The 54,719-nt window shown below is 44.3% G+C and overlaps 1 protein-coding gene and 1 non-coding gene across 2 annotated transcripts; both read left to right on the forward strand.

Annotated features, from left to right (window-relative positions):
* The first annotated feature begins 25,439 nt into the window (after positions 1 to 25,439).
* Positions 25,440 to 25,512, forward strand: TRNAM-CAU (transfer RNA methionine (anticodon CAU)). Its single transcript has one exon. It is a non-coding gene; the product is annotated as a tRNA-Met (tRNA).
* A 9,511-nt stretch (positions 25,513 to 35,023) lies between these two features.
* On the forward strand, positions 35,024 to 38,795 carry PSCA (prostate stem cell antigen). Its single transcript, XM_062504290.1, has 3 exons — positions 35,024 to 35,075; positions 37,316 to 37,423; positions 38,584 to 38,795. Exons 1-3 carry the CDS (start codon positions 35,024 to 35,026, stop codon positions 38,793 to 38,795), a joined length of 372 nt encoding a protein of 123 aa, XP_062360274.1.
* The last annotated feature ends 15,924 nt before the right edge of the window (positions 38,796 to 54,719 follow it).

Here is a 54,719-nt window from a genome sequence, read left to right on the forward strand (position 1 = left end):
TATTCTTGGACGGTGAGGTGCATTTCTTCACCCTGCTTGATATGATCATAGAATCAGGCAACGGTTTGGGTGGGAAGAGACCTTAAATATCCTTGAGTTCCAACCCCCAATGCCAATGGCCCCTGCCTTGTGTCACCAACGTGTGGCCACAGGAGCAGGGCAAGGACTGTCCTGTGCTGGGCACTGCTGAGGTCACGGCTCAGGACTTGTGTCCAGTTTTGTCTCCTCATGACAAGAAAGACTTTGAGGGGCAGGAGCATGTCCAGAGAAGGGAACAGAGCTGGAGAAGGGTCTGGAGTACCAGGAGCAGCTGAGTGAGCTGGGAAAGGGGCTCAGCCTGGAGAAAAGGAGGCTCAGGGGGAACCTTCTGGCTCTCCACAACTCCTGGACAGGAGGGGACATCCAGGTGGGAATCGGGCTCTGCTGCCAGGGAACAAGGGACAGGATGAGAGGAAACAGCCTCAAGTTGCACCAGAGGAGATTCAGGTTGGACATCAGGAGGAATTTCTCCATGGAGAGGGTGGTCAATAATTGGCAGGGGTTGCCCAGAGAGGTGGTGGAGTCCTCGTCCCTGGAGGTGTCCAAGGAACAACTGGACATGGCACTCAGTGCTCCGGGCTGGGTGACATGGTGAGGATTGGTCACAGGTTGTACTCGATCTTGGAGGTTTTTTTCCAACCTCAGTCATTCCATGATATTCCGGGTGGCTCTAAAATAGCATCTGAAGATTTTACAGGAGTTCAGACTATTTACTAGGAAGAAAACTTACTCTCTCTTCTTGAGCCTTTTGTAGCAAAGGTGTCAAGGAACCAAATTCCAGATGCATCAGAATATTCTGCCCTCACATCTCATCTCTTTTGAGGTATTTAAAGTCTCATTCGTCATCCTGGTAACTGAGCTGAGTATCTGGAGCTGGCTGCAAAACCCCAGACAAGCATTAATTCCAAGCTTTAATTCATTTTCCAGGGAGCTGTAACATTAAAATGAGCTTGAAACATTTTTTTCTTACCTGATGCAATTTTTGGGTGCTCTGATTAGAGAAGAATTTGATTTTTTTAGGGATGTTCTTACTGCTTTAAAGTGTATATGCTTGGATTGAAAGTCACTATGTGTGTGTCATTTTTTAAACAGAGCCATTAAAAGCCAGGAATTTTCATGTTGACCCAAAGAAACTTCCCATTCCAACGGGTTTGGCTCTTCATTTGTAGAGATTTCCTTAATGTTTGCCCATCTGAGATCATAGAAATATGGAATGGCTTGGGTTGGAAAGATGGAGCCCAGGGAGAGGCAGCTGGGCCACCCCATTCCCCTGGATGTCCATGGGAGAATAGAGATCCAACTTTGATCTGTGAGGATGCCACAGCAGAGCAGGTGGATGCACAAAGGAGGCTGTGATCCCATGGGAAGCCAGAGCTGGAGCAGAGTCTTGGCAAGACTTGTGTCTCCATGGTGAGAGAAGCCCAAACTGGAGCAAGTTTGCTGGCAGGACTCGTGATCCCATGGGGAACCCACGCTGAAGAAGCTGGAGCAGCCTGTTCCTGAAGAACTGACCCTTTGGAGGGATCCAGACTGGAGCAGCCTTTCCTGAAGGATGCAATCCGTGGAAGGAACCCACACTGGATCAGTTTGTGCAGAACGGTGGGGAAGAACCACATTGGACACATTTGTGGAGGACTTTGTCCTGTGGGAAGGATCCCATGATGGAGCAGGGATTCCTTGGGCCTTCCTTGGCCATTCCCATTCCTTGCCCCCTTGCAATACTCCATGGGAAGAGCTAGAAAAATCAGGAGTGAAATCGAGCCCAGGAAGAAGAGAGGGTTGGGGGGAAAGTGCACTAGGATTTGGTTTTATTTGCTCTGATTACCCTAATCTGATTTTCACAAAATTACAGAATATCCTGAGCTGGGAGAGACCAGCAACGATCATCAAAGTTCAGCTCCTTACCCACACACAACGGCTCCAAGAATCCCATCATGTGCCTGAGAGCATTGTCCCAATGTTTTTGTTTGATAATAAATTAAAATAATTTTCCAGAGTCGAATCTGGCACTGACAGGAACTCGTGAGTGATTTCTCCCAGTTCTTATCTCAAACCACAAGCTTTTTATTATGATTTTTATATATTATTTCTTGTATTTTATTATATTTTCTCTTCCTTGTCCAGTTGAGAAGAGCACTGATAGAGCACCTTGGCAGGCACCTGGCATCCATTCAGGAACAACCCACCACAAATATTTGGAAGATCTAAGGATGAAAGTTGGAAAAAAAATGGGTTTGGGTTTTGGGTTTTTTTCAGACCTTTTCCACTCTCCAGGGTGCTCGGAAGCAGGAAAGATTTTTCTCCTTAGCAAAGACTTTTCAATCATGAACTTCCACCTACATCAGGAGCTGGCCTTCAGTCATCCTTGTGGTCACTTCCAACACAGGGTATTTTATGATTCTGTGATGTCTGAGGAACTTCCATGTACCACCAATGGAATCAGAGAAGGTTTTATGGACTCTCTGTGACATCTCCTTTCCCAAAATGCCCCAGTTTGGGGCAGGATGGGTCTGTTTTGATGACGACTGGCTACTTTCATCACAGATCAAGAGCTGAGTGTGAGGTTGACTATCACAGAATATTCTCAGTTGGAAGGGACCCACATGGATCATGGAGTCCAGCTCCTGGTCCAGGACAACCCCAAGAATCCCACCAGGATGAACATCCAAATTTATAAAATATCTTGGACTGGAAAAGATCAGTGACATCAAAGATCACAAAGACCAAATATCGACAAAAACCAAGGCCAAAGACACATGTGATTTCCCTCAGAAGGTGGTTTTTGAGCTTAAAATTGAATTCCTCAAGGAATGTCCTGCTGGACTATGCAGATGGGCATTTGTCACTGTCCCTGGCAGAGTTATCACTGTATTTACTATGTTTAGTGTGATTACGTTTTATTCCGAAGGAATCACATCCTAAAACTGCCCAAGCCTTTCCATGATCCCCCTACAAAGAAAGCCTTGAAAAAAGATGGGATTCCTCAACTGCTGGCATGATCCCAAATGATCCTCAAATTCAGTGCTGTGATTCTTCTTCAGAAGGGTTTGGAACTAGTGAGGTCCTTTGTACCAGAGCAGGGAAGAGATCCTGTATTTCCTGATCCCAGGAAATTATCCAAACCATGGAGCCATGTTTCCCTTGCTTCAGGAAGTAAAAATAATTTCCTGCTGAGTAACCAGGAAGTATCCCCAGCACACAGCATCAAAAGCAAATTTAAAAAAAAAAATAAATAAAAGGATAACATGAAGGGCTGCCCTGAACTCAGCTTCAGGAGCTTGAGATGCATCTCTTCATTCCTGTCTTCCTTCATGGGAAAGCAGAATTAGTTGGAGCCAATGAGACTGAGAGGTATCTCTGCATCTCTGTCTGATCCAAATTTCCATTTCTATGAATTTTTTGTTGTTCTTCTCGGAGATCAGGATTCTGCCAAGAAAAGAGAAGCACCAGAAGAAGAGAAAATCCTCTCCGTGTTGCCAAGATGATCCAATCACTTTTGGGAAGGACCTTGAGAACAGTTTCTGGAACAAACCCACTGATATTCACTCCCCCAGTTTGAGATATTTTTGCTGGGAATGGGAGTCCCCATTCCAGTCAGCCCTTGGCTGGATTTCCAATATGGGGAATGACTGAAAGAGATTTTTTTCTGGAAATCTAGTGTACTTCTCCTACTTCAGGTTCCCTTTTTTGGGACTTGCTGAGTTAATTACTGTGTGTAATTGAGCAATCTGGGAGAATGCAGCAAACCCAAGGAAACGCAGGAGAAGTTCAAAGTTTACCTTTAATTGCACCAGGTTTCTCATGTATCCAGACTTGTTTTGCTCTATCAGTCCATTGCTAAATGGAAGGATAATGTTCTTTATTCCAACCTCATGCTTCCCTAACCCCCTGGCAGCTCCAACCCCCTCCTTTTAATTATCACTCCAAAACCAGAGAGCCCACGGTTCCATGAGTCACAAATTATAACTCCCAGCAGTGCATAACGCTCCTTTTCACACCTACAAAGGATGAGTCATGAAAAAATAGGAGGAAAAAATAAAAAAAAAAAAGGACATAGTTGCTGGTATTGATTGGGATAATGTTCTTTGTCATAGCTGAATTTTGGAGTTGTGCTGGAAGCAGTGTTAATAAACAGGGATGCTTTAGTTGTTGTCCATGAGTTTAGTTACAAACCCACCAAATTCTTCCACTTTTACCCTTCCAACTCCCTCCTGATCCCACCAGGGCCGAGCAATGAGCTGCTGTTTGGGGTTAAACCATGACAAATGGGCAAAACCTGAAATTTGGTTTTGGGTGAGTTTTGTTTCTGAAAGTGTCATAGCAAAGAAACAGAGGTTGAAGATCCCGTTCCAGCTCTTCCCAGCTGTTCTTGAGTTGAGAACATCAGGAAAAAGGGAAGGGAAGGGAAGGGAAGGGAAGGGAAGGGAAGGGAAGGGAAGGGAAGGGAAGGGAAGGGAAGGGAAGGGAAGGGAAGGGAAGGGAAGGGAAGGGAAGGGAAGGGAAGGGAAGGGAAGGGAAGGGAAGGGAAGGGAAGGGAAGGGAAGGGAAGGGAAGGGAAGGGAAGGGAAGGGAAGGGAAGGGAAGGGAAGGGAAGGGAAGGGAAGGGAAGGGAAGGGAAGGGAAGGGAAGGGAAGGGAAGGGAAGGGAAGGGAAGGGAAGGGAAGGGAAGGGAAGGGAAGGGAAGGGAAGGGAAGGGACGGCATGTGTGGAATAGCTGGAAAACTCTTCTCCCAGGCATCTGGAAAAGGGGAAAGGGCCTCAAGTTTCACCAGGGGAGATTCAGGTTGGATAGTGGAGAAAAATTTCCTTACTGAAGGAATGGTTAAACTTTGGAACAGGGAAGGGTTGGAGTCACAATCCCTGGAAGTGTTCAAACAAAGGAGTTGATGTGGCACTTTGTGATATGGTTTAGTTGGAGTGGTTGGATTGGGTTGAAGGTTGGACTGAATGATCTTGGAGGTCTTTTCCAACCTTAATGACTCATGATTTTTTTGTAAATATGGAAGCAGATCCCAGTGCTTGTGAAGTTTATTCAGGGAGGGCACAAGGAACACTGGAAGCTGGGAATGAATACAAAACCAAAATTTGTTCCAACAGAAACTGAAGGCATCTGGTATCTCCATTACAGGTAGGAACTGGGTGGGTAAGAGATCTCTGCTCCAGTCAGGGCTGACTTTAGAGGAAAATCAAGTTTTTAAAGGTCTCATCCATCTTGGTGTAGCTCAGTCATTTCATATATCCAGGAGATACCCAAGACCAGGTTGGATGGGGCTTGGATGAAACTGGTCTGGCGGTAGATGTCCCTGCCCATGGGAATGAGATTATCTTTAAGGTCCCTTCCAACCAAAACCACTCCATGATTCTGGGATTCTAGGAATAAATGGAAAATCTCCCAGGTTCACAGGAATACACTTCCAAAATATTTCCTTAGGAAAACCATCTCTGGTCATGTCATTGACAGAGAATTATTTGTGCCTCAAGGATGATTTAGGGAATTTTAGATGAATGGTTTTATTTCAGTTCCTTTTCATTTTGCAGCTCTCATTCATCCAAAAGGGAGATGTTTCCAGGAACACACACAAGGCAGGAAGATTTCCCTCCATTTAAGATATTGCTAGATGAATTCCTGCCTGCTGCAATATCCACGGTGATTAATGAGATCTCAAGAGTGATGCTTCTGGAGAAGATAAATTTCAGGTAAACAGGTAATCAAATAAATGTTAGAGGAAAAGGCTGTGGGGATGCAGAGGGATCCATCAACACCTGCCAGCTCAGGAAAACAACTCCCCTCAACCAGAAAATGATGAGGAAGCAGCTGGGAAAGCCAAGCCTCAAAAAGTACAAAAATCTTCCTGTTTCTGCATCCCAGAATGAAGGAGATTGCAGAAAAAGCAGAATATGAGCAGTCATTTTCTGTCAGTCTTCAAACATATGTTTTGCCTTAAACATCTATGGGTTTTTCCTGTCTTTAGATCCTTGTCTTGCTCTGCTTGTTCATCACATTGACACCTTCCTTTGGGATAGTTTTATCTACTAACATCCGAGGTGTTTCCAGCATAAAAAATTCAGAAAATCACCTTTTTTCCTTCCCCTTCTTTCCTTGTGGACCCATTTGAGGATATTTTGCTCCTCTAGGAACAAGGAAACAAGTATCAAAACCTTCTGAGTACCAATCTTTCCATATTTAAATACACAAGGTTAGGGCTATGGAATTATCTGGGTTTTAAATCCTTTGTTTTAATGTTTTCCTTTTTTTCATTGTTTTGAAGAATTTAGTGTGGCTTTGAATATTCAAATCCCAGTAACCACATTGGCCAATAGGCAGGATCCTGACTGTTCATGAAATAATTTCTTATATTAGCTAAAGAAATCAGTGCCAAAGGTATTGAAGGATTTGAACTAACTCTGGAAGAGCACGAGCCTGAAATGTGGCAAAAGACAAAAAATCATCAACATTTTTACAATTTAGCTGCATAAAAACATAATTTCAGTGCTTGAGGATATTGTCTGGCTAATTGATGTGCTAATAGAGGAAAGAAAATCTCTGGATAACTTTTCTCACATCCATGGAGATGGTTCCTCTTGGCATTTGGGGATTTTGGTCTTTCCTGGACTGTTTGACTTTGTGTCAAAATGGAATGAGCCCAAGGCAAAGCCATGAAGTACATTTCACAATTTGTCCCGGCCCAAGTTAATTATTTTCTCTATGGTAACATAGTTGGTAGAAGAAAAGTGGGAAAATTCCCTTTCACTCCCTGCTACTGTCCCAGGAACCATACGAACAATGAGCTCTTGGATTTGGAGTCACAGAAGGGCCCTTGGCCACGGAACAACTTCTTGCCAGATTTCTGTGGGAACTCTGAGGCTGAGTTTGTTGGTGAAAATCAGAATTTTTGAGAAGAAAGGTTGGATCAGCGCCTCAAGTAACTTCAGGAAAACTGCCCACAATCCTGACTCCTGTGTGGCTGCTGGCTCCTTCTTCATCGGATCTTCCCAGCAGCCCTGTGGTGGTGAAAGGACATTAATTCATCCTGATTTTCCAGGGAAAACAGGAATATCAGTCATTAAGTCATTAAGAAATCCAGTCATTAATGGTGACAGGATGAAGGGAATGGCTTCAAACTGAAAGGGAACAGGTTTAGGTGGGATATTAGGAATAAATTAATTATCCTAAGGGTGGTGAGGGTCAGGCACAAGTTTCCCAGAAAAGTTGTGGATGTCCCATTTTCCAGGTGGTTGTAGAGCCACTGAATCTGGGTAGTGGAAAAAGGTGGAAAGAGATTGGACCAATTAAAAAAAAAAAAAAGTTTAGAGCTACAATAACCCAAGGTAATGTGCTTTGAGAAGCTTTGAAGGTCTGTATTTCTTCCAGCCACTGATTATCCTTGTGTTAGAAAATCCTATCCTTTATAAAATTCAGGAAATGCAATAATGATATATTAGACACCCTTGTTAATTAAATAGAACAATGCAGAAATCTCCTTAAGGGATTATCTGTGATAGAAACTTGGGTTTACCTGGGTTTATTCTCAGAGGGTCCAAGAGATGCCACCGAAGTGAAGTGGTGGGTGCACAGTCTTCAAAAGAAATGGCATTATTTAATCACTAAGTTTTTGATTTTGCAGATTAAGGATGATCAGGCATCAATTTGTCCACCTATGGCTGGAATTTCACTCCCAGGAGAAAACAAACAAACAAACAAACAAACAGAAGAGAACAGAATTAGTCACTGATTAGAAAAAAATAAAATAGTTAAAAATACCACTTTAGTATTGTTCAGGCAACATAACTCAAGCCCTGTCTTTATTGCGGCTTCCCATGTGGGTCCTTATTTTCCACTGGAAAGTGGGAATAATAATATATTCCTTATCATATCCCAGGAGGAAGCATTGCTCTCAGTTTTCTGAGTATATCTGTGTAAATATAGATATTAAAACATTAGGAACCATTGTATTAAGTGCTCCAAAATCCTCCCTTGCATTAAAACCTGGAGGAACTCTCCTTTAGTGCTTTACTTTCTTATCTTCTTCCCCAAGAAAAATCATCTTCCATGGGAAAAAAAAAAAAAAAAAAAGAAAATTTCAGTAGTGATTAGGTTGGATTTTTTTACTTGATATATTTGTTCCTGGGAAAGGCAATCAAATGTAGATGCTCTGTACTTGGAACTGAAAGCATTGGTTAAAGTAATTATGAGGGGGGAAAGGTAAAAAAAAATAAATGCATAGTGCACATTTAAGAAAAATAAGGAAAATACAGCATTTTAAGGAAGCTGAAAGCAAGGAATTGTATTTAATATCCCACCTAGAGCTCAATCTCAAAATGCATGTTTCTGTCTGGGTGGTTCTCCTCTGACCTTCTGCTTTCCAGAGGCCAGGGCTGAAATGGGATGCCCAGACAGCTCCAAAGGAGCAATAAAGGAGCAGCCCCTCAGGGAGAGGGATGAGAAGGAGAGAGACTCTGATAAAAGAAAACAGGAAAATTGTCGTGGAATTAGCAAACAATGGCAAAAACCAAAGGGAAAGCCAATAAATCCAGCATTGATTTTCTGATGTTCGCTGCGTGTGTGAAATGCTCTGAACTTGGAATTTTTAATCAGCTGAGCCAGTCAGATTGGGGAAGGATTTTCCTGTCTGAATAACCCTGGAGTTGGAATAGCTCAGCATTTGAGCTTTGCATATTATTTTAGCTCCCACAAGGTTCAGCTGGAAAAGGAGACCTCAAGGTTTACAATGGAGAGATCAGCTGGAGAAAAAAAAAAAATTCAAAGGAGAAGTAATTTCCCTCATGCCCCAAACTCATCAGTTCAGGTTCAATTTATAAAATAACTCCTCTGCTGACTGACAAAATGCTCATGGGTCTTTTTTTTGGCTCTCCTCTCCCAGCCAAAGGGGAGCCGAAGAGAACCAGACAGGAGGAAAAAAAAAAAAAAAAAAAAAAAGAAAAAAAGCAGCATTTTCTGAGCCTAATGAACTCTTGTAGCTCTTGTAGCAAGATTAACAACAAATTGAAAAAAAAGGAAGGTTCAAAAAGGGGCTTTCTGGAAAAGGTTTCTGGTATCCTGTAGGAAATACTGTGAATTTTTTCAGCCAGCCACAGAAACTCAGGAATTACCTCTGACAACTGAGCAAATTCCAAAGGTGTAGCCTAAATCTTGTTGACTTATTTACAGCTCTCCATAAAAACACAGTGGGATTTCACACTTTAATACACTGAAAATCCACTCTATAACAACTGTGTTATTTTAATATTCTTTTCCACTTTTCCTATTTAAGGAAGCACATGGATCAGAGGCCAGTAAAGCGGGATAAACTGGGATACACTCCCTATATACTCCATGTGCTGGTGGAACAACACACTGGGATTATTTTTTCCCTCCAAATTATGTCTTTGAAGTGTGAGGGTCAAAATTTGTGACCACTCTGTCACCTTGCAAACAACTAAAATCAATTATTTTGAGTGGTCTGGTCCCATGATCCTGGCAGTCGCTGGGGGAAAAAAAAGGACGTTATTATGAACATCAGTGGATTTCAGAGCTTGTGTTCATGTTTTCCATAAGGAAAAGTACTGACTCCATCTCCTTCCTGGGAATTAGGTTTGTACCAATCAGTCTTTTATATATCTTTCCAACTAATCTCCCCCACCTTTTGCTCATTTAAACCGTCCCACAGCCTGCAGGAGTGAGGGTTAATTGTTGGGTTTTATGTTTCCTGGCACCCAACATCCAACAAATCACTTATGGAGCTCAGCCTCATGATACCCCTTAAAACTGGGATCCCTCACCTCATATCATGGGAAGGAACTTAAGGAAAAGTAAAAATCAGGGTTGTTGCACTGAAGATAACTCAGGAATTCAGTGTCCCCAATGAACATTTGATTTTATCCTCTTGGATATAAACCCAATGTTACTCCCTTTGCTTTCCTTACGGAGATGAACAAGAAATATTGGAGAGAGATACTGAGTGGATTTGGATGGGATATTGGGGAGGAATTCCAAACTGTGAGAGTGGGGAGGCCCTGGAATAGAAATCCCAGAGAAGCTGTGGCTGCTCTATCAATGGAAGTGTCCAAGGTCAGGTTGGATGGGGCTTGGAGCAACCTGGGATAGTGGAAGGTGACCCTGCCCATGGAAAGGGGTTGGAATGAGATGATCTTGGAGATCCCATCAAATCCAACCCATTCTCTATGACAAGGATCCCTTAAAATTCTGCTTGTTTCTCTGTCTCACCTGCTCTCAGCAAGGTGAAAATTAGAAAAGTCAAGCAGCAAGTTTCCCCTGCATTAAAAAAAAAAAAAAAACAGGCAGCAAGTCGAGGCAGCCAGGCTGTGACTTTTTTCAGCATTTAGAGGCTTCCTTGGCTTTCAGCCCTTTGCTGATAGCGGCTGCTCTTCCTTCTCCCTCTTACAGGCATCACTTCCCAAGTAATCCATTTCTCCTGAAAGAACCTCTGGAAGTCAGAGGGGACAAAAGGAACACACAGAGGATCAGGAAGAAATCAGCACCTGTGTACAAAATTGTCCTGGCACCTCTCTTGGACCCTGAAAGGAACCAGCACCTCTGACTGGAGAGCAAAACTTCCTGAAAAGTTATCTCTAAAATCCAGACACCAGCCAGGAGGGGAGAGGTTGTATCTTTTAGGAAAACTCTGACAGTGCTGTGGGAGGATTACTCAGAGCCACTTCCAGGTGACAGATCCCAGAAGGATTCTGTCCCACTTGCAGGGATGATGTTGCACCAGAGCCTTGGAACCAGGAACATCTGTATTTTTTAGAGTTAAATATAATTTATTACTCATTGATGTGCGTTATGTCCCAAGTAACCTCATGCAAGTCCTGCATAGAAGGGAGAACAGGAAGAAAGGATTTACAAAGAAATTTCAATGAACTCCAAAAAAATTCCTCCCTGTGAGGGTGGTGAGGTCCTGGCACATGTTTCCCAGCAAAGTTTTGGCTGCCCCATCCCTGGAAGTGTCCAAGGCCAGGTTGGAGCAACCTGGTCTAGTGGGAGGAATTAGATGAACTTGAAGGTCTCTTCCAAACCATTCCATGATTCTACGACCCTTGGGGTGGAAAGCTCGTACTGAAACCCCTTCTCTACTGAGAAATGACTTTTGATTCATCACCAAAAAAGTTTGAAGAAACTTTTCCTGTCCCCTCTACCCAACAGGTTAAATAAACTGAAAGTTTTGGGGGTTGTGCATTTGAAAATGCACAGTTTTGTCTGATACGAAGGAAAACACTTTCCTGGAGGATGTTTACTTGAAACAGGCAACAAATAAAAAGCGAGAAAAGAAACAATGAGAGTGATGACTGAGTTTGTTCAGTTCCCTGTCATGGTTCAAAACTCCACCTTGGAATTGCAACAGACCCTGGATTTTCTTTCAGGTCTTTGAACTGGTGGCAGAGTGCCCAGCTCACACTGGAGTAGAGTTCTTCCTGATCTTATCACTGAAGTTGCTCATTTTTTTTCTGATCTATTTACAGCAAGTGGAGATGGAGACAGGATTTTGCAGGTGTGAGAAGTACCCGGCACATTATGAAGGTGATTCGTCCCCATCTTCACTCCAGTGAATATTCCTACATTTCCATGCACATCACAACGGCACCAACAGGCAGAAACCTCAGTGTGTCCTGCATGGAACACTTTTCTTCTGGAGAGATGGATTTGCTTTATCCAGAGAAAGGAGCTGAATTCACCCCATGTTTCACTGAGGACTTGATGGCCCTGAGGCTAATTGCAGAGGTTTTACTGTGGATTTTAAAAAGTGATTAAACATAACTGCATTAAAATATTCAGCTGGCATCATTAGAGAAACAGGTAATGAATTTATTCCTGTGGCAACCTGGGGAGATTCTGTATCACAGACTGCTGGAAGGACAAATTAAAGCAGCCTTCTTTTTTCCTTCCTCAAATAGATGGGAAGGAAGTAAAAACCTTCACAACATTAAAAGGTGGCTTTTGCTTCTTCCTGGCCATGTCACTGCTGAGCTGAGCACTCTGTGCAAGGAGAATTTGCCAGAATCCCCAGGAATGGCCTGGAAAGCAGCAGAATTCCTTTCTTGACTTGAATGGGCTTTGTAAAAATAATGAGTGGACAGATGGATAAAGAGAGCACACGTGAATGGATGTTTCCATCTGCAGATTAATTATCGCTGGGTAGAGCCCATCATTATCTTGAAACACTTTGTTTTCAGTGCATCCTTTAGGCAAAAAATATTTTTGTGGACCTAATGACTGCTTATTCCAGCAGGAAAAAAAGAGGAGAGCTGCTGTTTTCTCCACTTCCCTGGCACCTCCCCTCCACTCTCCTGGGTTGTGCCTGTGTTTGACCCAGAGCTCAAAAGAAGCTCTCAAATCTCAACAGCTCTTGAGGGATAAAACCAGGAGACAAAACCATTTTAATAAATATCAGTCTTTGGCTGCCAGGGCTGAGTGTTGCAAAGCCAGAAGGAAAAAATCAGTGAAGGTAATGAAGTGAAAACCATCCAGTGTTGAGACTGGTCACATTTTATATGTAGGAACACAAACTTTTCATTTCTAAAATAGAATTGGGGTGTATAAGGAGAAAAACAGCATCCAGAAAAACTGTCTCTCAAAGGGGCAATTTCTTGGTGATGGGAATGGTTTTAAACTACAAGAAGGGGAGGTTTAAATGGGATGTTGGAAGAAATTCTTTACCTGGAGGGTAGCAAGGCACTGGCACAGAGAAGCTGTGGCTGCCCCTGGGATAGTTAAAGGTGTTCCTGCCCATGGCACAGGGTACATAAGATGATCTTTTAGGTCTCTTCCTACCTAAACCATTCCATGATTGTATAATTCCATTATTCCATGATCTCAGAAAGAGCAGCTTCATTACCAGGACATTTCTCATCAAGTTTCTTCTTCCCACTTATGTTTTATGAGATGTGGGCACAATGCCCCATGAGGCTGATTTGGGAGCTAAAAACCCAAGGAATAGCCATGAGGAATGTTCAGGTGCATGAGCCTCTGGATAGACTTAGAAAAAACAGATCATTTTCTATATCCAGTGAAACTTCAATTTCTAGATTAGGTGTAGTTTAAAAAGTTCCAACCTGTCTTTTCTTGCTTTAATCAAAATGAGACTGAACTAAAAAATGATTAATCATTAATAACCTCAGTTTCTAACAAAAACTAATTCAGTGACAACCTAGGTAAAAGGATAAACGTTTCAGAATTTGCTCAAAAAAATGATCACAACTCTCCAGATTGTTTCTTCATCCACAGTTTCCAGACTTTTGAATAACTTCTTCTATTAAAATAAAGGAATCTGCTGCCTCCAAGACTAAAAAATGAGAAGCACACAGAACACACCAAGGATGGAAGTGCTGAAATGATCTTAGGCAACAAATGGCTGGCAAGTGGGAAAAATTACTTCATCCTTCAGTTGTGCACATTCCCTGCCTACAAAAATAACTTCAGGCTAAGCAAGACACCTCTTGTCATGGAACCATGACTCAGCTCCCTGAGCATCTTCTAGATTCACAGAAACACTGCTCTGGGAAGTGGAACTTTAGAGATTCTTGGACTAGAATCTTCTAGGAGAGGCAAGGGAAAAGCAGCAGTGATGGATCTGTGATGTGTGATGGGCATGAGGAGTTTGTGTTGACCCTTGGCACATTTCCAGGAGTGGGAAATGTATATACAAATATACAAATTGTATATATAAGTGTAGATAGATAGATAGATAGATAGATAGATAGATAGATATAGATATATGGAAAGAGGTGCACAAGGGGTAAAACTGGTAAAGTCTGATGAGATTTAAATTAAAACAATAAATACATTTTGTCCTCACTGTGTCTCCTTCAGCTGTTGCTTCAGGGATGGTGCTGATTTCCTGCATATTTTGGAGGCTTCACAGAGATTTCTGAGGCATCCAAAATGTTGGAGAAAGAGCCTCAAAAGTCCTTGAGGGTTGGATATGTCCAAATTTCCATTAACCAGGAGGAAAATTGAAAATTAAAACCTCAGCAGTAGCTTTTTAATTTCCAAAAGTGATAATTTGGGGTTGAAATCAGGGACATTAATGAAGGAATTTCATCTCCCTGAAGTACCCCTCAGAATGGGAAGACTTCTGCATGGGACAAAAGGAAATTCAGGACAAGGGAGGAAAGAATGTCTGATAGAGCTGGGAAGGTGGTGGGGCCATGGAATTCCCAGAGAAGCTGTGGCTGCCCCATCCTTGGAAATCCCTGCCCCATCCAAGGCCACGATGGGGCTTGGAGCAACCTGGGATAGTGGAAGGTGTCCCTGCCCATGGCAGGAGATGGAATGAGATGACCTTGAAGCTCTCTTCTGGCCCAAACCATTCTATAATTCCATGCTGGAAATCCCATGGAATAAAAAAAAAATTAAAAAAAATTAATTTACAGCAATTGACAGCCTTCCCTAACATTTTTTAATTTACTGTTGCAAACAAAACCGGTGTGGAACAGGACCTGGATTAACAGCAGCTCTGTTTATGAAGGAGAGGGGATATCACTGGCATGAAATGTGTGGCAAACATTAAAGTGCTCATCCTGCCTCACAAACACTTCAAAATGAGGTTTCTCAGCTCACTTAGAAGACCTGCTGATTTGCATATTCATTACCAATTTATTCACCTGTCAGCAGTGAGACATGAACTATTTAAAAGCATTAAAGGAGACAGCGGAATTCCTTCTTTGCTTTGCTAAACAGCCTGCAGAGGATCCAGTAGAGGACTTTCTGTGACTGGAACACCTTCATTAGTGTGGATTTGCACCAATCACCCATGGGAAGGTCAAGAGCCCATCCCATTAAGCCAAGTCTCCAGTTCAGACTAGTTCCGAGCATCCTAGGAAACACAAGAAGAAACTGGGATCATCAGAGGAAAGTTATTTGGATATTTTTCACAGGGGCACCGCTGCTGTTCCCTCAGTGGAGAGACAAAGGGGAGGAGATTGTGCAAGGCCTTGGATTAAGGGAGGACAGATTAAGAAGCTGGGTGGGAATTTGAATGGAGCACAGGAATATTAACAAGACATTGAAATAAGATGCAGCAAGATGGGGACAGCGTAGGGGACGCTCACTTCAGAGGTCTCCATAATTCTCATCATCCGCAAAGGGATGGAACAAAGTAAAAATAGGGATGGGACACGAGAATTCCAGGCTGTATCTGCAACCAAACTGGCACAGTGGTGTCTCCCAGGCCAATGTCCAGTCTCCAGGTCACCTACCCAAATTGTCTATGGTACTGTTTGGCTTGTCCATCGTGGCAAAGAAACCTCACACCCATGCATGCAACCAACAGACATTAAAATGCGCAAACCAAGTTTTCCAGGGCTTAAGAAATTACTGAAAACCACTTCAGGCACGTGGTGAGATTTTCTGGGATGTCCTGTGCAGGGCCAGGAGCTGGAATTAACAATCCTTGTGGGTCCCTTCAAGATGAGGGTGTTCTGTGATTCTATGAACCTATCAACAAACCCAGGGTAGGAGTGTCAGATTTTGGATGTGAACTTGTGTCTCCTTGTGGTAAGAAAGCAGGGATAAGATTAGAAACTGCTTGTTTTGGTTCATTAGCTCTGCCTGGGGATCTCTCTGGTGGGGAACAGCCTTCACTACTGAGTGAGGGGAGGACCAGAGACACAAGCAGTGCATTTTTTTTCCCCCATACTCTGCCCAGAGCACATTCACCAAAGTGGCACCTGAGTGCCTTGCAAGTATTCATGAGTCTCCTCACGTCTCCTGGCTGTATTTACTGTGCATGACTTATTGAACACAATCCAGGCCATGGGAATGTAAGAAGAATTCAAAGACCCATTTGTACTGTGGTGCAGTCACTTCTGTTCCACTCAGTCCTCATGGGCACAGTTGGGGACAGGAGAATTACCCAGTTAAGTGCAATAAAATCAAAGCCATGTCAGCTATTACTGGCTATTAAAGCTTTATGCAATGTGAAGGAAGAAAGCAAGCAAGGCTCCTGTTCTTCCCTTTTCCACTTGTACAAAATTCTTTTACTAGTTCTAGTGAAAATCACAAGGAAATTAGGTCACAAGGAGGCAAAAGGCCTCTTATGCAAGGTGGAAGTTTCCACTTGCTCCTCAGTAACAAAGGAGTTGTTTTCCATCTGTCTGGCACTTGGTGTGGGATGGTTTCAGCTGCATCACCAACCACACCTCAAGCTCTCTGAGTTGGAAACAGCAGAGCAGGGGGATTTTCAGAAGCTAAAGAAATCCCATTCTCAGGGAATTCAGGATCTCATGGGGGACAAGTGGCAGCACAAGGTCTCTACAACTTCCTGGAAGAAGGCTGTAGCCCAGTGGGGGTTGGTCTCTTCTTCCAGGTAACAAGCTCCAGAACAGGAGGAAATGGCCTCAAGTTGTACCAGAGAAGGCTTAGATTGTATATTAGGAAAAATTTAATCACTGAAAGGATGATCAATCATTGGAACAGGCTGCCCAGGGGAGAGGTGGAGTCATCATCCCTGGAAGTGTTCAGAAACCCTGTGAATGTGGTGCTTGAAGGTTTAGTGGTGAACTTTTGAATGTTGGGTTATAGATTCAATGTTCTTGGGGGTCTTTTACAACCACAGTGATTCTGTGATCCTGGGATAAGGTCATGTGAACCTTTGAAACCTTCTCCCATGAATAGATGGGAACTTCCAGACCATCTCATTCTACTCCCCTGCCATGGACAGGGACACCTTTCACTACCCCAGGTTGATCCAAGCCCCATCTAGCCTGGCCTTGGACTCTGACAGGGATCCAGGGGCAGCCACAGCTTCTCTGGGAATTCCGTTCCAGCACCACCCCACTCTCACAGGGAAGAATTTGTTTCCTAATATCCAAACTAAACCTACTTTCCACCACTTTGAAGCCCTTCTCCTTTGCTCTGTCATTTCAGGTCCTTGTGAATAGTCTGTCTTTTTTTGTCAAGCCCCTTAGCTACTGGAAGGCCACAATTTGGTCACCCCAAAGCTTCTCTTCTCCAGGCTGAACAATCCCTGCTCTCCCAACATTTCCTCATGGCAGAGCTGCTCCATCCCTCTGATCACCTTGGTACCTCCTCTGGACTTGCTCCAACAGCTCCACGTCCTTCCTATGCTGGGGAACCCAGAGCTGGAAGCAGCTCTGCAGGTGGGGTCTCACCTGAGTGGGGCAGAACAACCCCCTCAGCTGCTGCCCACCCTGCTCAGGATGAACCCAGGACACATTTGGATTTCTGGGCTCCAAGTGCTCATGGCTGGGTCATGTCCAGTCTCTCACCCACCAGCAGCCCCAAGGGCTGCTCCATCTGCTCATCCCCAGCCTGGACTGATCCTGGGATTGACCCCAGCTAAGGTGCAGCACCAACACTTGCTCCTGTTACAACATTCCTACTTCTCCAGCTTGTCCTGGTCCCTCTGGGTGGCCCTGTCCTTCAGGTGTGTCACTTCACCCTCAACTTTCTGTCATCTACAAATTTGCTGAGAGTGCCCTTGATCCCCCTCTTGCCCTGTGGGTCTCAACATTTATATAAAACCCTACAACTTCTTCTCAAGTACACTTTAAAAATGAAATGAAAATTAACTTTCTACTAGAATAAATTGTTATAAACAAAACATTTCCACTTTCAGCTTTTTTATTTTTTTAAGAATGCAGCTTTCTCTGAGCAGTTCAACTTTTCTCGGAGCAGGGAAGAGCTTTTCAAGGCCCTTTTATATAACTGAGAAATCCATTGTTGTCCTATCTCGTGCTGAACTTTTCTCACAATGAAGTTAATTATAAATATATGAACTACTATAAATAAATCTATAAGGCTCTGTATTTTTCTAAATCTGTGTATATGTTCCTTACATTATATCCTGGATAAAGCTGGAGTGGTGGCATAATGCATATAATGGGATGAGTTAAATGTCAGCACAGAGTGGGCGAATCTGGTGTTATTCCAAATATTTTCGCAGGGGAGAACATTTCAAGAATTCACTGATGAATAAAGGCAAAGAGTTTCAAACAATGTTTTCTCATCTCTAGAAACTTCTGTTCCCAAAGATTTGATGTTGGAAAGGAAATTCACAGGTAAGCTCCACTTCCCAATTCCACTTCTGCCAAGGAATTGTCATTATTTGAGGCGGTTTTCCCATTCTTTCCTGGAGATTTCCTGGTGGCATTCTATATCTGCTCAAAGAAGAATTTGTGCTGGAATATTCCTGTTGAATAAGCCTTACATTTTTTTTAGTTTTGTGTCAGAGATCCCAACAGAGTTTCAAGGACCTCAAAAGAGAGAAAACCTACAGCAAATCAGCCCAGGAATGACAATTTTAGGTCTTCAATCTTCCCAGTCTTTGAGGGTTTTTGCCCAAATTTCATTATCTTCACTTGTCAGACTTTTTTGTTTCTTCTGCAGTTTTAGGTGGTGACTTTGTGTTTTTCAGCTCTTTCTAAGTCACAAAGACCTTTTCAAGAAGAAGAAGAGGAACTTTTTTTTTTTTTGCACAACCTGTGGGATTAAGGGAGGTGAGAGTGTGGCCTCAGCTCAAACAACCTTTCCACCAAGAGACGTCGCCTCCTTCTGCTCCTGGCAGCACACAGATCAGACTGTGCCGGGACACTCAGGAAAGAACAGGAAGAAAAGGTCAAGGAGGCTAATTTGTAATTAAAGGGATGCAATTAAAGGGATGAGTCATTCCAGGAGTGAGCTGTGAGCCTCAGCTCATCTCTTATCTCTATCACACACTGGTGGCTGCTGGGAGTAGACGGATGGAGATTGGATTTGTTTGAATGTTAAACATCTGTCAGGGAATGCTGGAAAAAAAGACCCAGCCACTTTAGAGGCAAAAGGAGACCTCACAGACAGACCCTGCAAATCAATTCCAACTCTACACCTTCATCCTTCCCTGTATAATCCCTTCTTCATGTCAAATTCCCTCTGGGAGTCACAAAAAAAAAAAAAAAAGTGGGGGGGGGTTTCCTGATGGGGATGCAGGTGAGAGAGGTGCACTGGAAAGTTCTTTGTGCACAAATGGAGTTCTTGTAAAGAGGAGAAAGAAAAAAAGCAACAGTGAAGATTTAGGAGGAGGATCACAAACCTTGGGACATCCAATGTTTCTGATGGAATTACCATGGAATGGTTTGGGTTGGAAGGGACATTCAAGGTCACCTGGTTCCAAGTTCTCTGGACCTTTCACTTGACCAGGTTCTTCCAAACCCTTTCCAACCTGTCCTTGGACATTTCCAGGGATGGGGCAGCCACAACTTCTCACCACCCACACAGGGAAGAATTTTTTCCTAATATCCAATCTAAACCTACTCCCTTTGAGCTGACAGCCACTCCCCCCTATCCAGTCACTCCATGCCCTCTCTAGCTTTCAAGGAGACCATTGGCTGATGATTCCAGCAAGGACAATAAATCCTGGAAGTCAGGTGGCATCTTTCCCATCTCAGTCTGTCACTCTCTTGAAACCCATTCCAAAAGAGAAATTTCCTGGGTGTCCCATCATCCCTTGGGCTGTGTTTTCCTAAGGCCATCCTAGAGTTTGGGAAGAACAAAGGCAGATTCCTATGTCTGAGCAAGTTCTCCAAAGTTAATACCATCCAACAAAAAATTTTGGCTGGCTCATTTAATTAGAAAAAAAAAAGAGATGCTTCCATTAAAGGCAATACAATGCCTATATTTAAACATATAGAAATATCTGTGAAAGGAAGCAGCTCTCATTCCTAATTAACTGCTGGCTCTCCTGGCTGGGCTCCAGCTTCCACTGACAGATGGTGATGAGCCACTCTCCTCTACCCTCCTTTTATTAATGAGCTATACAGGAGAAAATTCTTCTCACGGAGGTGTGAGATCCAGAACTGCCTGGAGCCCATGGCCATCCCTTCCTCAGTTTTCATTAAGTCAGGAATATCTGAACTCAGGCTCATTAGTGCCCACATTGCTGAAGGCCTCTGGTGCAATTAAGTCTTCAACTGGCAGCAGATTTCTCTGTAACAGCTAAATCAGGATTGACTCGTGATGGAAGATCACAAAAAAGTGGGATAAAAGGATGGCTGCAAAGCCAAGTCTCCAGGGAGAATCTCCACAGCTCCACCCTAAGCTCCCTATGTAGAGGAAAAGAAGAAAGTTCTTTCTCCCTCTATTGTTTTTTTGTCTCAAAACACTGGTGCTGTCATGGTAATGCTCCCTGACTCATTTCCAGGGGAGGTCCTGCCTGAAATACCTTGAAGATGAGGAAGGCAGATATTGCCCTGGGGTAACAGTGACAGCTTATTCCCTAAACAATCTCTGAGATAAGTTTGGAAGGGTTGGGGAGGCACATTTCAGCCATGAAGTGAAGCATTGAGCCAATGGGCAACCCTAGAACTAGAACCAGTATGGCCCTGCCTCTTATCTCCTCCAGAGATATTAGAGGAAGCAATAACCCCACCTCCAGAACAACAACCTATCCTGGTGTTTAATGTTTTCCTGCTCACAGCATGGTTGGATCTGCCCTCCGGCCTTCGTGGATTCTGCATTCCCCTGCCCATGGTGCAGAGATTGGAATTAGATGATCCCTCAAGTCCCTTCCAACACAAGCTATTCCATGATTCCACATTCTTGTGTGCCCAGGAAGGAAGGTACAGCAGGACTTGTTGTGCAGGGGATGTTGTTCACACAAGGAGATGAGGGCAGAACCCTAAATGTGGCAGAGTGAATTTTGATTTGAACAACAAAGACAAAAACAAGCCTCAAGTCCAGATCCTCATCCCTAGCTCAGGAATGTCTAGTCACACCACATCCCACTCCAGAAGCACCAGATCCAAAGAGCTGAATTAGGGAACAACGTTCCTGCTGCAGCTCCTGAAGTCCTTTCCTGTATTCCCTGTCAGCACCTCCTTTTCTCTTTTCACTCCCACTATGGTGACAGTGCTGCAGTTCTTGAGGGAAACTCCAGGATCCATGGATTGAGCTTCCAGACCCTCAGTTTTATTCTCAGCTTTGTCACTGCCAGTGGGGTGACCTCAGGCAAGTTTTTGCTGCTCTGATCCTCAATGTGTCAAAGAATTTAAAGGGACTATTAACACTAAATTTGTTTTTCTTGTGTCTCTCTGTCCCACAGGCTAATGACCTTATCATTTACCATCCCTCCCCACACCTGCTCCTTCCTCAAGTGCAAGATGTCCTCCCCCTCAAATTATCTGTCTTTCCTTTCAAATTATCTCCCCAATTAACACCACAAAGATAACACGAAGCAGTTTTGCTCTCATCTCTCCTGGTGTTCCAGCCTCTTGCTTCCATTCCACACCCGATTTGGGGTTTCTGTGCCTGAGAGCTCAGTGGTGCTTTTCAGCTGCATCTGCTGGTTCCATAAATAATATTTCTTCCCCTTGTGAGCTAAAATCCCAAAAATGCTTTGGGACGAGTTATCAAGCAATTCTAAATCAGACCAGCTATGATTTCATTATCAGCTGACACAATATTATGACCCATAATTATTACCCCGAACAGCTGATCCGTAATTAACATACCTATCAGGACATTTTTCTGATGGATTGCTTCAGGAGCTGAGGTCACAAAGAGTGAGATGATCCAAGCCCACATAACTTATCCCTTTAGAATTATTTCTCCTTTTCTCTCTATATTGTATACTCTGGCTCTGTTAAAGGTATTCCAGAATGATTCCCAGATATATGTCTCCAGTGGCCCAATTTTCCACTTTTTATTTGCCATCTCAATTTTTCTCCAGTGGGTTTGGGATGATTCCCATCATGTATTTCATTTAAATTCCAGGAGAATCACACTTTTAACTGGCCTATCAAATGTGATCTTACTGTACAACACCATCTAATTCATGTCTTTTGCATATTTGGGAATTCCAGAAGTGTTTTATCTCAAGATTAAACAGATTTGTGCTGTTTTGATCAGACCTGGGGCAGATATTGAGTAAGGATGAGTTTTCCACCTGTCCATTCACAGAGATTAAACTATTAACATAAAACAGCAAAAGTCAAAGCACAAATAATGATGAAAAACCCACTTGGACCATTTCCAAATATTCCTGTGTATTCATCACAGAAAGGTTTGGGTTGGGAGGGACCTTGAAGACCACCCAGTTCCAATCCCCTGCCGTGGGCAGGGACACCTTCCATCATCCCAGGTTGCTTCAAACCTCATCCAACCTGGCCTTGAATATTTCCAGGGATGAGGCATTCACAATTTCTCTGAGGAATCTGTTCCAGGAGCTCAGCACCCTCACAGGGAAGAACTCCTTCCTAATATCCAATCCAAACCTACTATCAGTTTTATGCCAATTTTGAACACTTCTATTGAGTGTCTTAATTTCCAGGAGCATTGGCAGGAGCAGCTCTGCTAAAATATTCATACAGGAACACCTTCCTACAAGGGAATTGCCTGGAATTAGCCTGGGGACTCCCTAGGATGAGTTTTGTTTATCCAGCCTACACTAAGCAGCAGGCTGGGATTTTCCAACCTGCTCCAGTATCACTCCACATGGCTGCACTCAATGCCCAGTCTCTCTTCTCTCCAGGAGGGAGCTCATGGATTTTTTCTATGTTGATTCCTTCAGAACAAAATGAAATTATTCATAAAATCATGGAATTGTGAAATTTGGAAAAGACTTCTTAGATCATCAAGTCCAGCCATCAGCCCATCATGAAGTTCACCATCAATCATGTCCCCGGTGTTATATCCATGTTTTTTGAACATTCCCAGGGATGGTGATGGGATGAATTCCAAAGTGTTTGTGAAAATTTGCTTTCCAGCTCTCCTCCCCTATTGGACACCACCCATTTCCCACATGACCTCTGCAAGCACATCACAAATATTGTCCTGGACTGGCAATAATTGGAATGCAAAGGGAGGGAGAAGAGGTAAAATCCATACAAAAGGAAAGGGAGCAGGTGGAATCTCCATTACATTTAGTGCAAAAATCATAGAATCAAAAATCATTAAGGTTGGAAAAGACCTCTGAGATCATCAAGTCCACCTCAGTGTCCCAGTTCCTACCCAGCTCCTGCCTCTTGTGTTTCCTGGGACCTCCTCCCTGGTGAGATCCCTGCTGCTCCTGCTGACTTCAGCAGCTGGATGAAAATAAAATCAGAGGCTGTGTAACCTGGGAAGTGATTTTCAAATGTTTTTCTGCCCTCTTGGAGGGTGAGAAAGCTCCCACCCCCGTGGGAGCAATCATTGTGCACATTCAGAAAGCCTGTGCTGAGAACAGCAATCCCCAAGGAGATTCCAAGGGAAAACAGGGTCTGTGGGTGAGCAATCAGCAACTGCAAAGTGCCTTCTCCTGCAAGACTCAGGCAATGCCTATCAATTCCTTGTGTGAAATCAGTGCAGGGGAAAACTCAGGGACTGGATTTCCCTGCAGTGCCTTTGCAGGAGATCTCAGACTCCTGGTGGGTCACGGGACTCATCCCTTTGGGACAAAGATTCTCCTTCAGGCTGTCGTGCCCCAGCATGGATGTCCTGGCACAGCATCCATGGGGTGAGAAACAACCTGCAGGACCTTCCCACTCTTTCCCATCATCCACATGCTCGGCATCCCAGATCTCTATGGTCTCTCAACAAGAATCAAAAGCAAGTTGATTTTCAGGTCCATCATCTCCTCTGCATGATCCAGGGGGGAGGAACAGCTCAGGGGTTTCTTTGCCATCTGAGAAGACCCATATTTGTCCTAAAGTCAGTGATTTTACATCTCTCAGGGCAGGCACAGGGGATTTATGCACTGCATTTATTGTCTGCTAATTTCGTGAACCCTAAAACTGAGATGTGAAATAAAATCAAGCTCATTTTATATAAATGTCTCCATATATGAGGCAAAATGACACCATCATGGACCACATGACCTCCACTGGTCCTTTCCAACCTCACCCATTCCATGATTCTGTGATTCTGTGATTATCCCCCATCTCTCTGTGTCTTGGACCATTCCTCTTTAATTAATACCTGCTTTAATTAATACCTCCTTACTGAAAAGCACAGCACTGGCTCCTACCTCCAAAGCCAAAACATTTCTGGCTTACACCGGTGATTTAAGGGGGACATTCCCAGCTTCAGCTTAAAAAGCTGCTTGGGGACCACAAGAAAAGCAACACAAATCATCCGGAACAAGCTCTGGATCAAAATTCCCAACTGAGCCTGAACTGCTTCTGCTCCATATCCTTCCAACAGCAGGCATTCCCTTAAGTAAAATCCCCAAAGAGTCCTGGGGAAGAAAAGTGACCTCGGTACTCAGGATAAGGTGGGAGAAATTCAAACTATTCTCCCCTCTTCGAGCCACACTCTAATTCTCTCATTCTCACTCAAAGGGGATCGGTTCTTGAAGCATTTAAAAGCAGCAGGAATCCGAATTCCAGTCATTCCCATGCACGTCAGGAGATCACAGGAAACCACCAGTCCAGATCTTCAGACCTTTTCACCAGTGCAAGTTAAGAAGATAAATATATTTTATAGGTTTTGGGCTGATCTTTTTATTCAGGGATTTAAGGATTATTTGCCACAAAGTTGCAAACAAAATTTTCAATGAAACCTAATCCTCCCTGGCCTTCTCTAGGTGGAAAGAAAACAATAAAAAATCCTGGTTGGAGACACATTCACAAACATTGGTTACACAGGAAAAAACAACTCAAACTTTATTGTGCTTTGTAACTTTCTTCTAAATATTTTGGCAAATTTGCTGCTTTCCACACATGGAAAATATCCATCTGAACAGCACAATGTGAACTTTCCAGCTAACTAAACCTGGCCTGAGAAAAATGCTGGTGACAAGAGAAAAATGCCACATGTCTTGCCAGAGGTAATAATTAAATCCATGGATGCAACCAAGGTAAGAAGGCAAAAAAAAAAAAAAAAAAAAAAAAAAAAAAAAAAAAAAAAAAAAAAGGAACTTTGAAACTTTGGTGGCCGGGGGAAAATAGAGACAGAATTTCATAAAGGCTGAACCTTCAGAAATTCCCTTGGTCTGATTCTTCCATGATGTCACAGTAATGAGCTGTTTCTTCAGACAAAAGGTCTAAAAGAGAAGGAAAACCAATGGAAGAGCTGTTCCACTTTGTTCTGCTCCATCGTGATGTGGAAAAGAAAAAAGACCCCAAAAACTTCGAGTTTTCTTAAATTTTTTCAAGTCTTTCCAACTTCATTCGGAAGATGGTTGAAATAAAGAACAGGCATCTTTCATTTAAACGCGAACATCCAGGAGAGATAAAGGAAATTTTTCCACAGTTCTGAGTGTCTCCCTTGGCAATTTCCACCTCTGAGGTGCTGCACGAAGCAAGTGGGATCCTCAGGACCTTCAGGAATCACAAGTCACTGGCTGGTCTGAAATAAGGGAGGCTTCAGAATCCATTTGCAGGCAGTTTGGGGCAACGTGCTTTATATTTAAAATAACATATATATTATGTGATTTTATAATTATAATGTAATAAATATAAACTATGCTGCCTCGTTAGTGCAGTAGGTAGCACATCAGTCTCATAATCTGAAAGTCGTGAGTTTGTTCCTCACATGGGGCACCACCGTATTTTGTTGGGTCTTTTTTTGTTAGGCTTGGGATTAAATGCATGAGACAGTATTTTTTGTTCAGACTTAGATATTTATTAGGTTTTATTTATATTACAGTTTTACAAATTTACAATTTACAAACTGTGATTTCTACAGCAATTAAAGTTAATGAGTTAAAATGGAGATGTATTTTTTTTTTATTAATAAGGCCTTTTAAGGGCAAATTGTTTAATTAAGAAAACCTACTTAAATTATTTTTTACTTTTAACTTAATAACTAATTTCTTGTGGTTCACAAGTGATTCACAATGTAGATTTTTTTACCTATTTACACAATAGTACTTAGACCTATGAAGAAGAAGGAAACTTTCCTTTTAAAATTTTGATTTTGCTTTGTATATATATTATTATATTTTAAAACTTGAAATTTTGAGTTTTCCACCATATGATGCTACAGACTTTTATTCAAGTTAAACATTTGTGATCTTAAGTTTATTATTCAATTTTGGAAGCTTTTTTTTTTACAGCTTGAAGTTAAAAGCAGTGTTTTTTGTGGGGGTCAATGCCTGTCAGCACAGAAATTCTAAAATTCTCACTTTCCAGGGATCCACCCAAAGAAGTCTCTGATTCCCTGGGGAAGAAAAAAACCCAAACAAATCAAAACAAATCCCACTAGGTATAAAATCAAACAAATAAAGGAATATAAAAACCAGGAGTAAAGATTTATAATCCCGGAAAAGGAGGTTTAAACAATCATATCCATTTAAAAACAAATCTATGAATCCAAGTCCCTTTCTTAAATCCTTGCTGAAAATAACAGTGAATTTACCTCTTGTTTTCATTTTTTCCACACAAAAGAGAGAAAGCAAAGCTTCCCGAGCCTTAATGATGAATTGAATTCAGTTAAAGCAGGCAAGGTATTTACAAGTTGCGCTTAATAGAAAGGTTTATCAAAGGCAGGGTAATTACCAGACAGGTTGGGGGCCTGAAAACAGTATTATTTTTTAAAAAAAATGTAGGGGAGGAAATAAAATAATTATTAAAATAAATATGTAAAAGCAAGAGGGTTTCAAGCTGAACTGGTGCCTCAGCTCTCTTTACACAGAGCAAAAAGCAAATTATGACAGGACAGAGTGGCCAAGGAAAATAAGAAGTACCCAGATTAGTGGGAATAAATGAATGCAATAAAAGATCAGGAGGTGTGGAGGACGTCCCTGTCCATTGTTCAAGGGGGTATTTCATCAGGGATGCCAAGTGCAGTTGAGAACATGGAATAATAAAATGGTTTGGGTTGGAAGGGGCTTTAAAAACCATCTCACTCCAACCCCTGCTATGGGCAGGGAACTTTCCACTGGACCAGGTTACTCCAAGCCCCACCCAGCCTGTCCTCAAGAACTTCCAGGGGTGGAAATTGGATAAAATCTTTTACTTTCCCTGTGAAACCACTAAGGAGCAGCGTCAGAAAGGGCTCATGACCCAGAGGGACACTTTGATCCAACCGGGAATGGCTGCTCTCCCCTTCCCAAGCAGCAGGAGCCCCACAACTTCCCCAGGTTCTCTCTGAAGTCTAATCAGCCCAACTGCTAAAAATAACTGCTGCTTATCCATGCTCAAATCATTCCAGTAATTAATAGAAAATTAATTCAAGGCAGGCGGCGATGCCCCTGAGAGCAAACGACCTTGCTTTGTACAGGGAAGACAAATTAGCCAAGGTCCATCCAATGTGAGCCATCAAAATGGGAGGAACAGGACATTCCCAATCTCCTGACTGTTTTTATCCACACAGGATTTGTGGATCACAAGGGAGGAAGAGTTCCCATTGACATTCCTACTATTCCCTGGCCAGCAGTTATATCATCCATGATATTTTCTTGGGATCCTTGACATTTATTTTGATTTTTTTTTTCTGTTTTCCTTTTTTTCTTCACCTCTGGATGTTGTTCCTACAGTTCCATAAGTCTTAACCTGGTCTATGGAAATATGATAAATGCAGCTCCAGCCCTGTCCATCCCGCTGTCCATCCACCTGTCTGTCCATGGATCTGACTGGGCATCATCCTGCCCAGATTCAAGCAAATTAAATGCAGAGAAAGGTCTCAGAGCTCTAGAAATAATCTCAGATTTTGTGAAAATTGGTCCAAAAGAGGAGAAACCTTAAAATGAAGGGTCCCACAAAAGGATCTCAGCTCCTCAAACACTCCTAGAAGCAGCAGCCAGGTGGACAACAGGAAAATTCATCCCCTGATGATGCCTTTTGCTCAGCAAAAGATGAAGGAATCCTGGGAAGGAGACCAAAGGCAGGGGGGAAAAAACCAGAGAACTGGGAGCATAGAGGATGGAGGGCACAAGCAAACGGGAAATCCAGCTTCATTCATTCTGAAAATTTTAGGTTGAGGGACAAGATTCTCTCCCTCTACTCTACTCGGGTGAGACCCCACCTGGAATTCTGCATCCAGCTCTGGGGTCCAACTGCAGAAGGATATGGAGATGCTGGAGCAAATCCAGAGGAGACCATGGAGATGCTCCAAAAGCTGAAGCTCCTCTGCTCTGGAGCCAGGCTGGGAATATCCAGCCTGGGGAAGAGAAGGCTCCAGGGAGACCTCAGAGCAGCTTCCAGTGCCTAAAGGGGCTCCAGGAGAGCTGGAGAGGGATTTTGGACAAGGGCCTGGAGTGACAGGACAAGGGGGAATGGCTTCCAACTGCCAGAGGTCAGGGTTAGATGGGATATTGGGAAGGAATTCCTGTCTGTAAGAGTGGGGAGGCCCTGGAATGGAATTCCCAGAGAAACTGTGGCTGCCCCTGGATCTCTGGAAGTGTCCAAGGTTGGACAGGTCTTGGAGAAATCTGGGATAGCAGAAGGTGTCCCTGGCCATGGCAAGGTTGGAATGAGATGATCTTTAAGGTCCCTTCCAACCCAAACCTGGCATTCAATGAAAACTGCACCCCATGGGCTGTGCCCAGGCTGCAGGGACTCTAAATCCGCCTCCTCCATTTCCTTCCTATCAGGTCTCCTTAACCCTAGACATATTCCTGGCCATCCTTTGGCATCCCACTTTTTTGCTGGAGGACTGACAAGACAGTTGTTAATTCTGTGCTCATCGCTGGCCATGCTATCGATCCCGAAACCACCGGGCTGGGGATCTGTGGCACCTTGGAAAAGGCCACAGCTGAGCAGGATGTGCAATTTGTAAAGGTCAGGCAGGGGAAGGGATCCTTGACTCCGGCCTGGGGAGATGAGAGGGATGATTTAATTCCAGTGACAAAATAAAAAGTGGAACTGCTGGGAGCAGCTTTGAATCACACAATTTTCCTTTTCTTTTTCTATTTATTGTTAAGAATCTGACAAAACACAGCCATCTGCAAGGTGGTGCCTATTTAGTAGCCAAGCTCCTGTAAATCAATCAAGATTTAGCCAAAAATTGGAGCTGGGAATCCAATTTGTTTAATCAAATTCAGGTTTGGCTTTAGGGACACATTGGACAATGCCCCGAGCTCTTCTGACCAGGCTTCCTCTGGCCATATCATGGATTTTTGGGATGGTTTGGGTTGGAAGGGATCTCCAAGATCATTCCATTTCAACCCCTTTCCATGGGCACACTCACAGGGAATAATTCCTTCCCAGCATTCCATCTAAACCTGCCCTTTATCAGGGGGACCTTGAAGCCATTGCACTTTCAAATTAGCAAATTCCTAATGACTTCAAGCAAGTGAGGGTTGATTTTTCCAATCGATTTTCCAGCCAAACAGTTAAACCAGAAGGAAATGACAGATATTAATCAGAATTCCCATTATCTCTCCTGGTTTGTGCAACTCATCTTCTGCTGTCCTAAGCATCAGAGCATTTGATAAAGCAGTCGGGGGGGGAATCAACTATTTTAATGAAACAGTTTTTGTAAGAAATTGCCAATTCATCAAAATCAAATTGCTTCACTCCACTACATCTCTCCGGCCCAATTAATTTGTAATTACTTAACACAAAGTGGAGCAGTTCTAAGCAGAAGGACAAAGATGAGAGTTATCAGAATTCCTGCCTCTGTAAATAGAGGAGCATCTGCTCCAGGGAAAGGAAACCAGACTTTAAAGGACTGATCCTCTATCTCCTGCATCTTAATTGCATGTCCTGAGTGGAAACTGACTGGTTTAGATGGATCTTGTTCTCCATATGTGGGTTTGATCCCAAAATCCATCCTGAACTTCAAATAACTTTATCAAGTGCTGCAGAGCACTTCTTCGCCCACAGAATTCTGTTTTCCAACACTTTGTCAGCAACTTCAGAAACAAGCCACAAAAAATGCCCTGACAAGAACGATCCCTCAAAAAAACATTTTCCCAATGCACAAATCCATGAGATGAGCTCCTTGTGTGCAGAATTTTTTTCCCAAAACCTTGTTAATTCTGGGAAAGCGCCACCTGTTCTGGGGGCTCACCACAAACTAAGGATGGATGGACAAAAAAGGAGATTTTATGACCTTTGCATGAAGGGGAGACAACTCAGGGGCACTTCAAGGATGACATGAGGTTATTCAGGGATAAAATTAGAAGGACCAAAGCCCTCCTGAGGTGGGGATTGATGTCTTCTCCCAAGGAATAAAGCAAGAGGAAACAGCCTCAAGTTATCAGGGAAGATTAAGATTGGATACTAGGGAAAATTCCTTACCAGGAGGATTGGAACAGGGTTTGGACTCAAAGATCTCAGAGGTCTTCTCCCACCTGAAGGACTCCATGATTCTCTGGGAAAGGAGAGACCAAGAGGCCATGGACTGAGTGAATCTGTGGCTACATGAGGGGCAATGGTCCCTGCTGGTCATGTTTGGCCCCAGAACCACCCTTTTCTACCCTCCAGATTCAAAACCAGGCTTGGACAGGACTGGGAGCAACCTGGTCTGGTAGAAGGTGTCCCTGCCCACAGCAGGCATTGGAACTGGATGGTCTTGAAGGTCCCTTCCACCTAAAATTTTTCTGTGATTCTGTGTTTCCACTTGTAGCAGCTGAACTGCAAATCTCAGGTTACTCCCCATCCATATTCTGTGGTTTCTTGTGGGGCCAGGAAAATTAATTTTCCTGATGGAAGGTCTGGGACTAGACTGGGAAGCAGCATGGGTGGTTGAGGGTCCTGGTTTGAGATCTGTTGTGTGATCCCAGGAAATTCACGTTTCCTGCCTGTATTTCCAATATTTTGCCACATTTGTACACAGGAAGATGCAGCGTCCAGTAAGGGGAAAGTCAGAAAGTTTCTTTTTTTGTGAGGGCAGAACAAGCACAGAACCTCTTTGTGGTCCCAGCCCAGGCTGCTCTCCCCACCCTTCACTCCAGCTCCAAAGCGTGGGTGCAGGAAAATGCTCTCCTTTCTCCCCACAAACAACTCCAGGATGTGCCAGGCATCGAGTTGGCAGGGATCCCACACTCCAAGACTTCTGAGAGCAGACTTCAGCAATTAGAAAAATAATAATAATAATAATAATAATAATAATAATAATAATAATAATAATAATAATAATAATAATAAATATATGTTAAAAAAAAGGAGTCAAATGCATTTTTGATGCTCTGAAGTTGCTGAGATTTTTAAACAAACAATCTTGGGCTGCTCCCACATGCCAGGAGAGGTTTGGGCTCTAGCCATGTGGCAACAGCACCATCGTATGGGAATCTCCAATCCCTGCAGCCCTTGGAATTTTCTCCATCGCCTCCTCTCTCCGCAGAAAAGATCAGCACTGTAGTGGGATTTATTTGCAGCCCTGCATTGATTTCATGGTTGTCAGCAGGAATGTGTGGGATGTAAAAGTGAACTTTTTCTCCAGGGCTGGTCAGGCTGGCTTTGGAAATTGGAAATCCTGAATTGGAATCACTGGAACTTTCATTCTGTCCCCAGACCTTTGGAGAAATATTCAAGGTCAAACAGACTCCTTGGTCATTAAATTTCTGTATTGCACTCTGGTTGTACCCGTGTGCCCCACAGATCCCAGAAACTCTGCTTGGGATGCAGGAATTCAAAGCCATGTACAGTGTTGGAGGAAAAAGAGGCACAAAGAAAGGAAGGCTTGAACCAAAGGACAGAGACCCAAACACCTTCCTGCTCTTAATGGCAGCTCCAGTCTGTGTTCCTGGGCTCTGGAATTCCAGCAAGAATCCCAGCCTTGCATCCAGGTGCTCTGAAGCTTATTTGAACAGCAAACCTGGATATAAATCCTTGAAGTGGGAGGTAGACCATGACATGGAACAGTGTTTAGCTGGAGCCTCTCTCTGCTTGCAGCATAGGGCACCTCTGGAGCAGCTGGAATCATTTTCCCTGCTGCTGGATCAGCATCCTTCATGTCCATCCCATAACAGAGAAAAGTGGAAAACAGCTGGGAGCTGGGGAAGAAATAGTTGAGGTTGAGATAGGGGACAACCTGTGTGTTTTCCATGGAATCATGGAATTGTTTGGATGGGAAGGGACTTTCAAGGACATCTTGTCCAGGCCCCTGCCATGGACAGGGACACCTTCCACTAGACCAGGCTGCATCTGTTGTCCTGTTATGGCCTTGGACAGTTCCAGGAATGGAGCAGCCACAGCTTCTCTGTGCCAGGGCCTCACCACCATCCAAGGGAGAATTCCTTCCCAATATCCAATCTAAACCTACTCTTTCATCCATCCATCCATCCATCCATCCATCCATCCATCCATCCATCCATCCATCCATCCATCTTCTCCTTTTGAAATCGTTCTCTCCCTTACCAATCCGTCTGTTATCCTGCCTATCCAGTTCCATGCTTCATTTGGGATCCACGCTTCCCTCCTTGCAGGAAAGTCTGTAATGGGATTTGCCTTGCTCCCACCTGGTGGCTCAATCTCATTTATTCCCCACCCATTCTGATTTGGGGCAGCTGAATATTCCTGAGGCTGTGTTCCCAACAACAGCCATTTGAAATTCCCATTTGGATGCCTAAAAATCCCTAAAATCCCTTCTCTAACATCCCACAGCCCCACAGCCTGAGTAGATTTGCAGACAGCACTTCAGGCAGCATCAGTTGACACCATCCAGGAGTGGAAAAGCCAATAAAATTCCCTCTGGAGCCCATTTTAACCACACACGGGGATTTCAGGAAGTCCTGGAAAGGAGCTACAGGCACGACCAATCTGAGAAAACAACTCAGTGCTCAGAGCAGCTGTGGCTGCCCCATCCCTGGAAGTGGCCAAACCCAGGTTGGACAGGATTTAGACCCCATGGCAGGGGTGTGGAACAAGATCATCTTGAAGACCCCTCCAACCCAAATAATTCCATGATCCTGTGGTTATAAGATTTCTGTCATCCTACAAGCTTTCCTACAGATGACCAGGAAACGGGGGAAATCTTCCTTTTGATGTCTCTCTGTCCAGATTTTCCAGGAATCATTTCACCTTTTTTTTTTTTCTCAGATTTTCAGCTCATGGCTGTTCCTCAGTGTGATCCATGACACCAGGGTCTGTACCATGATCCATCACCATTTTCCCAGCCTGATACCAGGAAGGAGCAAATAATCCAGAACCAGGATAGAGCAAATAATCAACTCCTCTTTCCCCCTTCCCAAACAGAGAACTCCAGACCTGCCTCTATCAGGAATCTGCAGTGACAGCAAAAATAGTGCTAAAAAAAATATTCCAAGGGATTTGTAGACATCATGAAATTTCCAGAGGGAACTGATGGTCTTTTCCATGCAGGCAGAAGAAATGGGAATTTTATAACCTCAGGAAAGTAAAACAACACCTAATACACTCAGTTCTATGGATAACTGTGTGTTAATGCACGTGGAATTATGACGGGGTACGTTTGCCATCTTCAGGAGTCAGGCAGGAATTGCACTCAATGTCCCAAAAAACAGTGACAATCAACAATTTATGTAAGAAAGCAGGAATTCCTGGGATGTCACATAGCCTCGGGCAAGCAGGACTAGGGGATGGAGAAGCTCTCAGCTGTCAGATTCTCTCACAGCAGGACAAGTTTTAAGTTTTTCTGGCTGATGTTAGAAAGGGGATAAAAATAATGGTACTGGGAAAGATGGAAAGCATTTTTCTTCCTTATCAATGCTTTTTAAAGAAATATTTAATTCCAGGTCTTGGTGGATTTGATGGGGAGTGGACTTTTCCCCCTTGACCCTGTTCTTCCTTAGCACAAAAAAGTCACACCCTACAGGGACAGTCCTAAAGGGTTTAAAAAACCCAAACCATTAAATACCTCTGAATGAGGAACTCCAGAGCCTGAAAAAATATATTATTTTAATACATAAAATATAAATTATATGGTCAGTAAAAATATTATGAGGCAGGAGCCAATAGACACAGAAACAAGGTGTTGGGATGGGGTTTTAGGTCTTTTTTACACAGAAGACTGAAAGTCAAAGTGGTTAAGATCCCCGTGGAGAAATTAGGATTTGTCAAATCATCTCCTGCAACAGATTCTTCTCTGGCATAAGTTAGGGCAGGAGTTTTGGTCTCCACCCTTCATCCCACATGCACAGATAAATGATCCACCTGCACACCCTCCTTTCAGCTTGGAAAAGTTCCTTAGAGCTAAACTGCATGGGAATAAATCACTGAGGGAAAGAAATTCACAGCATTAATCCCAAGATCCTGGGGGGAAAAAAATTAAAAGTTGAATTTAACAAAAAAAGCCCTGGGTATTTTTGCCCTGGCATTTCCTGAGAAGTGGTCACAGGATGTGAAGAATGGGAGAGCAAACATTCGCACTTGAGGCTGGAATGTGGCTGAACTTGCCCTGTCCGTGACAGAGAAAAGGCATTTTTTGGACAAGCCTGGGTTGTTAACATTGCACCTGCAGTGAGTCGTGTCCAATCTTGTACCCAGCCTGTGCCACATAAGAGCACACAAAGAGAACAAAGCCACAGATGAAACATCTCGAAACACCAAATAAATCCAGCAGAAAGTCCCTTGGGTTTCAAACATCAAAAATGAGAGCTGGCCATTGCTTTTTAACAGAAAAAAAAAATTAAGGAAATGAGGGTGAATAAACTCCCAATACCTGGAAAGGCCAATGCACTTTTAATTTGTCCACATATCTCCCTACCACATACCTTGTTATCACGAGTATCACTCACACAGGCAGATAAATACCCTGAGCTGTTGATTCAGAGAACATTTTGTCCTTGATTTAAACACAATGGCTCCACTCAGGGTGGCACTGGGGGTGGAGAGCCCCACTCACAGGGTGCCACTGCAGCCTCAGTGCCCATGAAGAAATGCATAAGGCCAGCCTTGTTGGGAAGAATTTGGGGCTTTTTCCACTCCTGTGAGCACTTTGCCCAAGGGTAGGAGGGAAGGAGGGGGTGGCAGTTGTGGAGACGAGCCCAGAGAGTGGCAAGGAAATGAGAGGCACCAAACACAAATATCCCAACACACAAAGCAACCCCTCCCTTGGTCCTGCCAGCAGCTCCCCTCAGGTGCCTTCTCAGGGATGACCTTGTGGGCACGCCCGGCATCCCAGGATATATAACCTGCCCCAGGAGGAAACAACCCAAAGAGACAGTCCCAGAGAGTTAATTCCAAGATGAAAGCTTTCCTTGTGCTCCTGCTGGGAGCACTCCTGTGCGTGGACTCAGGTAAGACCCCACAAAGGATCTACCCCGCATCCCTCCCTGCAGATTTTCAGTCTGGAAGGAGGATTTGGGATGGGGTTTGGGGAGGAGGGAAGAGATGCGGGCAGGTTGTCACCCCAAGATATTTCCCTTCAGATGGGCATTGAGTGGGAAAAATGAACCCTGGGTGGGGGGGGGGGGGGGTGGGATCTGAGTGCTGGGAGAGCAGCTTCCAGGAAAGGCAAATCCCGAATCCTCAATTATTCAAAATCCAAGTTTTTTTAAACCAGACTATACAGCCAAGGGGGAAGGGGAGGGGCTAAGTGGGGTGGGAGGATTATTTTCCTTCTTCCCAGGCTATTAAAATTGCAACATTTACGCAAAGTTTTCCTCCAACTTTTTTTCTGTCTTGTCCTTTCAAAGGCAGACCCCAACACTGGCCAGATTTACAGAATTTTACAGGACAATAAAAAATGACAGTGCCATTATGTGTTATTTTATGGACTGAATGGGTGGGGTTTAGACAATGTCAGGTTTTTATAGCCTCACTGATTAAAAAAAAAAAATAAAAAAAGGGTTTAAAGCAGCTTTTCCCTGTTACCAGAAAGGAGAATAATCAAATTTGAGCAGTTTCTCAATCAGCAGAGGATGTTTAAGTAATAAGCTGTGAAGGGTTTTACACAGCCCTCAGACCTTTCTCTCTGCCAGCTTCCATCAGAACACTCAAAATTTGACTTTTATTGCTTTAAAAGTCAGGTCAATGTGAGAACAGAGTGCAGCACTCAGACAAATTGGGGGTTGGCTCCTCACTCTGTGACTGCATCAGTCATTTACACCAGAGAGGCTTGGACAGAGGGAGACCAAGAGCCTCAGATTAATTCTTTCAATCACTAATTTCTAAGCAGGGTTTTTCAGTGTGCAAATAAAGTATTTCAGGCATTAGGGTATTTCAGGCATTAGGATACTTCATGCATTAGGATATGGAGGTCATGGGGCTCAAGGAAATACATACATATATATATGTATGTGTAAACTGGTACTTGCAAGGCTCCAGTGACACCCTTGGGCAGAAGCAGGTGACAGGAACAGGTAATTACACCACAATCTCATTCCTCTAGGGACAATTTTTCACCAGGGCTGGATGCTTGGGATTTTGCCAGGCTTTTCCTGCCTTTGCTGGAGCTGCTCAGCAGGTGCTGCCAGCACTGATTTCCATCCTCTATGGAGTGGCATTTCCATGAGGGGTGGGAACAGGGGATGACCTGGTGGTCAGAGAGGGGTGAAATTTGCATTTTGATTTCTAGGTGGGTGTGGTGGAAAGGGCGAGTCACAAGTTAAGAACTGAGACAAGGGGCTGGAAGGGACTTGGCAGATTCCTGCTTGGAGAAACCTGGTCTAGAGGGATGTGTCCCTGATGAAATTATCCTTCCAACCCAAACCATTCCATGATTCTCTTCAAGCCCAGCTGTTTCTCCGCTCTCTTTTTGCTCCCTCACTGCACTGACAAAATCCATTCAGCACCTGCCAAACCTGACTCCCACCTCAACCAGGTGTATGATTATCAACAAGAAAAAAAAATTTAAAAAAATTCCCCAAAGCAGAGGAGATATCTTCCTTTGAGCATCCCCAGGAGTGGTCCTGTTTCCCAGTGCAAGCACTTGGTTGAATTCTCTGGAGAGCTTTGGATAGACTGAAGATACATGAGAGATGTAGAATTGTTCCCCACCTGCAGGGCTGGGTCTGGTTCTGGGGTCCAGCATCAGAAGGATGTGGAGCTGCTGGAGCAAGTCCAGAGGAGACCATGGAGGTCTCCATGCTCCAAGGGCTGGAGCCTCTGTCCTGTAGAGCTGGGAGAGCTGGGAGTGTTCGCCCAGGAGAAGAAAAAACCCTGGGGAGACCTCAGAGCCTCTTTCAGTGCCTAAATAGGCTCCAGGAGAGTTGGGGATAAATTTTAGGAGTTGGGATAGGATGAAGAGTAATTTTTTAAAACTAAAAGAGGGCGGATTCAGGTTAACTATAATTAAGACATTTTTTCATTATGAGAGTGGTAAAAAAATAGATCAGGCTGCCCAGAGAAGCTGTGGTTTGCCCATCCCTGGAAGTATCCAAGGCCAGGTTGGATGTGGTTTGGAGCAACCTGGTCAACTGGAAGTTGTCCCTTTCCACAGCAGAGGGGTGGAACTTGATGATTTTAAAGTCCCTTCCAACCCAAACCATTCAATTATTCCCTGATTTCTCTCCTAACCCCTCCTGGTCTCTTGCAGGTTCATCTTTGCAGTGTTACAGCTGCTCATCCCAGCTCAGCAACTCCAACTGCATGACAAAGAAGAAGGACTGCGGCGAGAACAATATGTGCAAGACAGAAGTGATCCGTAAGGAAAAGCAGGGATGGGAAATGTCTTAGTTGGGATGTTGGGAGCCAAACATCTTCCCAGCCTCAGGTGTCCCACCCAGGCTCACCCAGTCTGGATACACCAGGTGGTTTAGGCCAGCAAACCTCAGTGTACAAACATCTTTCACCTGCACAAAATTAAATTTGTTTCTCTTTCTCAGCACCAAGAATTATTTGCTCACAAGGGCAATGGTTAAATTTTTTTGCAGTATTTGCAAACATGAATTAAAATGTGAGGGGCTGAGCCTGGTCCGACCTGGTTGTGAAGTTAGGAGGTGCTGATTTGAGGTGAAATCAATGGAAATGATAAAATTTCATTTCTGTGTCTCTGGGGAAACTTGAAAAACTAGGATCTTTTCCTCCTGTTCTATATCTGTGCCAACAGCTGAGTTGTTCTTAGACCTGGGGCACAAAACCCATCAGTGCCACATTTAAGCTCCTCTCTGCCAGGCAGTAGATGTGATACCTCCAGTAGGAATAGTCCCAGTTGGGAATGTGGAAATCCATGACACTCACATGCAGGAGAGTCGAGATGTTGTAGAACTCTTTGTTATTTATTGCATGTGGCAAAGATTTGGTGCCCAGATAGGATTTTAGATCTCCTGGAGGAGAATGGATCAAATCTCCTGCAGGTAAAAATCTGCTTTTTGATCAAAATCAAAAAAAGAGAAGTTGCCAAAACCAGCCCAAAAAATGGGCTATGCCTCTCATAAACCAATCAAATAATAACTGTGCCATCTGAAATGGTAATAGCTGTGTTTCCATAATTTCCCAGGTGTTAAAAGTCTCCATGCAACAAAGATGTTTGAGATTGAGCTTCACATGAGAGAGGGCAAGGTTAGATGGGATATTAAAAAGAAATTCCTTGCTTGGGGGTTGGTGAGACCCAAAGACTCTGTGGCTGCCCCATCCCTGGAATTGTTCAAGGCCAGGTAGGATGGGGCTTGGAGCAAGCTGGCCTAGTGGAAGGTGTCCCCACCTACGAGATGATTTTGAATGTCCCTTCCAACCCAAACCATTCTGTGATTCAGATTTTTGTCCCACAGAACGAGCTCAGATAAGAACAGCATCCCATTATTCAATCCCACGAGTCTTGGCTTGTACTGAATCCTTGCAATAATGACCCTGCTTTCCTTCTAGGGGTTGTGGGGCTCTTCAGCCTCATCAGCAAGGGATGTGACCCCTCGTGTGAAGCATCCTACCAGGACTTCAACGTGGGCAACAGGAACATCTCCTGCTGCAGCAGTGACCTCTGCAATGTCAACGCTGCAGGCAGTGTGAGGTCCAGCTATGGGCTGGCCGGAGGGATAGCGGCCGGAGTGCTCTGGACCGTCCTCAACAACAAATTTTGAGGTGCAAAGGTGCCTCCCATGACCACAGAAAGTCTTGGAGCACCCCTCTAATAGCAAGAATAGTAACCAGTAGCAGTGGGGTGTTGTCGGCCACCCAGCAGCCTGTGAGCTGATGGCAGCTCTTTGCCATATGATGGCTTCTGCTTTAATCTTATTGCAAAGCTCGAGTGCTACCAGATTAGGAAATGTGTGCTCATGTTAACTGCAAAACACCTAAAATAAAGTTATTTCTCAACCAGCTGTGAGCGTGTCACTTGTCTATCACTCAGTCACCTATTTCTGCCCACAGCAGAGCTGCTGGTGGGTGTTTTATGTCCAGCCAATGTCCAGTTGTGCTGGTTTTACCCTGGCAGGAAGAGCACACTAGGAAGTTTTTCTCCATGAGAAATTCCTCTGTGGATTGATGGGACCAATTGGAGGCCGGTTTAGCTGTTGACAGCCTGAGAAACAAATTGGAAAAGTCGGTTCGCTCTGTGAATTACATTTGAAGCAAGTAAACCCCGGGAAAGCTCTTTCATTTCCAGCCTTTTACAATGCAACACTAACCTGGCCCGGCCCATTTTCAATGCGGCCCAGGCGGGGCCGGGCTCCGGAGGCTGCTGGGCCCCATTTTTAACCAGGGGTCCCAGAGGCCAAGGGGAGCAGAGCCCATGGCTGGGATTGTCGCCTTTTCCCGGTGTGTCCCTGCCCTGCCCTGCCCCGGCTCGGAGCAGCCCTGGGGTGGCCGAGCCCGCCCGGCCGCCCTCACGGGCTGGGGGGAGGCAGCCGGGCCCGGTTCGGGAGAGCCCCCAGGGCTTTGTGTGCTGGGCAGGGCAGAGGGAGAACCCCCGGGCTGCGGCTGGAGCTGGGGGCGGGCAGCGCCGGGGGAAAGCCATGGACACACGGCCTTGGCACCCATTTCTCCTCTGCATGGACTCTGCAGTTCTCGTCCTGCCCCTCCAGCGTGGCCTGGGCACCCTGAGATCCTGACACAGCTCCGGCATGGCCCGGCACAGCCCCTGCAACTTCCAGGTGAGATCTTAATTTATTTTTTTTCCCAATGCTCAGATAAGACCTACAGACTTTCATCTTTCCTTGAGTGAGAGGGAGAAGAACAGAAAGGATACACCAAAGTCAATGAAGTAAAAGCTAAGTTTCTAAATGGAAGGAGAATGAGGAGACACCATGAAGGTTGGCTGAAATATCTTTTTGTAAGTTATAGGGGCGGACTGTACTTCATGAAAAATTTCTTTCAACCATGAAAAAAAGAGAGACATGGGGGGTGGACCAAAGTGGGAAGTGTTTGAAGAATCCTTTGCCCCAAGGAAAAGAGGGGGATCTCTGTTCCTGGGAATGAAGTACGAACGGAGAGAGAAGTGAGCTGAAGAGAACTTTTGCCTTTAAGTAGCTCATCCTTAAAGGTAATACCACATGACTTTAACATGGCCTGCAACTCAGTTATGGAAAGAGTGTAAAGTGGGAGGAAATTCATGATAGCAGATCCTGGGCAGATGTTAATCATGAAAAAGTGGAGTCAAGAGAGAACTGGTGATTTCCTCTCTTGGTAAAAGATCCTTATAGCTAAACAAAAAGAAACTCATCTCCCTAAAGTGAACTGAAAAAGATTATTTAAGTAAGGAATTGACTGAAGTGTCCCTGTATGTTGTTAAGCTGTGACAAAGGGGGAAGAAGAACTGGTCTGAAAATCTGTTCTGAATTTATTATTATTATTCTTTGTGTTGCTAATAAAGTTTTTTTCTTTATTCCCTTTTTAAGTTTTAGGCCTGTTTTACTTTTACTCTTAATTCTATTTCACAACAAAAGGCAAATATATTACAATTGGCAAACCTTAAACTATTACACCAGCCCAGGTCATTGCTGAACCCTGAAGTCCCTTTAATGACCAGGTAACCTCCCCAGAGGATGAAGGAAAGGCTGAAGATGTGCCTCCCTGGAGTTCAGGAAAGCCTTTGATGATGCTTCCCATAATATTCTCCTGGAAATATTGGCAGCCCACAGCTTGAGAATATCAACTCTTAGCTGGGTTAAAAACTGGCTGGATCCCAGGCACAGAGTATTAGGGAATGGTGCCACATCCAGCTGGTGGCTGGTCACTAGTGGTGACCCCCTGCGGTAGATCAAATAAATTCATTGATGATCTGGATGAGGACGTCAAGACCACGCTTGGGAAGTTCATGGATGACTTTTGGTCATCCATGGATGGGATGTTGATCTGCTGGAGGGCAGGAAGGCTCTGCTGAGGGATCTGGACCAGCTGGATCAGTGTTCCAAGGCCAATGGTTTGAGATTCAACAACACCTGTGAGGTGTCTAAATGCAAGGCAGACTCTACAACTTTAACATCTCTCATATACAGTTGTAGCCCCTCTCTACAGCTATAGATTCAACTTTATGTCCTGCCTTCTCCAGCTGTTTTATTTTATGGATATAATCTTGGATGTTCCCACCTTGCATTGGGAGATCCTTTGGCAAAGGCAGCAGAAAAAGCACCTAAAAAGAGGCCTGGGAGAAACTCTCAGGTGGGTTTTCCAAGCTACAACCACGTGAAGAGATCTGGTAAAAATACAGGAAGAAAAACATGGAGAGTGAATGTGGGAGAGCCCTGGGTGGGAGAAAAAGATTTAAGAGCTGTGAAGTTAGGACAGCAGTGAGTGAGGATTAAAAGGGAAGGGAGATTGGCCAAGAGCCCCAAATTGCTCTCTTCCACCTTAAAACTATGGGAACTGCCACAGATATGAACATCCACAGGCTGAAATAACAGTGAATCATTTCCATGGTGGGGATGAGTCCCCTGGAGGATCCACAGCCATGGGACAAGTGTCAAAATCCCCTTTGGGGTAAAGTCAAAGGGAGGTCAGGAGATAATGACACCATCTTGCTGTTGTGAAAGAGAAAAGTGCTGTAAATCCTCGGGATGCAAGGCTAATTGTAAGGAAGCTGCTAATTGGAAGAAGATGGGAAGGGGTTTCCCCAGAGGAGATCAAGAATGAGCCACCTTGTTTATAGGAATCCAATCTGGTTATAAGTGAAGGGAGGATATGGGACTGAGTGATTTATTTTAGCTTTTCCAAACCTCCTGAGTCATATCCCTGAAAAGGGGTCAGGCTGTTTTCTGCAGAGGTGACCAACTCCAGGAACTCTTCATTCCAGGGAATCCTCTCCTTGCACTGCAAGGACGTCCCTGACACCTTGATGCCCTGTGCCCACTTTCTGACACAATTCCTGGGCATATCCACATCCAGAGACCATTCCCAACAAGCAATTTGGCTACATCGGTCTTTTCCGGAGACTGGGAATTTAAGTGGCCAAGGCATGGTGGCACCAGAGCTATTGGAGTTCTCAGTGCTGTTGGGTGAAAGAGCCTCTTCCAGCTTCTGGAGCAGTCAAACACATTTGTAAAATCACGGAATGGTTTGGGTTGCAAGGGACCTTGAAGATCCTCTCATTCCACTGCCCTGCCATGGGCAGAGACACTTTCCACTAGACCAGGTTTCTTAGATCCCCATCCAGCCTGGCCTTGAATATTTCCAGGGATGGGAATTTTGGGAATTTGTCCCCAAAAATTAGATAGGGGAGCGTAAATGGAAGCTGTTCAGCTCTAGTTTAAAGTTGGTCCCATGTCAATGATGTCAAATTCCTTGAGCATATAATTGAGGAGCTTCTTCCCAGAGACAAGAGGTGGCTTTCCCAAGCTCTGGTGGTTGATACCCAATGTCTAAGTACCCAGAGGCTCAAGGGAGGATTTCTTCTCCCAGTTTCTGCTCTGAAGGAGTCCAGGATTGACCACTGAGTGATTCTCATCTGGATTTACCTAGAGATAAATCCTCTCTCTGGAAATATCTGAAAGGGCAGGATGTCACAGAGCACCTCTCCTATAAGGAGAGGCAGAGAGAGTTGGGGTTGCTCATTCTAAAGAAGGGAAGTTTCTGGGGAGAATTTTCAGTGGCTAAAGGGGCTCCAGGAGAGCCAGAGAGGGTCTTCAGACAAGGAATGGAGGGACTGGACAAGAAGGAATGGCTTCCCACTGTCAGAGGACAGGGTTAGATGGGATTTTGGGAAGGAATTTTTCCCCAGGAAGGTGGTGAGGCCCTGACACATGTTTTCCCAGAGAAGCTGTGGTTGCCCCATCCCTGGAAGTGTCCAAGGCCAGGTTGGAGGGGTTTGGAGCAACCTAGAGGAAGGTGTCCCTGTCTGGGGGTCCAGCCCAAGGTACTCTGGGATTCTATGATTTGGTGATGAGATGGTTTAGAGAAGGAACTGGGACAGACACAGTAAAGAACTGGGCAGGAACCCCCTGTGGAAATGATGGCACCTGGCAGAGCACTTGGAATGACCCCAAACCTCACTCTCCAACCAGGTCACAAACAGAGCAGCCTCAAAAAACCACCCTCTGAATTCTGGGAAGGGCAAGGAGGTGGTGAACTGGGGCAAATAAATGACTCAGCCGTGGATCAGAACCTGGGCTGGGCCAGGGCAGGACCAGGAAGAGGATGGGATGTTTTCCCATGGGCTGGGACTGCATGTTGGCAGAAAGGTTGGATCCCCTCACAAATCTCAGCAGAACTCTGGGTCAGATCTCTCTGCTCTGCCCTGCACCCTCTGTCACCAACACACTCTGTTGGTGCTGAAATCTGTGATAGTTTACATTTTGAGTACTGATAAAACATCCTGAGAGCTGCTGCAGGATGTACAAGTACAATATTCATCTGGAAAACAAGGCTGGGTGTATTTTGCCCAAGGAAGTTGCTTCTTGAACAGTTTTATCAATTCTTCTGTCCTCTCCACACTTCTCAAAAGGCCTAAAATTGAGGACAGGGTCTTTAAAAAACTCAAGTGTCCCAGGCCAGGTTAGATGGGACTTGGAGCAATCTGGTCTAGTGGAAGTCATCCTTTCCCACAAGATGATCTCGAAGGTTACTTCTGAATCAACCCATTCCATGATTCTAAGGCTTCATGATTCTCTTTACTCCTGGTACAATTAAGCATTATTCTTCTTCCCTGTGGATAAGGATTAGGCCATCCAGTGTTAACGAGATCACATTAGAATTTACCTCCAGTGCATTTACCAGTCTGAAAATTGTCTCCGAGCTCCTCTGAAATCAACCCAATTTGCAGCAACTGATTAAAAACTGGATTTAAACCAGTGGAGAAAGTCTGTGGGGCAGACAGGCCAGATGAGCTGGACTTAGGCACCAGCAGTTCCTTGCTGTGCTCCACATTTCCTTTATGGCCCCAGGCAAGTTCCGCAGCATTTCCATTCCTCTGCCTTGTACAGATGTTATCATGCCCAGTACATGGAGAGGTGCTCAGATAGTGACTTTAGTGGGCCAGGGGAGAGACTGAGGCTAAAAACGATCTCACAGAGTCAGCTGGGGCAGGCTCCCAGCCCACGCTGCCCAGGCACATTCCTGCTCTGAATCATGCACGTGTTACTGTGCAATGAAGGTGGTTTTGGGGACAAATAAAACAGAGAGAGCCCAGTTATCTCTCCTCTACCTCTTATTAAACTGATGCCAAACTGATGCCTTTTTGGGGCTACCTAAAAACAGAGGCCAGACAAAATTAAGAGAATAAAAAGCAGTTATATTTATTGAAGGGCCTCCAGGTGAATTTCAGGGAGACGAAGCCCAGCCGGGAGCTACACCCGGAGCTACACCCAAAAAAATGGACAACGGGTCACAGGGTTTTATACTTTTGTAAGTTTGGGCCATTTGCATATTGGGGATTAATCTTCCAATTACAGCTTCAGGTAACGAAGTCATTTGCCCCAAGTTTACTCCCCCTACAACTCACTTTTGTTTACATTCTCAGGGCCTGAGAAAGTGAGGTGTCCTTGATTTCCAGGCCTAAAGAGAAATTGCTTTGTCTGACCAAATGGCAAGACAGGACCTAACACTTTATATGAACTTTAGTTATACACCAAAGAATTACAGGATTACAAATACATGAAAAATTTAAAAGCTAAAATCCTAAGGTGTCGTCCATTACTGCTAAAACCAATCCAAATTCCTGCTCTTTGCAGAGCTTTCCTCAATGAACTGCAAGCTGCCTCTCATGCAGGACAAGCCAAGTTCATCCCATGGCATCTTGACTAATCCCACTCCCATTCTTCCACCTGAGAGCTCCATGTGCCAGAGATCTCTTAATCCCTCATCTCTGACCTTATCCTGAGCTCTCTTAATGCCTTTCCAAACTCCTCTTCAGGACTCTGCAAAACATGTGCTGCTCTGTCTCACCTGATGATGCTCTTGATGCTCAGATTCTCTTGCAACCCCAACCTCCTCCCTCTATGTCTCCTCTGATTTATCATCCATATTTTATGGAGACATCACCTTAAAAGCCATCAACTCAATAAAAAAGTTCTTGTAATGTGCTTTTCCCAGGTTTTTCTTTTTACACCAGACAAGTTCACCCTTGACACTGGAATAAACTCTATGCCTGGAATACTGAAATTTAAAGGTACCTGATCACCTCCAGTGGTTCCCCACATGAATCACTCAAAGACACCATAACCCAGCCCTGGAACCTTTCCCAGCTCTGCTGGTGGCCCTCCCTGACTGGGGTAATTGTCACCAACTCTCCTGAAACAGAGGTGACAGGCCTGAGTCAGAAAAGGCAAAAACATTTTGCTCCTTCCTCTCTGCTTATTTTCATTCAGATACAATCTGGCCTTGAGGGAATCTGTGGAATGAAGATTTCCCCCTGGGCAGGGGAGTGAAAGTGGAGGGATGGACTTGTTCTCCTCAGGGGTCACCATACACTGAGTTATTTGCAGGGACAAACCTGGGTGGTGCCACACATGTGGCAAATGAGTTGTGATGTCTGCTTTTGGATTTACGTTTGACAGCAGCCTTTGAACTCACAAAAATAGAAGATTCGTCTGCTCTCACAGACAAATTCAAGAAAAAATGATGTGATGTCTGTCTGAAACCTCCAGTATTTCTTTAATTAAGAGGAGGGTGATCATTCATCCCACTTAAAATATTATTTTTTGGCTACCTTTTCAACTACCATAATTAAAAAGAGAGGAAGGTGTGGCCAAGATTTCAAATCATTAATTGGTGTGTGATAATTTGAACACACCTGACCTATTCTGTTCCTCTGCATGTGAAATGAAGAAAATTTAAAAAACTAAAGGCAGACTTGCCATCAGAATTTGACTATTGAAATAAAATGGGGATATTTAAAAGAAAACAATTAGGAGAACAACCCTTTCCACTCTTGCAGGAGGAGGTAGGGAATGGTAATTCCTTGTCGTGCATGAGGTGCTCCTGTGCAGTCATTGCCTTTGGACTGGCTCCAGTTGCCTTGTGGTAAAATGACGGAGCATTTAACAACATTCTCACACCCATGGACTATCAAAGACAGCTGTTTCCCTGCCCTTCATAATCCCAGCCAATTAATTTATCTTCTTTGATGTTTTTGCAGCAAACGTTCTGTTATCAGGTGCTCAAGTGCAGCAGCTCTGCCCTGCTTCTCCTCATCCTTTTGATGAGGAAAAGAAGTATTTGCCTTTGCCATGGAATTCTGTTGATTCACACTATCCATGGGAAGCAGGGATTCCTTGCCAGCATGTCCCTGTCAGAAATTCTTGCAGGGTTTTCATCAGTGTCACCTGTATCCATAAGAATGGAGAATCCCCTGACACTTGGGTTACCAGAAAAAATTAAAATGTATTCACTTCCTGGCTATCTCCCAAATTTATTTTTCCCCTTTGATGCTTTTTTTTTAGTCTTTTTGTACAAGTTCTGAGGCCCATTTTGGGATAAATCAAGCCAAAGACATAGTGAAACACATTGTATTCCCTGGAAGGATCCTGCTTAACAAGCACCAGAGGTGGGATACACCCACGCTCCCCCTAGAAATGCAGGGTGAATAAAGGGTGAGAAAAATATTTCCTTTAAAATCATGGAGCCCAAAATACAAACAACTTACTATACTTTTCTGGCCTTTTAAGAATGTGGCCAGCAAGTCCCAGGCCCAGAGGTCACAGTTCCAGGACAGTGGACTGGAGGTTCCTCATCCCTACTGTCATCAGCATGGGTTGAGCTCAGCAATCTCCCAAACAATGCCTGGGGGTGGCAGAGGAGTTAAAACAACCCAAAGACCATTCCCGGGAGGCAGTTTGGATACAATCAGTGGGTTTTGGCAGGAAAAAGAATCAAAGAGCATTTTTATAGTCAGATTCAGTGCCAGAGAGTTGTGCTCAGCATCTCTGTCCCTGCCCATGGCAGGGGGTTGGATGAGAGGATCTTTGACACCCTTCAAAAATAAACTATACCCATGATTCCATTGTCTTTAATTTTTTTAGATGCTCTGCAATATCAGTTTTATCCAACAAATATTTATTGCAGTTGAGATGTACACCTCAAGGCTAAAGAAGTTTGAAGAGTCTGAAAGGTTTTGTGTAAAAATGTAACATTGAACTGTGGGATTGCTGGGGCAGGAGAAATCTGAATAATCTGATGAAGGAAACTCCTCTTCCAAAATGATTCAAGAGCTCTCAGACTGAACCATTCCTTCCCAGCCTGGATCTGTCCAAACCCTTTTCAAAGTGTCTTCAACCTCAACCCAGGTCAAGCTCTGCAAAAATGGTTATTGGTGTTGCTGGTCCATGGAAAATCCTCACAATTGGGGCTGCACCTTGGTATTCTCCATGCTCAGCAGAAACTCTAACTATCCAGGCTGGAAATGTTTGTTTTCCTCCAAAGTTTTGTGACTTTGAGAAATGTCTTGTTCGCAGAGACCTTTATGTAAAGTGGAAAATATGCAAAAAATGGAAATGGAGTCTGGGATGGGTGTTTATTCCCCAGCTGTGAAAGAGAATGAAATTAATTATTATTGGGATGAAATTTAACAAATCTAGATTACAGAATCTGCACCTAAGATGGAACAATGCCAGGAACAAGATAAACTGGGAGAGGAGGGACTGGAAACCAGTCCTGCAAAAGGATTCTGACAGGAGTTCCATAGGAGTCACCAGCATGTCCTGACAGCCAAGAGGGCAAACCACATTCTGGACTGTGTGCAGGGAGATTATTCCACTGTGTCCAGCATTGCCACAGCTTCCCCTAGAACATTCTGTACAATTCTGGGCCCCACAAATTAGGAATGATGGGAATGTCCTGGAATGTGTCCACATGAGGGCAACAAAGCTGGAGAAGGGCTGGAAGGAACATCCTTGAGTGCTCTGGGATTGCCCAGTTTGGAGAGAATTAGGCTAAGAGGGAACCTAATTGCAGCTCCCTGAGGAGGCAAAGTGGAGAGCGATGTGCTGACCTTTTTTCTCTGGGATCCAGGAACAGGACGTGGGAAAGGGACAAAGCTGCACCAGGGGAGGTATGGACTGGACACCAGGAAGTATTTTTTTACCAAGAGGGTTATCAAACACTGGAACAGCTCCTTGGAGAGGTGGTCAAGGCCTCAGGTCTGTCAGATTTTGGATTTCAGAATATGCTTTAAATTCTGGTCAGCCCTGAATTGCTCAGGGACTTGGACTGGATTGGCATTGTAGGACCCTTCCAACTGAAAATTCTAGTCTAGTCTAGTCTAGTATAATATAATATAATATAATATAATATAATATAATATAATCCAATCTGTTTAGAACAGATGCCTCTTTCCCTGAACAGATTTTACCATGCTGTCTGTGAAGAACCCCAAAACGCCAAGGGTGGAGCCCAAAGAGAGCAGGAAGAAAAGCCACAACACCGTGTGGCTATGCCAAGGTAAATACCCTTCCACCACCACCCTGGTGATTCACCACGAAATAAAACCAGGGGACACCTTTGCATCACAGAAATGACAGGGAAACCTTTTTGTTGGCATCCAGGACTAAGATGTCGACATGAACAAGCCCAAATCCTCTGGCTAAAGTAGAACTCACAGCTGCCTCTTTCCAACCAACCAGTGGGATTAGGAGCAGGCAGCATCCTGAGGACAGCCAGGGATGTAAGAGGCAAAGAGACAATGCAGACACTTTGTGAAGGTGGCTGGTGAGGGGTGGATGTGCTGCCCTGCCTCAGATGGTGGGGCTGTCTCTCCAAGAGGAGCCCAAGAGGAGAAGGGTCCTTTCTGCTTCATCAGTATCAGGTTCAGAATCATGGAATGGTTTGGGTTGGAAGGAGCCTGAAAGATGATCCAGTTCTATCACCCCTGCCATGGGCAGGGACACCTTCCACTATCCCAGGTTGCTCCAATCCGCATTCAACCTGGCCTTGGACACTTCCAAGGATGGGAGAGCCACAGCTTCTCTGGGAAACTTAATCCAATGTTTCACCTCTCTCACAGGGAAGAATTTCTTCCCAAATTATTTTAGTTGAAAACAATTTCCCCTCTGTCCTATCACGACCTGCCTGTGTGAAAAGCCTCTCTCCCTTTTTATTAAATCTTCCCTTTTAGCTTCATATTCCCTCCATTCTCATCTCCCCGTGATCCTTTGGATGGGAATTCAGGTCCCTCAGTCACAGGTGAGGAAATTCACCCGGTGCTGTGAGTGTGGCCATGTTGGTGCCTTGCACAACATCCCTGCACGGCCCCAACCACAACGCCTTTTCCACTCTCCATCAGGTGCCTGAAGGAGATTTCACCCAGGGTCATCCAAGAATTCCCGCATCCCTCATCTCCCAGTCATTTCCAGGTGACGTCCTCGTTTGCCGTACAACTGACTTATTATCATGGATGATCCTACTTAATCCATGACTTGCATCCAAGCCACCTGGTTGTTCACGATATCCTGATCCTTCCTGGAATTGCTGAGGCTACCCGAATTTGTGACACCAGTAAATTCCGTCCTACTTGGCATCTTCCAAGGTCTTAACAGAAAATATTAAGCAAGAGCATTCAAAAGTGAGGAACAGCTCTGATGAACTTCCCCAGGTTCATATCCCACTCCCAACATTTTAAATATTTCCAGCTCCTCCACTGTCAAGCCTTTAAAAAATTCTCACCATCTTATATCAATCTAATTTCCATCTGTGCTGTCTTAATAAATATTCCCAAATTATTCTGTGTTATTACTTTGCTAAATTTGTGAAAATATTATTTTATTAACATGAAAACAGCAAATACAACATTAGACTTTAAGTATTTTCCTGGTTTGCTTTTTTTTTATTATTAATTTCATTCCTTCAAACCGTGTTTTTACTCCTGGCACTCTATTGAGGTCAGACAGTGGCTGTTACCCCTCCTCTTTTTAATTTGGGTGCTAAATTCTGACCTCATGACTCTGCCTTGACCAATTTATAAACAGTATTTGGGAGTGGACCTGGACCTGCTGTTCTGTATCTCAGATCTCCAAGAGTACTGGGATGCAAAATATCCTGTTCTGCTTTGTCCCAGCTTGAATATAGTGAATTTTTTTTTTCCACCTCAGTTGTGTTTGTTTCTTTTTCTGGACACCTTTTTCTATGCTGTTTTTGCCCCCAAAATCAAAATCATTTTATATATTGAGCAAACAAGTGGTTAATTAATATTCAGTTTTTATTTATCACTACTTTATTTTGCTTCTTAATTTAAAGGCTAAACAATTTTACATAATATTTAAATAACTTTAAATAATGCATTTTAAATAATTGAATAAATAACATTCAATGTCTTCCCTGAGATCTAAGTCATTTTGGCTGTTGCAAATTGTTACTTTATATATTTCTTAACCGCCTTCATGTTGTTTTGTCTGCTGCTCCATTTTTCATCCATTTGTTTAGGCTTCCCTCTCATTCCTGGAACAATTTTTGAAATTATTCACCCATGTCAGGCCATACTTCCTCTCTCGAGAAATTTTTTCTGCACTCTTCCTGTGTTTTATGAGAAAAAATGAGGTTTCTGAATATTTCATTTCAGTGAACCACAAACTTCACATTTTGCATCCATATCTGTGAACCTCCAGTTCACTTCTTCTTTTTCTTGGTATCAAAAAATATATCTGGATATCAACATATTTATCTATATATCAGCCACATATCAACATTTTTCTTCTTATCTAAAACTTGATCATCCCAAAACCCAGCTGGATGAGGGGACAATATTATTCCAAGTGTGTCACACTCCTGATCCCAGAAATCAGGGTGTGCCACCTCAAAAACATCTCAGTAGGGAGGGACGGGATGGGCGAGGAAGGAAAGACACGGTTGGTCTGTGGTGTAGGAGGCTAAAAGGAGCTGAAGTCAGATTAAATCAAAATTAATTGGCAAAGCCAAACTGCTCTGGAATTATACAGGATACCGAGAAGTGGGACAACAAATGGAGACAGCGTTGGATGTGGTCATCGAAAAGTTGGACATGTGGATGGCTGAGGAAGGAGCTTGGTCCTGCTGGGATGGATTGGCAAAATTCAAGGAAAGTCCAGAGCTGGAAGGGACCTACAAGGATCACCGAGTCCAGCTCCCTGCACAGGACAGTCCAAGAATCCCAGTGTGTGCCTGAGAGTTTTCTGCCAGGAAAAGGCAGCCCTGGCACTCCCCTGTGCCCTGAGCTGTGTCCCCACAGCGTAGGCAGTAGGAGAGGGGGGGATTCTGACCCCCTGCTCCACTCTGGTGAGATCCTGCCTGGAGCACTGCATCCAGCTCTGGAGTCCAACAGCAGAAGGATGTGGAGATGATGGAGAAAATCCAGAGGAGGCCATGGAGATGCTCCAAGGACTGGAGCCCCTCTGGTCTGGATCAAGGTGGGAAGAGCTGGGTGGGTCCAGCACGGAGAAGAGGTGGATCCAGGGAGACCTTAGACCTTCAGGCACTGGAAGGGGCTCCAGGAGAGTTGGAGAGCGACTTTGGAAAAGGGAATGGAGTGACAGGTCACTGGCAATATCTTCCCACTGCCAGAGGGCAGGGATAGATGGAATATTGGAAAGAAAATCTTCCTTGTGAGCACGGCAGGGTTCTGGAATGGAATTCCCAGAGCAGCTGTGGCTGCCCCTGGATCCCTGGAAGTGTCCAAGGCCAGGCTGGATGGGGCTTGGAGCAACCTGGGATAGTGGAAGGTGCCCCTGCCCATTGGCAGGGGTTGGAACAAGATGGTTTTTAGGGTCCTTTCCAACACAAGCCACCCCATGATTCCATGACAAAACAAACACATTTACTAAGAAGAGGTCTCCAGGTGACTTCATCTCCATCCTTGCAGGGTTCCTTTTAATGCCAGTGAAGGGAAGTAGGTAATCCCCAGTGCCATCCACTTTTTGTTGAAGCTTTTGTCTGATGAAATATGTATTTGTCTGCCTGATTAGAAAAATAAACAGCTCCAATGAGTCACCCAGGAGCCACCTATGGTAGGGAAGAAAGGCTGTGCTTAGGCCAGGTGACTCCCACTCTGGATTTTTTGTCCTGCTTCAATCTGCCCGTGACCCTGAAAATTTTCAAAAGTTATTTCTGCTGCATTTTCTTCTAATTGGTGCTCCCACAAGTTTATGTCTTGACCATACAGACCCCGATGATGGGAATTGGTTTCCTTGTCACGCTATTCCTATTATCGTGCTGGATCCCCATGGCAACATCCAGCACAGGTTAATTTTATTACTTAGCAGGGGTTACTTATTTAGACTGACTCATCCAGATCTGTGTCTGGTGACAGACTTTGCTGTCAACCTGTCAGTCAAAGGCACTGCTGGTGATTTCGTAGGTTGACAAAGTGATGTCAGGCACTTCTCAGTCACAGACTCAGTGACAGCCCCTGGGTTTGACAAGCGACAAGTTCATAGCGAGGACTCTGTTTCCTTTCTCTGCACAACCAAAGTTGAAAAAGAGGGAAAATCTTCCTGATAAAGGAAAGGAAGTGGCTCTGTGACTGGCCAGTTTCTGCATGTTGCCCTTGTAACGCAGAATGTTGATAAGAGATCGACAGTGCCATCAGCTGATTAAAGTGTAGAGAAAGATACTGGGTACTCCCAGCCAACAGCAGCCCCAGGAATACGCCCAGCATCCTTCAGCCTTGGCTTTTTTACAGTTCAAGCATCAGAAAAGGGAAGTGATGGAATTACCATGCCTGGTTCAAAAAAACACATAGATCTGGCAAGTGGGGACATGGTTTAATGGTGGACATGGTCGTAGCTGGATTTGGTGATCTCAGAGGTCTTTTCCAACCTTTAACAATCCCATTATTCCAAACAATCCAAATTTCAGGTGGAAAATCACATGGCCACAGGCTCCCTACATGATGGACTGTGGATTTATGGGTCATGTGGGCTTTCACATAGGGTTGGCAGCAACTGTCACTGGGATGGAAAAGGGAATCACACCAGAATAATGAACACAGGAGGCTTGCATCTGAGGACACATCCAGGTTGTGAAAATGCTGGTCTTTAAAAGGGATCAGGATCCATTCTCTGATCCTAATCACAGCTTATGCCTGAATTTCTCATCCTTCCAACCAGAACAAACTTTCTGGAAACATCCTTGGCCCTCAGAGAATGCCTCCTGGGCATTCCCTGGAACAAATCCAGTGGACTCAGGACATAACACACTCAGGGACCACTTTACACTATCTAGACATCTCTCAAGTCCAAGGACTGATACAGCTTAAAGGAAGCCTGAAATGGCTGAATTATGGATATGAATCCCTCTAAGATCCAATTCTTTGCTGTTTTCAGAAAATGCTCAAGGGACCTACATTCCCAGGGTGGACCACACACAGGTGATGCCTGAAGGAATTGTCCTCAGTCCTCTGGCTGGAAGAAGAGGAACCTGTGTCCTTACCCATGGCTAGGAGGTTGGAGGAGGTGAGATGAAATGAGATGAGATTTTAGGGTCCCTTCCAACCCAAATCATTCCATGATTCAGTGATTCCAACCTCCATATGACCATATCCCTGGACTACCTTTTTTTCTCTCAGGGCCCTGAACACAACTCACCTTTTTTAAAAATATCTTTGCATCTTCTTGCAAAAACCCGGCAAGTCTGGAATGTTTCCTCCCATCCTTAGGAGCATTTGCTTTTTAGCCTTGGGATTAGAGATCTTAAGCCAGAATTTAGGAGATGCAGGTGCAATTCCTTTTTCTGCTTAGAGAGGTTCAACTTGTCACCTCACATCTTCAACGGAGGGTGCAAACCAGCAAAATGAAGCTCAGACAAAGAAAAAAAGGGGTAGGAGCTCTTTAGAGACTGAGTCAGAGCAGTGAATTTGGATTTTTTTTTTTCTTTTATGACAGTCCCCATGGAGGAGAAACATTTAATATCAAACAGCCCCTGGAAGACAGACCCAAAGAGCTCCCTGGAGAAGGATGCTCACACTTTCCCCCTTTTCTAGCCCAACGAAACTTGAATTCCTTCCTGCCCAGTGGCAGAGTTTCATCAGGAGGGTGGAGACCAACTCCACCCCACCAAGCCCAAAGTCTTGTTGCTGACACACACCCATGAGAGGTGGAACTTCCATTGGATCATCAAACATCGCTGCAGCCATGGGCATGGGCATGGGCAGAGAGGTTCCCTGCTGCTGAGTCACACATGAAGATGGTGGATCTTCCAAAAAGTCCCCTGGAAAAAGTTGTAACCCTCTGGAATCACAGGAGCTGAACTCCAGGTGACTCAGTGTAATGATCTACAAGAATTATATTTTCCTGAAAACTAGTTTTCACAAGATGCTTGGGAATCTGATATCTGGAAAATGGATCAGACTCCATCCTGCAAATCAGCTCTCAGGAAAGGCATGGCTGTCATGTAGATTGATGCCATGGTTACCATGACATGACCACAGTGTCAGATAGGGTTCGTTGGTGTTTGTATCACAGCAGATGGATCTGTTCTGTTTATTCCTGGGATTGCAGAGGTGAAGGCTCTGGGGTGACCTTATTGTGAGCTCTCAGTAGCTGAAGAGGGGCTCCAGGAGAGCTGGAGAGGGATTTTGGACAAGGGCATAGTGTGTCAGGACACAGAGAGAATGGCTTCAAACTGAAGGAGAGTGGGTTTTATGGGATATTGGGAAAAAAATATTTTGTGGG

This window comes from Cinclus cinclus, chromosome 1 (assembly GCF_963662255.1).
Source record: "Cinclus cinclus chromosome 1, bCinCin1.1, whole genome shotgun sequence".
Classification (NCBI taxonomy): Eukaryota; Metazoa; Chordata; class Aves; order Passeriformes; family Cinclidae; genus Cinclus; species Cinclus cinclus.

Bases quoted from the DNA above. Each gene is read 5' to 3' on its own strand.
- PSCA (XM_062504290.1), top strand. From the start codon at position 35,024: ATGAAAGCTTTCCTTGTGCTCCTGCTGGGAGCACTCCTGTGCGTGGAC. The intron at 35,076-37,315 runs GTAAGACCCCAC...GGTCTCTTGCAG, and splicing joins ACTCCTGTGCGTGGACTCAG to GTTCATCTTTGCAGTGTTAC. The intron at 37,424-38,583 runs GTAAGGAAAAGC...CTTTCCTTCTAG, and splicing joins GTGCAAGACAGAAGTGATCC to GGGTTGTGGGGCTCTTCAGC.